The sequence below is a fragment of the Esox lucius genome, chromosome 18, assembly GCF_011004845.1.
Source record: "Esox lucius isolate fEsoLuc1 chromosome 18, fEsoLuc1.pri, whole genome shotgun sequence".
NCBI lineage: Eukaryota > Metazoa > Chordata > Actinopteri > Esociformes > Esocidae > Esox > Esox lucius.
Window position 1 is genome coordinate 21530521 of NC_047586.1, and position 71557 is coordinate 21602077.

General features: G+C 42.3%; 3 protein-coding genes across 9 annotated transcripts; 2 read left to right on the forward strand and 1 right to left on the reverse strand.

The window, feature by feature from the left end:
* The first annotated feature begins 503 nt into the window (after positions 1-503).
* Positions 504-19412, forward strand: gpcpd1 (glycerophosphocholine phosphodiesterase 1). Of its 6 annotated transcripts, none has more exons than XM_020056364.3 (21): positions 504-594; positions 1020-1166; positions 1506-1598; positions 2763-2853; positions 2970-3054; positions 4543-4618; positions 4986-5027; positions 5515-5641; positions 5977-6217; positions 6374-6536; positions 7544-7676; positions 8726-8780; positions 8891-8983; positions 9092-9169; positions 9289-9328; positions 10068-10123; positions 10456-10521; positions 12846-12982; positions 14101-14236; positions 14354-14514; positions 17120-19412. In XM_020056364.3, the coding sequence occupies exons 3-21, from the start codon at positions 1550-1552 to the stop codon at positions 17310-17312; spliced, it is 2022 nt and encodes a 673-aa protein (XP_019911923.2). In that variant the 5' UTR covers positions 504-594; positions 1020-1166; positions 1506-1549; the 3' UTR covers positions 17313-19412. The 6 variants fall into 6 exon arrangements, with proteins under 6 accessions (XP_019911923.2, XP_019911926.2, XP_019911925.2 ...); XM_020056367.3 differs by lacking the exon at positions 504-594 and adding an exon at positions 15588-15646 and having other exon boundaries at positions 777-1166; positions 17120-17287; XM_020056365.3 differs by lacking the exon at positions 504-594 and adding an exon at positions 780-929.
* Positions 19413-32321: 12909 nt separating this feature from the next.
* napbb (N-ethylmaleimide-sensitive factor attachment protein, beta b) lies at positions 32322-39703 on the forward strand. The gene is made up of 10 exons (XM_010882182.4): positions 32322-32518; positions 35142-35221; positions 35411-35527; positions 36569-36615; positions 36969-37046; positions 37154-37294; positions 37409-37513; positions 37623-37691; positions 37849-37899; positions 38321-39703. The coding sequence occupies exons 1-10, from the start codon at positions 32421-32423 to the stop codon at positions 38420-38422; spliced, it is 888 nt and encodes a 295-aa protein (XP_010880484.1). The 5' UTR covers positions 32322-32420; the 3' UTR covers positions 38423-39703.
* A 32-nt stretch (positions 39704-39735) lies between these two features.
* On the reverse strand, positions 39736-55897 carry gzf1 (GDNF-inducible zinc finger protein 1). Of its 2 annotated transcripts, XM_010882180.5 has the most exons (8): positions 55767-55897; positions 53472-54271; positions 53116-53384; positions 52760-52943; positions 51949-52213; positions 50855-51022; positions 41203-41360; positions 39736-40932 (listed from the first exon to the last, which is right to left on the reverse strand). In XM_010882180.5, the coding sequence occupies exons 2-8, from the start codon at positions 54261-54263 to the stop codon at positions 40171-40173; spliced, it is 2598 nt and encodes an 865-aa protein (XP_010880482.1). In that variant the 5' UTR covers positions 54264-54271; positions 55767-55897; the 3' UTR covers positions 39736-40170. The 2 variants fall into 2 exon arrangements, with proteins under 2 accessions (XP_010880482.1, XP_010880481.1); XM_010882179.5 differs by lacking the exon at positions 55767-55897 and having other exon boundaries at positions 39737-40932; positions 53472-55708.
* Between the last annotated feature and the right edge of the window lie 15660 nt (positions 55898-71557).

Below are 71557 nucleotides of genomic sequence, written 5' to 3' on the forward strand. Positions count from 1 at the left end.
AACATAAATTATGATGTTGTAGGAACAACACCAACAAAGTAATATCAGATTGTGTGAATAGTAATAGTTAAGAGTCTTATAAATACTTTAAACATTTTGGAATGTTTAACTTGGTGGGACTATAGGGAGAAGATAAGAGATCCTGAAACTGAGTCCTGGGGCTCACCAGTACTGAAAGCCTATGGAGAAAATACAGATCCTCTCCGTGTCATCACCAGTGTCCAGAAAGTTGACTCAAGTGTTATTGCTGCCCTTTGGCCTTTAAAGTGTAGGCAATCTTGTCAGATTCTGACTACATTAGTACTGAACATTGGTATAACAATTAGATAATGTATTTATTTGTAATACATTGAATTAGGTAAATCAAGTAAATGCATCAATTTACAGTAGTTTCTAGTTCAATCACGGAATGATTCCACTATTTGGATGTGTTCGCAGGACCTTTATTTTGAAGCATTTTCGACATTGTTAATGTTGCTCATTTCACACTGGTGACAAGACTGTGTTCCGGCAGCCCGGTTAATAAAAATACTGTTTTCTACAAATATGTCAAATACACCAAATTTAGGAAAATCTGTCTGCTGATAGACTGAGGTAAATGGACACCTTCTGGAATGAATGCGACGATATTGCTAAGTTACAACTGTTGTTTTAGAAGAGAAAGTGAAAATACTGTATTGTTATTGTTGTGGCACGTACGCTGTGTACGTACGATGTACTGCCGGCGTTGGCGCAAAGGAGATGCTAGCTAGTTATGTAACTGTCAGTAAACTAAACAGCTGGTTAGCCTGTTAGCATGGCTAGCTAGCGTCAGTGTAGTTCTGGCCAGATCCGGAATTAGGCGGTCTCTATTGACATCAGAAGTTGCAAAATGCCGAAGACGATGGCTTCGTAAATCTTGCCCACGATCAACTAGAAATAACAATTAGGTTTTGATCTGAATTATGTTATTGGGAATTACCTAGCTAGGTGACGTTAGTGACTGGTGATTGTGCTGATGTGGTGTTTTTTGTATTTAGCAACAGCACAATGCAGTTGAGTTGGACCGTAGACATTACATCCCTTTCGGTACTTCACTGACGTTATGGAATAACCAGCACGGCTTCTCCCGAATCTCTCCTGTCTACTGTAGCTGTCTACCAACTGGCAAATAATTTCTAAGCAAGGTACGGTATGTAGTATATATATGTCTGAGAAGTCTAGCCCCAATAGAGCTGATTTGGACACAGTTGTTATGGTTGTTCTCAAACTGTAGACTAGCCACATAACCCTTGTTGATTGTTAAATGTTTTAGCTGTTCATTTCCACTTACTAGATAGTTACTGTAGCTAGTTCATTTCTAGTTAATTCCAGGGTTTGACAATGTTATGTCACCAAAGCAAGCGAAAACGATTAACTAGATTTGACTAGCTAATACCCAGCACAGCTTTGTTGGACCTTTGTTGATCCACTAAATCTATGCCTAAAACTATGCCTGTTTTACCATTAAATTCCTGGTTTTCCAGCTTGATTGCGCCTGCAATTGGCCTTGTTTGTGCCTGTGTCAACTATGGAGACAACTCAAGTGACTTTGGCAGTTAGGGGAGAGACATCCCCAGGTAAGGCTACAGTAATCTGAAACAAGAAGACTATTCAATTCAAGACAACTGTAGAAAGAAAGATGGACAACAAATCAGCAAGTCAGGAATGTCAGCTTTTAGTTAATCTCAGGTAACCCAGAGCTAAAACCTTGCGTTGTGGTCAGATGCTCAATTACTTAGTATGTCCAGTGAAGATTAGCAATGAGCTACAAAGTCCTTGATCAAATCAGCCTGATGAGAGATGGAAAGAGCTTGCAAATACAATGCTTTGAGGAATTAAGTACATCCCCTGAAATGTTGTCTTTTTAAATTTGAAAATTGTATTTTTCTTTACCTTTTATTTGATCTTAAAATAAAGTCTACTATCTTAAAGGTACGCTTTTATTTTTCCAAATAATACAGAAAATATACATAATTGATTCATTTTTAACAAACATTCAATTTTCTTGCGTAGGAAGAAGTTACATCTTTAAAAATTAATAATAATGATCAGACACGTGGACCTAAAAATCGTGCATTAACACATTGTGTATTGAGTTAATTATTCTACTGTCTGACAGATAATAAAGAAATGGAGAATGTTCCAGACCACTGGCTATCTGTCTTAGTCCTTCCAAAACCCAAGAGCTGAGCAAAAGATTCTCAGTGTTATCACCACGGGATCTACAGGCATCTCTGGCTATTACAAATGTCAGAGTAGTTGGGTCAACTCTCCGATTGTACAAATTTGACCTTGGAGAGAAGTTAAAGGAAAAAGTCTCTGCTCTCAAAAACATTTAACAGGAAAACTAAAGGTGGCTTGGGTGAAGAACAGTACAATGTGCTTTGAACAGACAAGTCAAAAGATTAGTTGTTTGGTGGCAATGCCATATTTGCTAGAAACAAAACACTGCCATTGAACAGAACCCATTATTAACTGTAAAGCATTGTGTTAGGGCACAATGGTATGAGGCTGATTTGCTGCCCTAGGGTCTTCGCAGTGTGCAGTCATTAAGTCATCCATAGTTTTTATCATTTTCTGTGTTTATTTTTTTCAATCTGTTTACAATTGTCTGTCAGTAGTGATGGAATGTATCAATACATAGCACAAATTGCATTTTCAGAGGTGTACTTACTTCCTCGCAGCAGTGTGTGTCCAGTTATGGCACACCCATTGAACATGGTCCTTTGGTGTATGACTAGGTGAGGTGATAGCCGTGGTTGGTAGCTGCGAAGCTTTAGGAAGCTGGTCCCATCAAAAAGCTGTGACCCTTCAACCGGTTGAATACGATGGGTAAATATTTTGTTTTTTAAATTATTTTATTTTTTAAATATTTACACACAGTATATACTATATGTAGCTGGAGTGTCATTGTATGTTTAATGAATTCAACATGAACACATTCCCAGCACATTGTGGAAGAGGACTGTCAGTGTGTCCAGAGGTGCTGTGTCCACCTATCGCTACTTTAAAGGCCACTTCCTGGAATCAAAGGTGAGGTTGTTCTGTTTGCGCTGTCAGAATATGGTATAATCAGTCATGATAAACAACCAACCTATGTGATTGTTTTGGCCAATTCAAATTTTTGTACCATAGTTAAGGTCCATAAGTAGCTGCTTTAGCTGCAATCTGTGTTGGCAATTGAGTGACTGTTGTTGTGTTTATGGCAGGTCTGAGCTGGACAAGGAGTCGTCGTGTTAAACCATTTAAGTCATGATGATGAGTACATGTATTGTGATCCAAATGTGTATCCCTTTCACAGAGCTGGAAGCTGCTGTTATTTTTACAGCTAATCTGTTTCATGAAATGCCAAGTTCCACCACATAACTAAGCTGGTCCCACACTCTAAACCTTTTACATGGTGTTTTAATTCACAGTCTCCCGGGGAGTCAGTCACCTCGGGGTGAACATTTTAGTCCTATGTTTCAGAGGTGAACATTAGAAAGTGTGAGATTACCTAGCCTATGACTGATGTGAGATCATTCCTTGGTTGTCCGGCTCCATTTTCAGTCCCTTTCCACTCCCTGTCTAGCAGCCTTTACTGCAGTTCCTGCAGTGGTGTGTGTAGCCAAGTCTTGAGCTCTTCCAGCGGGCTACTGCAGAGCACAGATTTGTGCATGTGACAGGAGCCTCGCCCGTTATTTAACACTGCACTTGGGGTTCACTTGGAACTTGGGACACACCTTTACCACATCATCGTTTAATGTCAGCGGAGTTCTCTACATGGCCAAGCTTGAAGATTCAAATGACAATCTTTTAAAGCTTGGGGGGGGGGGGGGGGGGGGGGCATTTTGTTCTGACAGCAGCATGTGAAGCAATGCTGTGGTGCAACCCGGTGGTGCAGAGTGGGAACGAGGAAATACGAACTCATTACAGTGGTGCCGTAGACTAGCAGCCTTGTATTTTCTTGACACAAATTGGCTAACCTTAATGACTAGACATCTTTCCTTTTGTTTCTCTGAAACTGAACTGCATGACCGTGGTTTGTTTTGATTGTGTTTTTGTAATTTAAGGCTTTGTTTACTGCACATAATTAATGGTAGATCCATTCAGCCACTAATGCCGAATCCTGTTGCAGATTCTTTCGGTTGTATAAAATTAACATTAGCGTAGTTGAATAGACGGTGCTAAAGTTTCTCAACCTGTCAAATAATGAATCCCCTTTTCCGATTTCAGCCAGTGGTTGTTGACTAATTAAGCGTTAGCGTAGTTGAAGAGACGATGCTAAAGTTTCACCACCTGCCAGTTAATCCCCTTCTAATATATCAGCCAGTTGTTACTGATTAATTAAAGCGTTAGCGTAGTTGAAGAGACGATGCAAAAATGTCTCAACCTGTCAACTAATGTATCCCCTTTTCAGATTTCTAACATTGGTTGCTGACTGACTTGCTAACTGATGACTATACCTTTCAGGCCAAAGTGAACACTGACTGTATTTGACTGGAAAAATTCTTAACACTGTACTGAACATTGGCGTTGCAGAGTGCAGGTGGTCCGTGTCAGGTGATAGTCACTAAGTGGGAGACCCATCAGCAGCCTCGCCTGATGAGACCCACAGGTATATACACCAGAACTCCGCCCCACTTGGTTTGGGGATTGTTTCTTTGCTTCGCTGAGGCATGGGTTTCGGCGGCCACATGCTGTCGCAGATAGAATGTTCTGCAGTGGACAGGAAACTAGTGATTGTGGCCACTCAAACCCCATTGTTCCAGAAACCTCAGCCAAAGCTAATTTAAAATTAGCCTGCTAGGAAGAATATACAATCTAATACAGTTTTACCCTTAATCCCTCCCCTCACATTTTTTGTGTTGCTTGTAGAAGTACTTGTTGCAAGTTTTGCTTTTCATGTCACCTGCTTGAAAGGAGATGAAATGGTGACATGCATTGTTTTGTATGAATCCTCATGCCTGCTTATTCACTTGCAGAATCACACCTTGATATTGATGATGGCCAATTTGGATTCCACAGTAAGTCGGCTGAGTTTATCATGTATTGATTAATTACATTTGGAAAAACATTGATGTGATCATTTTGTATAGATAATACATTGGACATTTAATGACCGTATAGAATTACAATCACCGCTAGGAAGATTGGAAAAAGCACGTTTTTGCATGATTGCAAAGACATCAGAGTTGAAGATTAACTTAAGGCTGATTACTTGTTAATGACTAAGAGGTCAAAGCACACATAAGCCAATATTAAGCACAATACCTGTTAAACATGCTGATCATCTGAAGTATTTGACTGCATCTCTACCCAGACAGACAGGTTGGGTAGAGATGGAAAGCCTGTTTTAAAACAGTTTTTGCTCAATCTGAAGTCGCTTTGCATTGCTGCTAGTGTTATCTTGATTCACTGACAACATACATCTTTAACCTCACATCTGTGGCAATGTTGGCCATTTTGTGCCCGAAGGCTTACCATAACACGTGTCTCTGCAACTCCTCTCAGCAGACGGCGTCGAGTGTGTGGACTCTGGGTGGCTGACGTGCCAGACGGAGATCCGCCTGCGTCTCCACTACTCCAAGACGTCTCCCGTATCCATCACCAAGAAGAGATATAAGAAATCTCGCTTCAGGTGAGTATGTGGGAGAGATTCTGTTCAAAACAGGTTTGCTGCCTCAGTGCTTATTTAACCGTGGGGGAGTGCCAGAGCCCGGGGGAATCTGTGGTGGAAAAATCCTCATACCCCTGGAAATTGTCCTAAACTAACTTGAAGATTTTTGGCCACTGGTTGTAAAAGTGGTGCTGTCGAGCCAAAACCGGTCCTGGAAATGTGTGTACTGTATCATGTTATGGGCTGATATGTGCCCCATGTCTAATTATCTCCAAGTCATGATTGCCAGTCAGGTTTGTTAGGTCTTTTCCCCCTGACTTCTCTAGACCTGTGTGACGTTTCCCCTCTGACCCCAGGATCAAGCTGACTCTGGAAGGTGTAGAGGAGGATGATGATGATGACGATGAAGAGCAAAGCGCGGCGGCATGGCATAAGATGACCACCACGCTGGAGACCAGCTTGATCAGTAAAGATGGATACCGCTCGCGCCACTCCCAACCCGAGTGCGGCTATGCCCTGGAGGCCTCGCAGTGGACCGAGTACATCATCCACACCATGGACCCGGACAACCTGGAACTCACCTTCGAGTTCTTTGAGGTACTGCTAACACCACCGGCAATATATTTTGCAATTAAATATTATTAATACTGCTGAAAAAAGTGCTTGTAGGCGTAAATTTTTTTTTTATATATAATTCTAAAGTGTGTGCTATGCCCTGTATGGAGTTTATTAACTCTGTCCTCTCTTTTCCAGGAGGACATGGGCGAGCATGTCGTGCCAGGCGATGCCCACCCGGGGACCGTGGGCACTGCCTGTCTGCTTTCTTCATTCTTTGTGGAGAGTGGCAAGGACACTGGTGTTGTCACTCTGCCTATCATGAAACAAAACTCCAGACAGACCCTGGGCAAAGTCAGAGGTGAGCCTCCCCTCACAGATACATACACACACCTCGGCAACAAGTGCTCTGGTAAAAAACAATGTCAATATTTCTGAGCTAAGTTGCTTGGGATGCACCCAGTTTACTCTGTTTTTGGGGGGAGATCCAGTATTGATACAGTGTAACTGGAGATTTGATCATCCGTTTCTTCCTGCAGCCCTTATTCCTAGACAAACAGTCAATTTGGTTTGGTTTGTGTCCAGTGACATACCATTCGGTTTGCCTTAACATTTTACCCAGCTTTTGGGGCACATTTATTGAAATGAGCTGGTTTTTTTTTACCACACCCAACACCAGAGTGGACACACCGTTAATTTACCATTACACCTCGGTATGTCAATGTGTACTGCACCTAACAGTCTGCAGTCATTGAGTCTGTGTGTGTGTGTGTGTGTGTGTGTGTGTATGTGTGTGTGTGTGTGTGTGTGTTTCATTTAGACTTTTTTTTAAACCAGGTTAAGTGGGTGGAAACTGGTCGATATACAAGGGATAATCCAATAGAAACAAACAATACCCCACAAACTGAACTGAAATACAGCTCCGGAAAAAATGAAGAGACCACTGCACCTATTTCTTTCCTTTCCAAAAAAGTTCAAAAAGAAGGTTTTGAGTGAGGAACAGAAGGGTTAAAATTAAGAGATCACTGCAAATTGAACGCCTCTGTTCCTCACCCAAAACATGAAAGCAAACCAAACATAGAAATATGACATCCTAGAATGGAAACACAACACACCAAAAAAACAGAACCTCACAGTTAGAATGAGACACACACATATACATTATTTGACATTGATGTAACAAAGATGAATCTTTACATTTAACGCAAACATTAAAATGTAGACATTTAAGGCATAAAAAAAATACAGTGGGATGATCTTAGTTCAGATGTTAAGCTTTTTCACTGGAATTCAATTAAGGTCATTTTCAAGCAAGCTCATTTAAACATGGTGTAGTTAATATGAAACATAATTTTTTTTATTTCTCAGTGGACTACCTGGTCATCCGTCCTATAGATGGAATTCAATGTGACATGAGTTCGTCGTTCACCAAGTACTGGAGAAAGAGGAGTGCTCCCCTGGATGTAGGACACAGAGGGGCCGGCAGTACACACGCAGCCAAGTGAGTCTGGCAAACACACACACACACACTCACACACACACACACACACACGTGCAGCCAAGTAAAACCAACACACAAACATGCACACATGAGCACAGCACACTTGATTATAAGGTGTTAATGTACCTCAGATGAATTGTTCAATTCTGGTCTATGTGCGGGACTCTAGGAAGGGCCCATCCCATTACAACACAAAGACCCTTTCAGGCTTGGTTTATTTAATGAACTTGACCCATATGGCTTCAAAGTTGCAGTGCAGGCTGCACTTGAACAGGGGAAGTCAAGGAACAACAGAGATGTTCTTTCTGGATATTAGTGATGTCATGGTGTTATGTCACTGTGTCTGTCAATACAGCGCCTTTGAGCCCCAGCCAGCGTTTGTTTCATAGAGGGAAGGTCATTAGTGACAGGGAAAATCAGACTTTTGAAGTTCATGTCCTGTTGACTCACACCCAAATAAGGTTGGTGACCTACTTGTAAATGTAACCTAAGATTACATATAAAAAGACTAATACTCCTGAAACATTTAAACATACCCTCTGAAGGGGAGAATCTACTGCACACTCAAAGTGAAAAGGAAACCAAATGGCCACACTGGAAAGAAACCAAATGGCCACACTGGAAAGAAACCAAATGGCCACACTGGAAAGAAACCAAAAGGCCACACTGGAAAGAAACCAAAAGGCCACACTGGAAAGAAACCAAGTGCGCACTAGAAGGAAACCAAGTGCACACTTCCAGTCAGATGCAAATGTTTTTTTTAGCGACCGGTATCCGCCCACCCCATTCTGTTGTTGGAGTTCGCCTCCTCTATTCTAACACAGAAATATGGAATTTAACATTACTAATAGAAAATATTTCTGAAAGAAATGTGTCACTTATATATTCTAAGTAAACAGTCATATTTTATAGAAATTTAAATAGTATTCTCACAGTACTCGTTTATATATGACGTGTGTCTGTATTGTAATGTTCATTGTTCATTGGGCCTCTTTGTCTTTGGCTATACTTGGTTTGGGGCTTAAAACATCAGCTTGTTTTTTCCCCAGACATACCAAGGTCAGGGAGAACACCATTGCCTCGTTCAAAAGTGCTGCCAATCACGTGAGTATTCCCACACGGACAAAATGGAAACGCTTCCCCTTAACCCTCTAAATACGTCTGGCCTTTAGTCACCTGGAAGATGACTGGCTGTGTGTGGTGTGTTTCCCCAGGGGGCTGCCTATGTGGAGTTTGATGTCCACCTGTCCAAGGATTGCGTCCCCATCGTGTATCACGACCTGACCTGCTGCATCTCTACCAAGAAGGTGACCGACGACCGCAGAACAGATCTAGTTATTTTTTCAGTTTTGAAAATACCATCTTTGTTGCTCTCTGGTATGGCGTCTTTTTATTTGTCTCTATTCTTTTTTCAGAAAGGAGACAAGCACTCCCTAGAGCTGTTTGAAGTTCCTGTCAAAGACCTCACGTACGACCAGCTACAGCAGCTCAAGGTAAAAGCTTGGCTAAAAGATGGCAAGGCCGTTCGCGGATGTCTTGATTCTTAGTCTTGCTCAGGGCTGTTTTGAGATCATGATGTAAATGATGACTTAGGTTTGTGTTTTGTCCCCAGCTGGGCCACGTTTCTGCATTGAAAGTGAACGACCACAAAGGTATAGTGTCTATTTCTGTAGTAAAACTTATTGACACAGTATTGTTGAATACTTGCTGCTGATTGGCTAAAGTTAGTTCTAGAATGCACATTAATTCCTGATATATGGAATGGGAGAGTTGGCTGTCTTTGGGACAGATATACAAGACACCTAATTATGAGGTAAAAGTGTACAAAACAAGTACATTGAGAAGAAGGCGACATTTATGGAGAGGTGTATCCTGCTTAAACGACAGTTGCAAACAACATCAGCAAACATTTAATAGTAGAAATTATGTCTTTGTTTACATTTACCTGTTTTGTTCAAATGTATGCATTTCTATGTTCTGGTTGCTACAGATGTTACCCAGAGACTGTTGCAACCATAACATGAGAGAACATTAATTCATTAATTCATTAAAGTAAATTTAAACAAAGACAAGTAATTTGTACTAGTAAATGGTCCCTTGTGTTGTCAGTATACTGTACTCTCCGTTGCGTCATCCATTAATTCCAAGGTCATGTACACAGAATGTCTTTGTTCATCCTGTACATAAAATCCACCCCATACTATTGGTCCTTCGTGCAAACGTTGCTCGCGTCCTTTACAGTTGGAAATCTATACTTTTTATATAATCCAGATCTGTATGTGGTATCATGCCTTTGCTTGAATCATTGTGTAAAGCAGTTATGTAGTACTACCTAGAGGGACGATCTCTGTGTTAGGTTATAACATGATTATCTCCCACACTGTTTCATAGATGATGACGATGAGGAAGAGGTTGATGAGCATCAGCCCTTCCCTTCATTCTCACAGGTAGATCAAGGTCTACTCTATACGCTATACTACTTTCCAGGTTACCACAAATGTGAACTAGCCTCCCCAACCCAGTGATTTTGTCACCTGTTATAACCGAATAATCTGTTAGAACTAATTCCCTGTTATAACTGATTCCCATTGTATAAATTATTCCATTACAATGGATTCTCCTGTTATAAATGTGTATATTACATAACCAATTCTTCCTGTTTCATTGATGATTCACAAAAAAAATTATTCCCCTGTTATAAATTATAAATTATTCTCCTTATGTAATTGATTCATTCCTGATTTCCCTATTATAACTGATTTCCCTTTTAATGTTCCAGATTTTCCAAGCAGTGCCTGAACAAGTGGGGTTCAACATCGAGCTAAAGTGGATTTGTCAGATGAAGGTATGTCTGAGCCTGGAGATTAAAAGATGGGAAGTCAATAGATGGTATTGCTAGAAATAATAATAATTTGTAGCATTTTTAAAGCGCTTTTCACTATAGAGGAATAATCTCAGTGCCTGTCGGCCGGTCTGTAGGGAAAGTGGAGGTTCATGGAGGAGTGCAGGTCCGATACAGCTTTATAGACTAAAAGGATCATTTTAGAGTCTCTTTGGACAAATAAAATTCATTGAATAATACACTGCAATGTTTTTACTTGGAGAGGCTACATATCCTTGGATCTATCAATTCATTCTTAGAAATGGATCACGTTTATCAAGCAACCGTGCTTTAGGCCTATGTACGGCTATTCACGGATATATCCTTTGATCGTCGCAAACTGGTCGATAATGTCTCTTATTTTACCTTGTATATCAACTAAATGAAAATATTCTAATGGATTTATCTTTCAATAATTTGTGTTGTGTATATGTGATGGATGCTGTTCAATAAGATGATTAGATTCAACTTTATTGTCTCTGAAGAAGTACAAAAAAAACAAGTACAGTGCAACTAAATACAGTTAGCATCATTGTACCATAATGTCCTGGGATTATCTTTGCCATTCTCAACCAAAGAAGATTAGAAACTAGAGCGGGCTGCTTTTTAAAATATCCGTTCTGGTGGTCTTTATAGGCCAATAGGTGGACAGTTAAGCCAGTGTTTCTCCACTGACATTCTATCTTGCGGCCGTGTGTCTTCATGCTGCAAGCCCGATGGAATGATACTTGACAGGATTTTACAGGGGCAAGAATGTTTACGGTGTTACTCAGTGTGCTGTTATACAGGTCAACCATTTCATCAGCGTTGGACTTCTGACAGACAGACAGATAGTAGGACAGGCTGTACTGACTTCCTGGAAGACAGACATGTCAAGGGACTTGGTGTTTCTGAATTTAACAGTCCGCTTAGGGCAGAGTTGAAGTGCAGGAGGAATTACGGACAATGTCCCAAACCTATGGTCAGAGACACCTGACTAATGTACATCCAGGTCTGATGGGATTTCTCCTGTGATGATGAGGTCAAGTGTTTGTCCATGATTGTGTGTGGGGACGTTGACATGCTGTATCAGACAGTTCAGCAGGTTCAGGAAGTCAGTGGTAAAGGAACATTTTGTTGAATCAACACAGGTTGAAATCATCAAGGACAACAACACTTGATAGAGTAGGACACAAATGTGATTAGCTCAGAGAACTCAGTTATGAGACAGCATTTGATTTAGGAGGGCGATAGATCATTATGACTGTGAAAGGCTTCAATTTAAAAGCCATGCACTCAAATGATAAGCCAGGTGGGACAGGCAGCATTTTCAGGTCAAAACAGTCTTTGTGGAAAACAGCCAGACCACCACCCCTGCTTATAGCCACTGTGTAGTGATCAAAAGTGGACAGAAGCTAACAGTAGGAATGGCCATTTCTGTACCACGTTTTTTTAAAGCAAAAAAGTCCTCGGCCATTGATCTTGTTAAACTCTTGTAATAAAATACTTTTGTTTGTTAGAGACTTCTTGTTAAACAGTGCCAGTCTTAAAGGGGCCTGATTTAGAGATGGAACATGGACATGTTTAACTTGCTCAAGACAGTCAGAATCTACTTTGCGTAAAGCTGGTAGAGTTGAAAAATAGGGCAATGTACAGAACTTTGTAGGCAGTGTTGTTTCTTGAATAATTTTCCTACCACCTCATCCATGTCTGGCCAAGTTGCAGAAGTCCTTTTTTAAGCTCCTTACTAACAGATTGTTTAATCCTCTGAAAACTATGAAGAAACTCTCAGGAGTAGATCTGAAGATCATTTCTGTCATTTATAGATCTCCAGATAATAGGTGGAACTTGAGTCTAGATTTTCAATACAAATATTCAAAAGAGAACAATCAGCTAGTTCCACTGAGTTGCGTGCAGAAAAGTAAATTTTTTCTTACATTTCTTTGGTTGAAATTATTATTTTTATTATAAATTATTAGATACAGCTGATCAGTACTTGATTAGAAACTCATAAATAAGAAGTTATTCAAGAAATATGCACAAAAAATACATAAATCAATAAAAATCTATTAAAATAACAGAGCAATCAGCTTAGGCGGACATAAAGGCGCCATGGCAACCAGACCTTTTTGAAAGTAAAAAGGACTAATGTGACGGTACCATCTGATCTGACATGCAGATACATGACCAATGTGGTTCCTTTAGGTTTAGGGCCTCAACTCAAGTCGAAAAGAGTTGTATTTTTGTTATTCATATCCGACGGCAACAATCCAACTCACATCATGCTGTTTTGGTCTTGTCTACCACAGGATGGTTCATGGGAAGGAAACCTTTCTTCCTACTTCAACATGAACCTCTTCCTGGACATCATACTGAGCTGTGTGCTGCAGAGAGCCGGCAAGAGACGCATCGTCTTCTCCTGCTTCGACCCGGACATATGCACCATGTAAGCTCCACCTACTCCACCTCCCGGCAATTATCCAACCACAAATCAACTGCTAAACCAAAGCAAATTCATGCCCATTGCTATAATTATGTATGATTTCTTATTACACATTTTGTATTAAATTCATTTTAATATGTGGCATCTTTATCTTATGATATTGAAGGAAGCAAGATGTCCATGCTACCTTTAGACATTCTGTACATAACAACATAATTTCCCATTTTTCTTTTATTTGAGTTAGTTTTGGACCTAATGTTTCCAATTTCTGTTAAGTTTTTGTTTATTACAAATCTGACCTTTTACTACATATTTCAGATTACCCAAAAAAAAGATCTAGTTTCAGTCTTAGTTCACACGTATAAACTTGCTATGAACTATATATCGCTTTTAGATACAAACTTTACATTGACAAACAACTTGGTTGACTTACATTTAGCATAACATTTTAGACCTGCTGCCCCTAAATCTAGAGCGAGTGTTATCGAAAATCAGTCTGTAAACATTTCTGCTATGCATTCAATCAGCTATTTACAGCAGCAACTGACATGGTAGTCTACCAACATTACTGTAATGTAGTAGGTGCCACAGCAACAGTAGAGACCTGGCTTCCAGAAAACAAATATTGTTAGCTAGCAGTCAGTGACGGTTATAAACAGTGGCTAGCTAGCTTTGGTGGAATAAACGTATCTTTGTATGTGTTGAACTAGTTAGCCCAATCCCTTATTTTTAATATAATGCAGCTATGACTGAGCACATTATGCTAGATTTCATGACATAGTTAGACTTCCTAAATACTGAATTTATGCTTAAATCACCTTAGGTAATTTTAAAATGCCATGATGTGATTATCAGAGAACTTCAATATATTGACAGATCTATTGTTTTAGATTTAGTTAATTTCTGCCTGTGTTAAAGATGTAAGTTGGTGCCACAACACTTAAAGGTAAAATAGCTCATGTATTTCTGGAGTTCTAAAGTCAAAAGCAATAGACTCATCTGTATGTCGAATGAGTTAATATTTGTAATTTGAGAGGTAAGTGGACTATATATAAATGCATACATAAATAAATGCATACTTGACTATAAATGCTAACATGGATGTTGTTTGCTCCCCCAAGGGTTCGCCAGAAGCAGAACAAGTATCCAATCCTGTTCTTGACACAGGGCATCTCACAGGTGTACCCTGAGCTGATGGACATCCGCTGTCAGACCACACAAATCGCCATGAGCTTCGCGCAGAGCGAAAACATCCTGGTGAGGGCCACGGACGGGAATTATCGTCTGCTCATCTGTGCTACTGGGGAATCAGTCACGGCATCCGTCAATACTTTCTGACCGTGTGTGTGTGTGTGTGTGTGTGCGTGTGTTCAGGGCATCAGCGCCCATACCGAGGAGCTCCTTCAGAACCTGCAGCACATCCGTGAGGCTCAGTCTAAAGGCCTGGTGGTGTTCTGCTGGGGGGACCTGAACAACGACCACGACAACAGGACCAAGCTCCGGGAGCAGGGAATTGACGGACTCATCTACGACAGGTAAACATCGGCCGGATAATGATGGTGGTCAAGACCCATGACAGGTTCATCCATTTGGCTCTTAAAGGGCCACCGGTTGATCCCTGGACTGGGCTCAAAAGCTCTTTTAATGGAAACTCTTTTCCAGGGCAAGGTTTAATGGAAACAGCGCCTTGAAGTCTAACATTTTGGCAGCCCTCTTCAAAGCGTTTGAGTCAAAATGTTTTGTAGCGTTATTTTTCCAGGTATTTGTGCAAAGATTACGTTCTTATTTACAGCAACCTTGGCTCGTGTGCGATTGTTTGTTCCTGAGAGGTGCAGTGAAAGGTTAAGCTGTATTAAAGTATTAGCTTTGGACTCATGTGTACAGCCTGTTCTCATGTAGGTATGTACACAAGTGTTGTTTTGAGTTACCTTTGATTCCTATTTATCACCCTATTAACAGCCTGCAATAGACACCATCCCCATTGGACTGTCAGCATTTTTCTACTACTGATAATCTTACTGACACACACACACACAAACACACCAGGCCAAATCATCTCTTCAGTTAGTGTAGCATTTGCACAATCAATCAGGATGTCATATATTAGGTTATATATATATACTCAAAAATAATACTGGTTGGTTTGTTGAATCTGTTGGTGTTCTGCTGAGGCTCCCCATGGAAATAATACATTAAGTCAGTTGTGTAATCCAAAACTGAAATCGCCACAAAATGATTTGTTCTCTAAAAGTAGGGCCAGAGAGGGGCTTCCTTCCATGTGCAGACGTGTCATGTCAACTGTCCTTTACAAGACAGGCTTTTCAGTCACCTCAGCACACATTTGAACTGTGACCTACATGTTTGACCGCCATGGTGTTTTTCGGATTATGTCCTTGGGTGGAATAGTCCAGATTGCCATAATCTCGTCAAGCTGTTACTAGAATGTACCAGAGGGCTTTTTTCCAGCGCCATGCTTGTTGTCATTTCTAGGATTTGCCCTTTACTACTGAAATGGGGTCAGATATTCTGTTAACCCTGATTTAAAAACCCTATATCTTTAGCTCGGTGGGCAAATACCTGAGCTGATAACTGTGCCTCTTTCTTGCAGAGTATCTGAGAGCTGTTGGCCAAATCATGCCATTGACTCTACTGGTTCTCCTGTTGCCAGTAATGTCTCCCTGACTCCTGAATGTGCTGATGCTGTGTTCGTTTACTGATGCCCCCCCCCCCCCCCCCCCCCCCCCCCCACTGCCTGAATGAAAGCCTTCTGATGTGGTCTTTTCTAGTATGGAACAGACTTGCAGGGTTCCATGACAATGATACAGGACACTTGACTTCTCATTATGTGTGGAGAATCATGCCTTTTATGTAGATGGAGTCTCTAAAGGCTTTGTGTTGACAGCTGACATTTCATAGACTTTGCATTCTAATGTGAGGAAAGCAATGATTAGTCAATTGCCCTGTCTTTAATTCCGTACACTACACGTCCCTAGTGATTAAAAGTTGGTCTTAGTGTTCATGCTTGTATCAGTTGGCTTGTTTTAAAGTTTTAGCGCTTCTCTTGTTTTTGCACTGGCCATTTCCAAACAGGCTTATGTCAAATGCATGCTGTAAACAGCACACTGACAGATTTGTTTTTAGAGTTGTTTCATGATGGAATGTCTCAATAGGCATTACCCACTAAATCTTTGTTTTAATATTTGGTTACAATAAGGTTGGGAAATGTTGGCTGTGTTGAGATAAGTGCTTATGATTTTTAGTCTAGTTTATTTCATTAGCACATAGAAAGAGAACCCATTTTGCTATAGTTTGTGGTTGTGTAAATTTGCTAAAACAGGATACAATAAGATGCTGGCACATCCACTACCAACAAAAGATAATTTTAAAAAATGAAATCAAAATGTTGATTATAGAATTAAATTAATCAAGTCTTCAATAATCTCTACAAACAGTGTTTCTCCTATAGAGAATCAGAACGGTATGAATGCAGGATAATGTATTTATTTTATATTTAATTGAGCTACGGCACAGTTAACCATAATCAACCAAACAGTGTATATGTGTGGGGAAATGTTGAGGCATAACAGTAATCTAACTTTACTGATGAATATCTGTTTCACCAGGAATATATAAATATTGAAGGGCAAACCTCAGACTCAGTAGCCTTTTTTCTCATCTTCCTACTCCTCGTGTCTCCAATTACATGATGGCATGTAGAACCAGTTCTGTTTGTTGCAGCTAACTTACTGTGGCTGGCAGGCAGTTAACAGCAGGCAGCAACCTTGAGCAACACCAGAATGAGAGTGTCTGGAGAGTTTGAACTATTATTTTCTCAGAATCTGTCTTGTTTGCCTAATGCTCCATTTGGCTGCATTTTATATAGGATGCTTGTTTTATTGATCTCAGTATTTCAGAATATCCTGTCATTTCGGTCTAGTAGTGTGAATAAAATGGTAAAAGCCCTTCAAACTTCTTTTGCTATTTCTGGTTGTTTAAAGTCACCGGAATAAATCATTGATTATGCTTTGTAATTGACCTCTGGACAGTAATGCTATGTGCTAAACTAACATTACGTAGCTGAGATAGCGTCACATTTGTCTCATATAACAAAAGTACCTTTGCTCCTTATTTCCTCCCCAGCATCTGCGACCAGCAAGCCGAGCAGCCCAACATATTCAAAGTAGAGGAGAAACACACGCTGCAGGAAACACTCAAGAGCTTTGTGTGCTCCTGTTACTCCATCCCCTGCCAGGCGCCCACCTGTGCCTCCTCCGTGACGTCCAAAGAGCACATCGGCACCGCGGAGTCCGACTCGGGCCTCAGCTCCTCCTGATTAACCACTGCCTTCCGGAGACGGTCTGTAGATGAGCACGCTGAAAAGGCCAGAGTCAGGGTAGTAGGTTCTAAAACAGACCTAAAGCACCAATGAATATTCAAAAATTGTCCAATGGGTGTAAACGATTTGGTTTAATATCTTGTGTTACAAAAAAAGCTCTACTGGGTGGTTGACCAAAATGTCAAACATTTGAGCAAAGCCCAGGTCCAGTGGTAACATTCCTGGCCCCCATGCACATAATGTGGCTCCGCTCGGGAGACCAGGGTTCAGTTCCCATCTCTACTTTTAACCGCTGTGTCTCCTCTTCGCCTGTCTTCCTATGTCTCCCATGGTGTATTATAAAAGGTTTGAAAAATCTATGAAAATATGCAAGGAGAGTATGTCTACTCCTCCCACCCCTCCCAAAATGGAATATTTACCTCCTACTTTTTTCCAGTGTGAGCAGAGCACTCAGCGTGTCGTATTATCTGGCTTGAATTGTTCATCAAAATCTTGAAGTGGAACCAATCTGTAATTTGAGGCTGGATTACTGCACACCTGGTGTGAGTCGGTTGTGGGATTAGAATCGCATTGGTGATTGAAAAGCTCTTCTGCCATTTCTAGCATGGCCAGATTGTAACAACCCTTTATGAACTGAAATCGCTCCCCACTCAAACCACTGAAGCAATACACAAGCTGTGCCCAGATGTCTGTTATTTCTGCTTTTTGTTTTAACTGGAAAGAGGAAAGTATTTTGCCAAAACAAGCATCTGGTATGTTATTATGACTTCAGCTGAATGACCTCAGTCACAATTATAAGGGAATCACACTCACATGTCTTTACTTACAAATGAATGCCTACTCCAGATTTTTTTTTCCTGGTGTATCTTTTATTAAGCCAATTTGCTAACTGCAAATCAAATGTAAAGTGCTAAAATACATAGTGTATATTAACTTTTCTAACTGGAGGACCATCATTTTATTCAATAGATTTAAGCCTTTATGCAGAGAATGAATTGCAACATTATGATTGTCTGCATGTATAATAGAAAGTATTTTACAATCACTTATTTATTCAGACGTTACTAGTTTAATGCTGATCGGCAGTGGCTCCAATAATAGTTCAATGGAACTATATCATTTTGGACTGTGACTTGACCACAACACACACACACACACTTTAAACCTCTATCTCTGTTATCGTTCCTTTCATATTTCATTTGACATTTGAACCCAGTCATGTAATCCCTTAGGACTGCCCTAAAATATGATCGGTTATCATTATTTAATGACCGTATTTGGAAGTGTTGCTGCAGGGGCCTAAATCAGAGCAGGTTCATTCATTTTGCCGTAATGACTTTTTGAATACCTTTGTTGAAAACATTGTTTTTCACTCAGAACCAACCTTTTAGAATATGTGTCAGATTGATGTTCCCCATTAAGGAATGAAACAGACTGTTTGATAGTGGCTCGATGTAATCTGTGTACTGTAAAATCAACTCCTTATGTTGATACAGCCCTGTTCCTCGACTTCCGAACACAGTTGAGTATTATCCTAACCAGGCACCTCACCCGACTGACCTGATTGTTCTGTTCAGTGACTGCCTAAACTCAGCACGCATCTTAGTCCTGGTCAGTTAAATCAAAAGCATGAGAAGTGCCTGCGGCACACAAAGACCAGGGTTATCTAACCCCGTAGTAGCTCATTTGAGAAGGGTTTTCTTAGCACTTGCACTTCCTTCATAGTGCACATCATAAGAGCCTTAATGGGGAAGTTGTACAGAAGCTACTCTTCTGAAACCCCTTCACACCACTCGGTTCACTTAATGCAATAGAAGACCAAGGTTGTTCTTGCCCTCAACTGAACAATAGTTGCTTTCATTCACCTTTCAGTTTCTTGCAACATTTGAAGTCCTAATCTTTATACTGACTGTCCGTTCTAACTTTAGTTTACATGCACATTGATGTATCTGTATGTTTCCTGAATGGTGCACCATAATGACATATGTATATCTTTCACTGGAACACAGAAAAAAAGCACAGCCCAGATTGTTGTAGGAATGTATTATCTGTTTCTCTATGTAATGATAATAAAAGTAATGCTTAAAACTTACTGTATGCATTGACTACTTGAGTTGTAATGCGTGATGCCATTTAGAGTGCTGTGATGTACTGGCTGACTAACATGCGTTGAGTTATAGTCACACTTCATGCGACTCTGTGTGGACAACGAATTGCTAGCTAACTGATATAAAATACTGGTATTTTAAATCATACTACTATTGTAGAAGTTTTCTTTTACACATTACACAAATATACATACAGATAGGCACTACCATTTAGGACTCGACCGCAACGTACACGATGCTGTTTTGGACAGGTCTCTTGGAAAACAGATTTGTAGACTAAATGAGACTAAACTGGAAAAATAAAGGTATAAAATATATTAGTAGTGTATGTTTGTGAGAAATTAATTTATGAATTTGCAACCACTACAAATCTTTCGTTTGCCTTAAATATTTTACCATCTGTCACTTTATCTTTGCTGTGCTAAAACTGTTGACAGTCGACAGTAGACACTCGCTGTTTTTGTGTTGGCGCAGCAGTGCTGTTTCCAGGAAATATACAGCACTTCTGTAAGTTTAGAGGACTGGGTAACACGACCGCGTGCAGTTGTCACCAACTACTCATCAACTTTATTCTAAGACAAGTGTGTAGAGCTACATTTCACCTCGCTGCAAGACCTTGGTGTCAATAGTTCGGTGGTATGAATCCTGAATGGGGATTGGCTGAAAGCAGTGCTGCCAGATATCGCAAGAGAAACAAGAGACCGGAGGGGCTAACTGGTTTATCCAGAGGGGTATACTACGAAGCGAGGTAACTGGCTTATCTAGTTAACTTCAAGAGCAACTTGTTGACGTCGGGTGTAACGTCCCGATTAACCCGTACTACGAAAGGTGAATACGTTTTACCCGGGGTATGTTGCCATGGCAATTTATTCTGCATCTCTAAACTGCTCCGAGCAGGTTATCTTCATGGTTAACCAACATAAGCACCGCCCTCCCGCACACAGAGACCAGCATGTTGGAAGACCCAATCCACATTGTTGCACGGATTTTGATACGCTCAATCCACAGGGCGAGGGTGTTTACAGATCTTGTAACTGATTTTCCCCGATGATGTTCTCTACAGACGCGTTGCTAGGATCACAATATATTCGGGGCTTAGCCCACCCTCCCGCCCCGCCCGGGACAGAAAGTACAGGGTTTTGAATGTACACACTGAACATTTCGATGTACACGCTAGCGGCCTACACTTCTACATTGTCATAATGCGCGATCGGAATTATAGATGAATAGATCAGGGGCTGTTTATTATTATTATTAATATTATTTTTGTTGCATTTGAGACCCGAGACTATAGCCCCGGACGCCCAGGGCTAACGACGCCACTGGTTCTTTAATAAAGATATCGATTCTCATCTGAGGGAATTCCGTATATTAGTCGGCTTCTAGGGCCAAACGTCTCCATCCCTTACAAAAAGGTCCTACAAGACATGTCCTACAGGATTTTGGGGCCACTTTCCTGTAGGAAAGGACAGTTCATGCAGGATCCTGTAGGAATCCTGCAGGTTTTCCTTCAGGAAATAGATCCTGCAGGAATCATGCAAATAACACTCAAAATATCCAGCAGAAATGTTTTACTAAGATTATCTGCAGCATATGGTCCTTTAATCCTGTTAAATATCCTTTAGTTCTGGTTCCTGGAGGTAAAAAAAACAAATGTAGAAATAAAAATCAAGTAGAAATTTAAATTGATTAGGGGATTTTAGCGTTTACTGTAGCCTTAAGTGTAGCAGCATTCACGTTTCCATCGAGGCACATAATAATTTTCAATGTGAATTTCTCCAAAATGCTACAGAAAAATGTATTTATATGTTATGTTCACATAGAGGGGGAACTAATTATGGGAATTGAGCCATAATGTAGCTTTAAGTGTAGCAGCATTCAAGTTGCCATAGAGATGCACTATACCTTTAAATGTGAATTTCTCCAAAATGCTACAGTAAAATTGTAAGTGGTGTACACATAGACGGGACCTTCCTTAACTCAAATCAAGTTGACTAATTATTGGATTTGAGCGTATTTTGTAGCTTTAAATGTGTCAGCATTCAAGTTGAAATAGAGATGCATTATACATTTAAATGTGAATTTCTCCAATATACTGCAGTTATATGTGGTGTACACCTATCTTCACATAAATCAATTAGAATTGTTAACTAATTATGGGCATTGAGCCTGTAATGTAGCTTTAAATGTGACAGCATCCACGTCTCAATAGAGATGCACTATACCTTTAAATGCTTATTTCTCAAAAATAATACAGTAGACATTTTCTATATGCGTGTACATATAGAGGGGGCCTACCTTAACTCAAAATCTAGTAGAATCATTAACTAATTATGGGAATTGAGCCTGTAATGTAGATTTAAGTTTGGCAGCATCCACATCTCCTGACTCTAGAGATGCACTTATACCTTTAAATGCAAAGATTCTTCAGAATAGGTGGTGTACATATAAAGGAGACCTTCCTTAAAGAAATCAAGTGTATTCATTATGTAATTATTAAGTAATTATAATTATTCTGGACCAGATCAATAAACACTGAAACATTTTCTTATTACATTCAGAAATGTTGAATGCCTTAATTTATCTCCAAATACTAAATATTCAACCGATCGAACAAGATATAAAAGTCTACACACCCCTGTTAAAATGCAATTTTTTTGTGATGTAAAAGAATAAGACAAAGATAAATCATGTCAGAACTTTTTCTACTTTTAATGTGACCTATAATGTGAACAATTCAATTGAAAAACAAACTGAAATCTTCGAAGGGGAAAAATGAAAAATAAAAACCTTACAATAACGTGGTTATATAAGTGTGCACACCCACTTATAACTGGGGATGTGGCTGTGTTCAGAATTAACCAATCACATTCAAACTCATGCTAAATAGAAGTCATAACACAGTTGCCATCATTTAAAGTGACTCTGATTAATCACAAATAAAGTTCAGCTGTTCTAGTAGGATTCTCCTGACATTTTCTTAGTTGAATCTCAGAGCAAAAGCCAAAGTCCGCAGAGAGCTTCCAAAGCATCAGAGGGATCTCATTGTTGAAAGATATCAGTCAGGAGAAGGGTACAAAAGAATTTCCAAAGCATTATATATACCATGGAACACAGTGAGGCAGGCATCATCAAGCGGAGAAAATATGGCACAACAGAGACATTACCAAGAACTGGACATCCCTCCAAAACTGATGAAAAGACAAGGAGATGGTCATGGATGCTTCCAAGAGGCCTACAGCAACATTAAAGAAACTGCAGGAATTTCTGGCAAATACTGGTTGTGTGCTACATGTGATAACAATCTCCCGTATTCTTCATATGAATGGGCTATGAGGTAGGGTGGCAAGATGGAACCCTTTTCTCACAACCAAAAATATCCAAGCCTGGCTGAAGTTTTCAAAAATAAACATTAAGTCTCCTAAAAGCACATGGGATTTTTGTTTTATGGTCTGATGAAACCAAGGTTGAACTTTTTGGCCATAATTCCAAAAGGTATGTTTGGCACAGAAACAACACTGCACATCACCCAAAGAACACCATACCCTCAGCGAACCTTAGTCAGGGTGGAGAGAATTATGAACAGTTCCAAATACCAGGCAATTTTGGCACAAAACCTTCAGGCGTCCTTTAGAAAGCTGAAGATGAAGTTCACGCAGATTCTTGAAGCGTTCCTTATTTTGTGCCCTGTCCAAAAATTCGTATTTCATATGAATACATAAATATGTTTTTACTGTGTTCTGCTTTTGGTGAAAGAAGCAGGCACTTCTATGGCTGTTTGCAGACCTCTAGTTGTCATGGATGGTAAGTGCAGCTGGATGGCTGCGCCAAAGAACTCGACTCCGACCTGGACCAAACTCTAGAATTTTATTTGCGCATTGAAAAATGCACGTGGAACTCTATTCTGCGCTCACATAATTGAGACTTATTTCCCGGCTGTCAATTTGTAAAAAAAAAAATAGTATAACGTTTAATTATTCAACAAACCAGCTAGGTGAGAATGCTCATCAAACTTTATAATTTAGTCATGTGTCTAGTGTTTTAGAATGGGACGCACGTGAAAAGATTGTTAGGAGGGTGTGTTGAATGTATGGCTGCGATGATTGGAATTGTCTAATATAAGCTATGCAGCTTAATGCATTAACCGTCCTTTCTGTATAGTCAGTCAAAGACCGAAATGAACGGAACAGCTAGCCAGTTACATGGTCAGTGTCAGCCACACTAGAATTAGCCACTGTGTGGTGGTTGCGCTACTGTAGGTTCCTACCCAAAGGTTAGAATTTTAGTATCACCTTACTTGCCAGTTTATGAGAACATTTTCAAATCTTTTTTAATCAGTATTAGCTCAGTGACGACGAGAAGTTGTGTGTTTGCAGGTATTTTATTAGAATTGACCCGGACCCTTTTTTTTTTACTGTCTGGTCATGCAGTACTGTAGTTGCTTACTCACGTGTTCCCTGCCGTTCGGTGTAAAGCACAAACATTCTAACGAAAGGCTAAACTATTGCATTAACACTGCACTTTAACTTAGAACGTTAGAGATCACGTAATCATGTTCTGTTGCATGTATAAAATGCTGACCAGGCCCAGTTGATGTTGATTTTGTAAGGCAAGAGGAAAATATCTTAGTGACTTTCAAAGAGGATTCATTATTGGGGCACAGATGACAGGAGCTTCAGTCACAAACACCGCTCAACTGGCTGGTATTTCAACAAGAACAGTGACTAAAGTGGCATCTGCATTTAGATTTGTAATCTTTGCATTCACTAGATCTCAAACCAATTTAACATCTATGGGATAATCTGGACCAACGTGTTAGACTGCACTTTCCACCATCATAATCAAAACAACAAAATGTATTTTGAAGAACTGTTGTTCCATCCCTTTAATGGAGATCCAGACACTCATAGAATATATGCCAAGGTGAATTGAAGGTGTTCTGGCAGCTCATGGTGGCCCAACACCTTACTGAGACACTTCATGTTCGTTTGTACGTTCTGTAATCACCAATCTGTAAACTCAGTATTGTTTTTCTCTATTTCCACAGAGCTGTCCATTCTGAGACCACTTAGAGCGATGACCCAGCTTTGCCTGTTCTATCACCGACCCGCTGGATTTGGAACATTCATCTATTTCCACACTCGTTCTGCTCTGTCTCAATATTCTGAAACGACTGACAGGTCAGTCAACCAATCCCAGTTGTCGCTTGTCTCAATTATCAGAAACACTAAAAAGTCCATGTAAAAGTTATGGCCATGTCTCAAATAACACGGACCAATCGCTTTCTCTCTTTTCATGTATGGTCCAGTCATTTTCGCCCATTTGGCTTAAGCCCTGGCTGCAAAGTTTGTTTTCATCAGGCTCACGGTAGCCATTGCACATTCACTGTTCATTCATTGTTGCTACAGTGTTGTGAGAAGGAATTTACAGAGCGGAGTGATATTACTTTTCTTTGCAAAAAGTGTCAACAGAAATAATACAATGTCATGCATGTTGACACATTACCGATCATTTTACTCGCAAATGTTCAATCCTGGGACAATAAAATGGACAAACTATACACACGGATTAACCTTCAACTGTGAACTGTGTGCTTGCATTTGTGGAGACCTGGTCAGATCCTAAGGTGCCTGGCTCGGTCATCACCCCTTCTTGTTTTTCTATCTCCCGGCAGGACTGAACGTTGGAGTCAGGGAAATGTAAGGGCGGAGGGGTCTGCGTTATGGTTAACTCCCGCTGGGGCTCGGATGTTGCAGTGCGTTCAGCACACTGTTCATCAGCCCTGGAGCTACTGACTGTAAAGGAGGTATTCTGTGGGAATTCTGCTCCTCTATAATCACAGCAGTCTAAATGCCCACACAGGCGGCTAAAACGTGCGCACTGCAGGACCTATATGGAGTAATAAATGGATTAGAGGATGCTCACCTTGAGGCAGCTTTTATTGTTGGCGATTTCGAAATACAAAAATTAATTTACATACAAAATGGCTACAAACCCCTCCCTTGTACTGCTTTTGGTAAGGAGGATTCTCACATGAATGTTGCTCCTCCCATCCTACAGACAACGCCTAAAACAGGATAAACAATTTCTTTGAGCAGTTCAATGCTGGAATGAGGGATCCATTAACGCTCTGTGGGATGTCTTTGAAACAACAGATTGGTCAATGCAGGGCCATCTCCAAGTGCGTTATGTTGTACAGAGGGTAAATGTTTGGACTCTCCCCAACCGAAAGCCCTGGGTTGATGGTAATGTCTGTGCTGTACTCTGAGCACAGTCCCTGGAACTATAGGCAGAGCACACTTTGCCATATATATGACCTACGGAAGTCCATCAAGGATGCCAGAGACTACAGGGATAAGTTGGAGTCTAACTGACAGCTCTGACCCGAGACGCACGTGGTGTGGACTGCATCACATTAGACTATAAAGGGAGAAACCGCAATGATCTCCAACCTGCTGCCTCCCTCCCCGACCAGCTCAACTCCTTCTATGCCCGGTTTGATGCGACCAACACCATTCCCTCTGGAAGACTTGCTGAGGACCAGGATGACTGCACTCTGTCCCTAACCATGGCTGACATGAGGAGAGCTTTTAAGAGTGAACCCTCGGAAGTCACCAGGGCCAGGCGGCATTCCAGGACGTGTCCTCAGGGGGTGCGCCCACCAGCTAGGAGAGGTTTTCACCTCCATATTCAATCTCTCCCTGTCTGCAGTCCCCTCCTGCTTTAAACAGACCACTGTTGTCCCTGTACTGAAGAAACGTTCTGGCACCTGCCTGAACGACTACCACCCTGTAGCACTGACCTCCACCATCATGAAGTGCTTTGAGCGGCTGGTCAGAACTCACATCTGCTCCGTCCTCCCTGATACCTTGGACCCCTTCAATTTGCATACCGCCCCAAAAGATCTACGGATGATGCCATCGCCCTGACGACACACACCGCCCTCTCCCACCTGGAAAAAGGCAACACATACGTGAGGATGCCGTTCGTGGATTACAGCTCTGCATTCAACACTATTGTGCCCACTAAGCTTGTTCCTAAGCTCAGGACCCTGGGACTCAACACCTCCCTCTGCAATTGGATCCTGGACCTCCTTACGGGCTGACACCAGGTGGTGAAAATGGGCAACCTCACCTCCTCTGCACTGGCCCCGGGCACCGGAGCCCCCCAGGGCTGCATACTCAGTCCCCTCCTGTTCTCCCTCTTCATGCATGATTGAGTGGCCCCACACAGCTCCAGCAACATCTGTGGAGCTTGTCATCGGCTGCCATCTCCCCCCCCGTGCAGGCCATCTACTGTACACATTGCCTTAGATAAGCACGGAACAGCATCATGCTCTGATGTCTTTCCATTCTTTTGTAGAATATTCTTTTGTATGTACCATTCGTAGGCGTATTACCCTCATGGTATCTATATATTCAGCACTTCTACCCATATTGTTCATATTCCTCATCCTACTCTTAAAATTGCTGCTAGTTTACATTGTCATTTATATTATTGCTATATTTTTGCTTTATATATATCTTATTTTTGATACATATATGTCGTGTGCCATGTCATAAGAATTTAATTATGCAGGATGACGCTGTGTTATTCAGTGCATTTGATAAATAAACTTTTGAACTTGAAAACCCAACATTTGTAAGACAGGTCTGTGGCATGCAAGAAGCAGGAGGAGTGCCATCCACAGCCAACACTAACATGTATTATTTGTTCACCTGGTGGAGGTTGTTTGCAGCCAGCTCTGTCACCTGCATCCATTCAGCACACAGTCCGGCGGCACCAAGAGGATCTTGCTGGACTACGTGTCAATTGGAGAGAGTGCTGGACAGCCAGAGGTTGATGGCCCAGACCAACATCCAAATTCATGAGGAAAGTCAGAGGACCATCTCACAATGGTATGATGATGATGCATCATGATGATGCATGGACAATTAGATCTACTTTCTTTTAACCTTTAGGCTGGAACTTATTCATGTAGATTGGTATCGGTAAAAGAATGAATCATCGTTAGAGGCTTCTTCAATGTTTATTCATTCAGAAGGGGATGGAGAAGACCGTCCTGGAGCAGAGTGCGGTGCCCTGGTGTGTGCCGTTTTGCTGCTGAGCATCTCTCTGCCCCCAGGAGGCCAGTCAACTCCCGGCCACATCCAGAGCTGCGTACCTTGGTTTTTCTGAGGCCAAAGATTTTTCACAGAAGAGAAAGCAGGAGGACCACAAATGCTGCCTGTAAGTGTGGTCATTTGGAGAGGAGAGAGACTAGTCCTGGCCAATATGGGTCTGTATCTTTTAGCTGCGCTATTGGGGGACAAGACTGTTGAACAGTGGCTGGCAGATATGAGAGACACTCATGGGTGAGGTGCTGAAGGACACTGAGCTACTCGTTGGGTGGTTGTGGATGTTTGTCTTTGTAAATAGTTCACATTGTTCCTCTCTACCAAGACCGAGACCTTGAAGTGGTGTAGAGGCTTGTGTGTGTCGAGGACCCTCAGCTTTTTTGTTTGTAGTGTATGTCTTCTGGAATCTTATGACAAACCGGTTTGAGATGAGATGCCAGACTAACATAGCTCATTTCTGCTGTGTGTGGTCTTTCTCTCCATGCTAATAATCATCATCATCTTTAAACAACCTGTATTTGGACACTGCTGGACTGTTTTTAAGGTGACATTTGTAATTCACCCTTATTTTTCTCACATGTGTGAACTGTATCGAAGTACTGCTGAGTAGAAGATCGCAGTGGTGGTCAATAACAGCAATAACCCAGGTTTCAATTTTGGAACCTTTAATTTATGACGTGGTGGAAGACACTTGATATACAACAGAATAGTTTAGTTTAACTATTTTATTGTAAATAACTACTTTTCAGTCAGGTTTTTTTCAAGGTTTTTCAAGGTTTCATACAGAGTACACATGGCAAACCTTGCTTTTTTAATTTCTCTTCTACCATTTGATCTTCGAGCCCCTGAAGGTTAATCACCTCTACCATAGCAAACCTGTCCTGTGGACATGCTGATTTCCCCATATGGGCCTTGGTACTCCTCCTGAAGAGGAATGAAGTAAAAGATTTTTAAGAAACATTTTGTTCACAATGTTATACAAAATGTTAACTAAGTAGGTCAGACCTGACCCTATGACAAAATAATTTTCAATCTAGACCTTTTCTACCAGGTAGGCCTATTTTGTTTTGGTGTGGGCAGACATTAAAACAGTACCATTCAATGTAATCAATGAAAAACAGTACAGACATTGTTTTCTTAGATTCAATATTTCCCTCCTGAACTGGAAATGTGAACTTGTGGGAAATGAATTGATTAATTAATACTAATTGATTATTCTATGTGAAGTTATTTCCTTTGTGAAAAATTAAGAGACCATAGCACCTTTTTCTTTCCAAAAAAGTTGAAACGGAAAGTTTTGAGTGAGGAACAGAAGCGTTCAATTTGCAGTGGTCACAACATTTTAACCCTTCTGTTCCTCACTCAAAACCTTCCTTTTCGAAAGAAAAAGATGCAGTGGTCTCTTAATTTCTTTCCGGAGCTGTGTTATGTATACACATTGACCTGTCTTCTATGGTCAGCATCTGTTGCTCCTCTGTATCTGTGTTCAGGGACAGTAATGAGTGATGCATGTGCAGAAACCATCAAAGAACTCTCCTTTTTCAGAGAACATCTCAATAGCAGCAGGTGGTTCCTATTACTTGTATTGTACAGGTGAACGACTGTATTCTTTACAGGGATAGAAGTTAGCAGAAAACCCCATACAGTAACTGTTCCAGTTGATATGAGCTTTACAGGGTTGCCTAGGCAACCAACTTTGATTTCCTGTCTCCTGGATCTTTGTGCAACCATGCATTCCCTAGGCTGTCATGGCCACAACTGTTCCTTGTACACCGATCAGCCATAACATTATGCCCACTGACCGGTAAAGTGAATAACACTGATAATCTTGTTATCATGGCACCTCTGAGTGGGTAGGATATATTAGGCAGCAAGTGAACATTCTGTCCTTTAACTTGATGTGTTAGAAGCAGGAAAAATGGTTAAGCGTAAGGATCTGAGCGACTTTGACAAGGGCCAAATTGTGATAGCTAAACGACTGGGTCAGAGCATCTCCAAAACTGCAGCACTTGTGGGGTGTTCATGGTCAGCAGTGGTCAGTACCTATCAAAAGTGGTCCACGGAAGGAAGAGTGAAGGCTGGCCCATGTCTGATCCAACAAACTAGCTACTGTAGCTCAAATTGCTGAAAAGGTTAATGCTGGTACTGATAGAAAGGTGTCAGATAAAGGAAAATCCAGGCTTATTTCAATAAGTCTTACTAATTTAAGTGAGATTTACGTTCCATTACTCTGGCTTGTAGGAGTCTGTGCTCAATAACCTAGGTAACTTATAAGGCTGAACTATTCTGATCTATCGCAGGCTAACTGTCAAGCTTAATTTAGCTGTGTTTCAAAGAATTTCCAACAGGCGGAAACAGAATTCTGAAAGACTGTCCCATGTCTTTTAGTGCTCGAATCTGTTTTGCAATGTCTGTGTTTGGAAAACATATGTTGAGACTTTTTTCTCTTAATGTGACCAAGCATGAATGTACATGTTTAATTCTGTTCCAAAGAACATGTTAATAAAAATAAGCAAGTTAAGAAACTCATGTCTTACCACTTTCACTGTCTTCCAAAGCCAATAGGTTAATTGACATAGGCCTGGACTGTATTAGCAGTGCATCTAAAGACCATCCAGTTACAACCATGACATGTCCATTCCTCAACAACCCTGTGGATGAAGGTGCTCAGATTCTACATAAAGCTTTTACACCATCAGCCTTTCTTCTGAGACAGAAGTTCTGCACTGGGCTTCCCTGATTACTATCTGTGGGAGAGGTACAGGTTCCGTAGGCTCGGCATAGTTTACCTATGCAGTCTGCTGGAACCACATATAAGGAAGCACACACAACGTAGCCAAGCCTTGACCACTGTTCAGTCTGTCTGCATATAGCTCTGCATTTCTTTGCATGTGGGACATTCTTGTACAGTGTTGGTGATGCAGAAGTTTTGCGAAGGCAACTGCAGGCCGGGAAATTTACGGTATACCTGAATATTTTTATCACTTTCCCTGGTCATCTTGAAACACAAAGAATCAAGTAGGCGTTTTATTCAATTAATGTTTATTATTAATGTAATCCTCTTTTTCAAGGATTATATCCTCTTGTCCTCAGCGCAATAGACTGTACCCTTGTCCGTATCCACGCTCAATCTGGACCTGTGGAGGTAGACTGTTAATCTGAAATCTTTCCGTAGTCTAAACAAACCGGTATGTAAATCTGTCTATACACTGTCAAGGAGAGTGTTAATAATTGGATTTGGATTAAATGTACACATCTTTAAAAACAGATCATATTAGTTTTGATGTCAAAATGTCTTTGTATTTAAATACGGTTCCCCTTGCAGGTGTAAGGTTAAAGGTGTGGTTAACTTCAAGTGCTCAGTCATAGGCACGTGAGAAGAGAAGTGTTTTAACCTGGATGTAAGAATTGACACGTTTGGGGCACGTCTAAATCTGGTAGTTTATTCCAGTTGTGTGCAGCATAACTGCTAAATGCAGCTTTGCTTTGTTTAGTTTGGACTCTGGGCTCTACTAGCTGACCTGAGTAATCTGGACCTAAGAACCCTGCTCTGTTTAGAATATTCAAACATATCAGAAATGTATTCGGGGCCTAAACCATTCAGTTATTTGCTATATAGACTAAAAGCACCACAAAATGTATTCTGTAACTGACTGGAAGTAAGTGCAAAGATTTAAGAAACTATGTGCTCTCTTGGTCCTGGTTAACATTCTACCAGCAAAATTCTGAATGAGCTGCAGCTGTTTTACAGTCTTTTTGGGGAGTCCAGTTAAGAGGACATTACAGTAGTCAACCCTACTAGAGATAAAAGCATGGATGAGCTTCTCTTGGTCTTTTTGGGACACCAAGCCATTGATTCTGGCTATATTTATAAGATGATAGAAAGCTGTTTTGGTGACCGCTTTGGTATGACTGGTGAACGAGAGATTGGAGTCTGAACACCAAGATTATGAACTTGGTCCCTGGTTTTTAGGCCCCAAGAATCCAGCTCTTTACTAATACTAGTTATTTTATTTTTGTTGCCAAACACAATCTCTGTTTCATCTTGGTTTATTTATAGAGAATTTTGGTTCACCCAGGCATTTATGTGTTCTATAGAGTGACATAGTGAGTCCATTGAGCTGTAGTCATACTGTTCGACAGCCATATATATTTGAGTATCATCTGCATAGCTATGGTAGTTAATGTTGTTCTGTAGAATATGGCCCAGAGATGGCATATAGAGATTGAACAGAAGAAGTCCGAGAACTGATCCCGGGAGATTTCCGTCATAGTCACCCTATCAGATTCTGATTGCCAGTGATGACTAAGTACTGTTTAAATTTAGGATTTTTTCTGAAATGGTCAGGAAATACTCTTGTCTATTTTTAAGTTAAACTGTTTTAATAGAACAAGTGCATAAAGTTACCTGTAACCAACAGATGAAAATCGAAAATAAAGCTATTAGCTGGTGATCTACATTAATCGGATTCTAATTTAATTAAAATTTAAAAAAATTGATGCGCAAATGGGGTTAAACACACTAGATATCGGATTAGCTCAGGAACAGTATTGGCCATTTCTCGCACCAGCTTGGCCCATAAATACCTGCTCAAACCCCCCTCCCTTGTTCACCACAATCACTCCTACTCGCGGCCCGTCCGAACCAGGCTTGTTTAGTTTTTCTGTCTTGTCAAGATGGGAGTTGTAGTTTCACTGCATATAAAGGAAACGTTTTTTGCCTACACGGAAACTCAGTGGCCCATAGTTCTCCTCGCTACCGCAAGGGCACGCCTACGCAAAATAAAACCTTCGACAGTAATCCTTCATTACTAGATTTCTATGCGGATACTCTCTTACTGCCAGCTAGCTAGCTACTAGTTTCACCGTTATAATCAGAAATGGACAACACAGGGAAAGAGAAGGAAGCGATTCAGCTTATGGCTGACGCTGACAAGAAAGTGAAAACTTCTGGCTCGTTCTTGGGAGGCATGTTTGGGTAAGAACGTTGCTGATACTAGAACGATGTCAATAAAGCTAACGTTCCATAGGTAGCATACGTAGCTCATCAACGTTCACCGTGACAATAGCAATAGCGTGCAAACCCTAGTTTTTTGTTCATCATTGGCACCAGGCTATGAAGTTAGCAATATGATAATTAATCTATGAGCGTGCTGGCATTGGAAATATTTTGTCACAATACTGCAACTACTAGCTACATTTTCATGCGTGCACATTCCGATTAGCTATAGCTAGTTAACATTGAACATTAAACTAAAGTATGCCCTTTTAATTATATATAAACAAAATGACCAGGAGGTCACAAACGACACTTCGTCTTATCATGAAAGCTAGCTAAGGCTCAAAAGTATGGCTAATAGTCTGCATACATACATTTGAATCGTTATCCTGCATTTTTTTCCAGTCAATCATACACACTGTTATTGTTAGGGACACTGGACACAGCACTTTTCGGTGTTGCATTTGATATGGCGTAATCTTATATGCAACCTTTTGTGTGATGAATGTAGACATGCACATTCAAGTCGCTCGTTCCTAGTTAGACCTAGAAGTAGGTGTGTCTGGCATTTCTAAGGCCACTGCAATGCAGGTCAGTCAGGTTACAGTTGTAGTCTCCTGTGCATCTAGCCAGCCAGACTTCAGAGGATTCCCTATTGAACAGACTATTGCCTGTCATATTCTGTGCCCTACCTGGGACCCTTTGGTTTGGTTTGAAAACATTTTTTAATGAAGTTTTAATTAGGACACATGTTCAGAGTTACTGAATGTATTGTGACTATCAGACATAAGTGGAAATGTAGTATAATTCTGTATGAGGGTTGTATCAGTTTAAGACTAGGACTATAGTCATTTAAAAAAGTAAATACATCCCCTGGAAATATGTTTTTCTTTACATAGATAGTACACCTTTTACCTTCACAAAATTGCTAAAATGTAAATCTGATGGAGCAAAACATGCAAATTATAGGAAAATAATTTGAGAATAGCTTTGTAGTATCTAGCCGTGTGTGTGTTGTGTGTGTGTGTGTGTGTGTGTGTGTGTGTGTGTGTGTGTGTGTGTGTGTGTGTGTGTGTGTGTGTGTGTGTGTGTGTGTGTGTGTGTGTGTGTGTGTGTGTGTGTGTGTAATGACCAGATCAAAATATCTATCCAAGGCCATCAGTTGAAAGATTATTGATGCCCATGAACCTAGTTGGTGTTAAAATGCCTTTGCCATGCAATTCAGTGTACATCATTCCAATGGATTAACTACAAATGGCAAAAGGTCCAGACCACTGGCAATCTACGTAGGACTGGTCATCGTGCCAAATTCATCCCAAGAGCTGACCAAAGATCCTCATACATTTCTAAGAACTCCATGCTCACATCAAGGAATCTACAGGCCTCTCTCGCATCAATCAGTGTTGTATTGCATGAATCAACTGTAAAAAAGAGACTGCAAAAACTTGGCCTACATGGGAGGTCTGAAAGGAAGTCTCTGCTAAAAAAAAGTATTATCAAGACCTGACTAATTCTTGCCAGACAAAACCTGGGTAAAGACCAAAACTACTGGAACAATGTTCTCTGGACTGATGAGTCAAAGGTGGAGTTGTTTGGCTGCAAAGCACCATGTTTGGCCAAAACTGAAGAACTTTGTACCAACTGTAAAGCATGGACATGGTGACATTGTGGTTTCTGGCTGTCGTAGTGCCTGGTTAACTTGTCATCATTGCGTTAACCGTGAATTCCATATTGTACTGGAAAATTATTGAGAAGAATTTGTTTAAAGGCTAGAGCTAAACCAAACATTAAGAATATTTTGCTGCAACTGGGACATCTAGCAAGAAAATTAGTCAATAGGAACAGCTGTCGACCTTAAAATTCCCTAGAATGAATGAATGACCTACATAGTGTAGGCATTGCCTGACATTGAGTTTAACCAACAAAAACACTAGATTTCAATGGTAATGAACACTTCTGACTAGACACTGATTTTTCCTTTGAGTAGGTCCAGTTGCTGTTCTATTGAACCATTTTCTACCATAGATAGCCTAGGATGTAGTTGCTATGCCCCTGATGTTATAAGGCACAAATCAGTAATAGCCAGTTGTGTATTGCGAGTCCAATGAATGAGAGTTATTTTTGCCTGGATTCAGTCAGTTTTAGGAAATTGACTTGACTAGGCAGTGACAATGGATAGAATCAGTGTGGACAGCAAAGGAGAGTGAGCGTTTAAGGATCATGACTCCATGTTGCTTTAACTCAGAGGTTGCCCACGAGTCACTAAATGTATCCGCCCTGCTCTATAGGGTGCCTCTGTGAGGACCACAGTGATGTCATCCTCTGCTTTGACTGATTAGGTGGCCCGAGCTGGCAGACCCTCTGGGGGAGTGGTCAGGAGAGAAGACAAATCAATAACAGCACTATTTGATGTGGGCAGATGCCTGATGTTTTGCAGTGTATATCTGGTCACTAAAACAGGCTTTGTTGATGAATGTACTTAATTAATTTTTATTTTTTTACTATCAAAGAATTGACCCACATCTAAAATATGGGATTAAGTGGCGTAGCTTTGTTTCTTAAGGTCTGTTAGCTAATCCCATGTATTCTCCTCCCTCAACAGCGGACCTCATAAAGTGGAGGAGGCGTGTGAAATGTACTGCAGAGCAGCCAACATGTTCAAGATGGCTAAGAACTGGACCGGTAAACACCTGTCAACTCTAATTTTACGCCAAATATATTTGACCTTGGTGGATCGATCAGCCCATTCAGCAGTGGTCACACATTGATTCAGTGCAGAGGGGTGCGCGTCAGAGCGTCTTTGAGCAAGGTCGTTATTTAAAGGCTAATTTTGTCTGTGCGTGCCTGCCCCGCTCTGTGTTCTCTCTCCAGCTGCGGGGAACGCCTTCTGCCAGGCAGCCCGGATCCACATGCAGCTCCAGAACAAACATGACTCGGCCACCAGCTTCATTGACGCAGGAAACGCTTACAAAAAGGCAGACCCCAACGGTGAGGCTCTCGGCTGTAGCGATTGGCTTCAACTGGCCGGTTTTAGCTCAGCCTTTTTACCCCTCTTGAAAGCAGCCCTTATGTCATGGCTATGTGTCAGATCACACAGGCAGCGGTGGGAGTTGAGGCTCCACAACTGTAATTGGGGCAGTTTAGGTTCTCCGGGGAAGCCTACTGGGAAGACTGACTCATATATATATATGATAAATCCCAGTCCCTCTGGTTGGCATCTTACATGTGGGCCAACCATAATCTGCTTCAGGGTTATATTCATGACTCTCCTTGTTACAGTCTCTATAGCATTTCAGTACTGTGATACGCGTCTGTTGTATTTATGGAGTAGAATGTAGGTGCTCTCCACCTATAGTTGGATTAATCATTGGAGGTGGAACTTTAACCTTCTGTTGCCTAATGAAGATCGTTAAGGGTTGTTTTTTTGTTGTTTTTTTGTTGTTGTTTAATCAGTCATTAATGTCAATTGGTGAATACTGTTGTTATTTGCATAATATTAGCATACCCCCCCCCTTTTCTAATGCATAATTTTACACTCAATCACACAAACGCACACAAAAAAAGACAAAATACAGACAAACAATACTATATGTGGTGCGTCGTCTCTTGCTTTTATGTCTGGGAGATGTGAGGGCCCACACTGCAGGAAAGCCACACAAAAAAACAATCTGCATGTGGGTTGGTGCACCAGTTTTGAGTGAGACTGTAGCAATGTGTGCAGTTGGAAGTCCAGTGCATTTGTCTGACTGACACTCGACAACCTCCCCGGACCTGGAAAGCACCACATGTTCTTGTCACTGTGCTGTTTGTTCACACAGAGCAACATTGTTTAATGATAACAAATGCATAAAGGGACATGGCGGCTTGTTGGTGATGTGAGAAAATCGTGCATCTTTTTCTTTTAAATGTTATTCCAGGCTTCCGAAACTCATTGATGTTTCTCTTTTCAAGCTGTGATGTCAATGCCTAACCTACTCTTACTGTCCCTCTCTGTCTAACCGTCTCCTCTTCCTTTACTGCTGCCAATAGAGGCGATCAAGTGCTTAAGCGCAGCTGTTGATATATACACAGACATGGTAAGACTGTCCGGGAGACCGTTTGGTACGTTATCATCGTGTCACCACCACTAGTGTTCATGAATGACAGGTTCTTTCTTATGGCTGTAGTGGTTAAATGCTCCTCTGTCTATGCTCTCTGGCTCTGTGTAATACAGCCCAGTCCCCTTTAAGACACTCCTCTTGCTTGTTTCAAAAGGGTTGTGTTCTATCAGTTCTACTGGGTGTCATTTGAACAGTTGTTACAGTATGTGGAAGAACTTGGCTTCCCTGTGAAACCAGTTATTAATGATTCCACTTCATTGTTTAAAACGACTATGACACTTAAGGAACCTCAGAATTAATTATCTTCCTGTGTATTTCTGCTAATTCAGGGAAGGTTCACCATCGCAGCCAAACATCACATTACCATAGCAGAGATCTACGAGTCAGAACTGGTGGATATAGAGAAGGTGTGTTTTATTTGATTATAACATTTTGTTTTTCAACTGTAGGATTAATTCTTTCGCATTTAGGTTGAACGGTGTTTTCTTTCCCATTCTCCCCGGTCCTGCCTCAGGCCATCGCCCACTATGAGCAGGCAGCTGATTACTACAAAGGAGAGGAGTCCAACAGTTCTGCCAACAAGTGTCTGCTGAAGGTCGGGGCCTACGCTGCTCAGCTGGAGCAGTACGCCAAGGCCATCGAGATCTATGAACAGGTTTGTGTACCATCTGCATGTGTTCTGTGTGTCTGAACTGAAACTGATTTACACATTAGTGGTTCCCCAGAACAAACCGACGAAACAACAGTGCTTGTGTCCTCTTATTACCAGGTTGGATCAAGCACCATGGACAATCCTTTACTGAAATACAGCGCCAAAGAGTACTTCTTCAAAGCATCTCTCTGTCACTTCATCGTGGACGAACTCAACGCTAAAGTCAGTTCACCGTTTGACCCAAGGGGTTCAGGTCTCATCTGATTAATGTCAAGCACTCCACCTTAGTGCTTTATGTGAAGGCCAATCGCATTTTTGTTCATTTCTCCAGCTTGCTGTTGAGAAGTATGAAGAGATGTTCCCAGCTTTCTCTGACTCGCGAGAGTGCAAACTGTTGAAGGTATGTAGTGGACTGACTCCTCTGCTCTTTGTTCATTGTATCAGTAGATGTCAAAGCACTTATGTAGCATGGTATATGTACCTTAGCGCTATTGTGAAAATGCACGCCTGTGATCTGTGGCAATCTTGCAACCACCTAATTTGCTGCTGTTTTACAGAAACTCCTGGATGCCCACGAGGAACAGAACAGTGAAGCGTTCACAGAGGCGGTAAGTCGTTACGTCTCATTGACCAGCCATGCTGGCTGCTTGATAAGTGAACATTAGGTCCTTCATTTATGATTTTCACAAATGCGGTCATTCCAGATCAGTAGTTATTTGATGGATTTCTTTACTGCAGAGCTCACCAACCCTGTTCCTGGGGTGGATGGATTTTCAATCTAATCCTAATCAAGTGTACTTGGTTGTAATAATTAGCTGGTTGATGGTCTGAATCAGTTATAACCGGGATTGGAGTTTAAATCTACTTGGGGGAGGCTCTCCGGGAACAGGCTTCAGATCACAACCCGCTTAAGGATTGCTTTCCAGGAACAGGGTTGGAGTTGAAATTGGCAGGATTATAGCTTTCCAGAAACCACTGATTTAGTGTTTGAACAGGTTCTCGGACTTAACGCCTTTCTCCCTCACTCAGATTAAAGAGTTTGACTCTATCTCCCGTCTGGACCAATGGCAGACCACCATGCTGCTGCGCATCAAGAAGACCATCCAGGGGGACGAGGGGGACCTGAAGTGAACCTACACCGGAGGGAACACACCCCGACAGGGGCACACATTATGGCATGCCGCCCCTTTCCAATACTCCCCCACTAATTCTCCCTCACTCATTCCCTATTGTTTTAGTGCAATGACCATCCCAATTCTTCCTTACAGTTTGTCCTGTTAGCTAAAATGGCTGCCATGTGTAGGCCTCCAGAAAATCTGTAGAGAATGTATACTCTGTTCATTCCTAGTCATTATGTTGAATTGTAATATGATATAGTATATGAATGCCCTCATATTAATATCGCCAAACCCTAGTTAATGTGGATCCTGTCAGAGCTCTTTTCGGAGGGTATGTGCAGAATATTTCCTGTTTAGTGGACATTAGCCAGAAGGGCCGAGACATAGTCACTGATGTTAGTATTGAGAGCCTGAATACTGCATGATTTGTACAGTTGTAATTAATTATTCTAAGTTCAGTAGACAGAGCTTTTTATCTAAAAAGGTGTATTTAAATATGTATTTAAACATTGTTTATGGTTGTGTACACACTTTATTTATTTGATTTAGGAATGTTGTAAGATTGTTACTGGTCTTTGGCTTTAAAAGGAAATTCCGGTCGTTATCATAAGTGGTTCTTGTAAACCAACGTATTCCAGCCTGAGCGTTGACAATGAATGTTTTTATAACCCAAACAAATGAAAAAGACATTGATGTATAATTTTGCCTATTCCACCAAGACCCAGCCAGAAAGCATATAGGAAATGCAGAATCTGATGTTGGCTTTATTTTGTATTCCCCGTATATAATTTCCTATTCTGTATTTTTTATGAAGGTGTTATCTACAACTAGCATCTTTACACATGTTTTGGGTAATCTGCCAATGTGAGGTGACTTCATAATTCTGCTTGTAAAAAAAAAAAAGTATTATTTTTAAACTCAGAGCGAGCTAAGGTAAAAATGCTAAGAAAATCACTTGTCTTCTAGTTAGAGCACTTTCACGTCTAAACCCCAGCCTGTTTGTGTTATGTTGATGTGCTATATGTTGTGAAGTTATAACCATGTCGCTGCGTATTAGTGCTCCGTCTTGCTGACCACTAGCATAGCTGCATGTTATTGTGTCTCGTTTTTGGTGGTGTTCCACATTTCCTAGTAGTATTACTTGCACCAAGATTTCTACAGTGCCCCCCAAACACACATGTGGGGACTTTCAGCCTCTGTATCAAGCTTCTTTCAGACAGAATAGTGCTTGTTTCTTTTTATTTTATCTGTGTGTGAGAACAGACAGAAATAAAGACATATCTATCTTATTCTTTATGGGCTGAAGTTCTAATGGCTTTTCATGAAAAACATCTGGACATTATTAAACTCAGTATATTTTATTTGGATTAGTGATCAGTGTAGCTTCATGAAGAACCATTTTCAATTAAACATTACACAAAATAAATCATCAATGAAGCCTATTTAGGTGTAGTCAGCATTGCAGAATGATTGCAATTTCACACCGAATTTTGGCCCAACCAGAAATGACTTACTTTTCATTGTGCAGTTCATGTTCACTCAATTTCCGGTCAAACAAAGGAACACATTGTTTACTAAGCAGGATGAAATGTGTGGTTAGAAAATGTAATCAATATTTTTTTGTTGCAGACAAAAGCACTCAATTGCAGGAAGATAAAAGCTGCAGTGCCAAGATCAGATTTAATACCTTGGTTTCAAAAGTTAGTTAGGATTGAAAACATAATATGAAAAAATTGCTGATATACATTCAAATACATCTACCTAGACCGCATTATCTTCAGTGGACACCTCAACGTGTTCAACACTGACAATGTCTTCTGTTACATTGTCTTGGTCCTCCTTAGAATCAGCTGGAGACACTGTCAGTGCCTCTGTCTCCAATTCAGATGTTTGCACAGTAACACAGTCCTGATCGGAGAAAGGGCCACACTCTGAAACTGCCTCTTCGGGATCTGTAATTGCAGTCAAATCTGAACCTGGCACAGCTTCCGAATCTGGAGCCAAGATGGTCTGCGACACCGCAGTTTCCAACACGGATGAAGTCGAAATTGTGGATGTCCCTGAAACAGAAACTTGGGAAAACATGGCCCCTGAGACGGGGACTGAGAGGGACACTGTCTGGACAGGGAGAGTGCCGGAGGAGGACATCGAGACTGGGATGGAGAAGGGAACGGAGACGGTGGAGCCGTCCAGAGATATGACATCGGCCCCTGTGGTGACAATGGGCAGTTGTGTCCCTGACGACATCTCTGTCTGGATGACTGTGAACTCGCCCAGTGTGGGGTGGCTGACCAGGGCGATGGTCCCAGGGTCACCCCAGTTGGCTGACAGTGTGATGGGCTCACCAGGTACCAACACGGCCCCCTCCTGGAGCCTGGCTCCAGCTCCAGTATCTTCCTCCCCAACCACGGCTGACGTTTCTTTTTTAACCTTACTACTGCCTCTGGGTTTCTTAGTCTTTAGTTCCATGTTGTCTTTCAGGACCACCAGGTAGTTCTTCCATGGAGTGTTTTGGTCATGAGTCTGTGGAAGAAAATGCACATTCAGTGGACTTCTGGACTACAAATCAATGTCCCGGAAATAACTGAAAAAAATCTAAACGCAAAATTTCATAAAACATGTGAGGCATCCCAGAAATCCATGATTTGGCCTTATATATTCCAACTGAGTTACATCTTTATATGAGCGACATCTCGTACAAATTGTTGCACGTTGCATTTATAGTTTTGTTTAGTTATCACATTTTTTAATAGTAAAACAGGGAAGTGTTGAATTTACAGGGCAACAACATACGGCTGTGTGTCGTCGTACGGTGGACTTGTCTGTAAAGGTCCGGTTGCAGAGGCCACACATGTAGGGTTTCTCCCCGGTGTGAATCCTCTTGTGCCTCTGGAGGGCATTCAGCTGGGTGAACTGCTTTTCACAGTCTGTACAGTGGTACGGACGCTCACCTAAGACAGATCATACACCGAAAAGGCAGGGGTCAAGGGTCGGTGGATACAGACGTTTTAAGGCAGTGTTTCTCAACCCTGCTCCTGGCGCCCCACTGTCCTGCATGTTTTTGAGCTCTCCCTGCTGTCACACCTGATTTAAATGATCAGTTCATTATCAAGTCCTTAATGAGCTACATCAGGTATGTTAGGTCAGGGAGAGATCCAAAAATACGCAGGGCAGGGGGGTGTCCAGGAGCAGGGTTGAGAAACACTTTTAAGGGGTAAGAAATCCCCTGAAGTTGAAGATTCATAATTACCAATAATAGCAGCAACAACAACATCTTGACTTAGAATTACTGAATGCTAAACATTTGGTAAACACACAGAGGGTTGTGTGTTGACAGGAAACATTTAGTTGTTCACTTCTCAGTGTTTTTGTTCATAATTGTATGGAAGTGTGAACTGCTTTATAAATTTGTAAGAAGTGACCCAGTTGCATGCCCAGCGATGCTTTTGTTGAGCCCCAAGCAATCGCTTTAAGCAGGAAAGACATAACACTCAGTCAGTGTCACATTAATTATCACCTGCCAGTGGCTGCACAGTGCACACAAAGCTGTAAATGTTCATCAGTTAAAAAAAGTGCTTATTTATTTATTCATGACTAATGATATTGTTTCTCTTCAAAATATGCATTATATCTGTATCATACATTTGGAATAAAATAGAAAAAACATGCTTATACATTTTTCACTTGGTCAGACAATTGTTTTGTTAGGAGTCACAGCAGTAATTTGGGAAGGCATTGCCCTCCTCAGATCTTTAATTATTTTTTGCACTTATAGCAAGAACAAATGTTAACATGAATGTTTTTGATAATTCCCTATCTACATCATTAATAGTACATATTTCAGAAAATGTATTGTGCAAACATATCACGTTTGACAGCCTATATAATATAATCTCCTTTTAAAATTAGAGGTTATTACAATTCTAAATAGTCAAGATAGTATTGATAGGCTCATTCAACAATGAGACCAATGGCTGAGATCGTGAAAACAGGTTGGGGACTTTCACCGACTGATTGAATAGCTTTGGCTTTTAGGAGAGGAATTTTGTAGCTACATTCGCCAGGACCAATGACAATACGATCAACTGTTCCAGATGGTAGGAGCGCGATTTCATTTGTCAAGTTGAATGCCAGGTCATTTGTCTCCGGTAAGAAAAATCTAATTGATTTGTAGTCTAACACGAATTAGGAACTAAACAATCCAAAGTAAATCGCAAAGTAAAACCCACGTTATGGTTATGTTAGCAAGCTGCTATAGCCAATAATTGGTAGCCTACGAAGGTAGCTACTTGATACACAATATGCTCAGTGAAAATGATTCTCTCCATTTTATAAAACTCAGGATGCAACATCTGTGGAGAATCAATGCATTTTGAGTAATCGCGGAACTGCACAACATTTTCTGCAAGCTTTCTGCCTTGACCCCGCAGGTGTGATCCAGGCGTTAAACCCCCGATCACACCTACAGCGTCAATGTGCAGTGATACACCGGAAGTTAATTCATTTCTAATGGAACGCTAAGATTGCAGTGCAGAAGCAGTTGCAGAATGTTTGGTGTGCATGCGTTGGATTTACAGTATCCAATGTTTGCCTCAAATTGTATGCATGGAAGCTGGGTGGAAGTGGTAGCAAACGTTGAATGTTGAACATTTGTTGCACTCATAGCAATTTTTGCCCCTCCAAGAACTGCCACCTTAACGTGGTGGAGGGGTTTAAGTACCCGAGTGACCCTAGGAGCTATGTTGTCTGGGGCTATATGCCCCTGGTAGGGTCTCCCAAGGCAAACAGGTCTTAGGCGACGGGTCAGACTAAGAGCGGTTCAAAACCCCCTTAATGATGAATAAAATTATGAGTACCGTGACGTCGCCCGGTATGGCGCAGCCGGGGCCCCACCCTGGAGCCAGGCCCGGGGTTAGGGCTCGTATGCGAGCGCCTGGTGGCCGGGCCTTCCCCCATGGGGCCCGGCCGGGCTCAGCCCGAACGGGCGACGTGGGGCCGCCCTCCCGTGGGCTCACCACCTACAGGAGGGACCATAAGGGGCCGGTGCGAAGAGGATCGGGCGGCAGTCGAAGGCAGGGGCCTAGACAACCCGATCTCTGGACACGGAAACTAGCTCTAGGGACGTGGAATGTCACCTCGCTGGCGAGGAAGGAGCCTGAGTTAGTGCGTGAGGTTGAGAGGTTTCGATTAGAGGTAGTCGGGATCACCTCTACGCACGGCTTGGGCTCTGGAACCACACTCCTTGAGAGAGGATGGACTCTTCACCACTCTGGAGTTGCCCATGGTGAGAGGCGGCGGGCTGGTGTGGGTTTGCTTATAGCTCCCCAGCTCTGCCGCCATGTGTTGGAGTTTACCCCGGTGAACGAGAGGGTCGTTTCCCTGCGCCTACGGGTCGGGATAGGTCTCTCACTGTTGTTTGTGCCTACGGGCCGAACGGCAGTGCAGAGTACCCAACCTTCTTGGAGTCTCTGGGAGGGGTGCTGGAAAGTGCTCCGACTGGGGACTCCATCGTTCTACTGGGGGACTTCAACGCCCACGTGGGCAACGACAGTGACACCTGGAGGGGCGTGATTGGGAGGAACGGCCCCCCTGATCTGAACCCGAGTGGTGTTCAGTTATTGGACTTCTGTGCTAGTCACAGTTTGTCCATAACGAACACCATGTTCAAGCATAAGGGTGTCCATCAGTGCACGTGGCACCAGAACACCCTAGGCCGCAGGTCGATGATCGACTTTGTTGTCGTCTCATCTGACCTGCGGTCGTATGTCTTGGACACTCGGGTGAAGAGAGGGGCGGAGCTGTCAACTGATCACCACCTGGTGGTGAGTTGGATCCGATGGCGGGGGAGGAAGCTGGACAGACTCGGCAGGCCCAAGCGTACTGTAAGGGTCTGCTGGGAACGTCTGGCAGAGTCTCCTGTCAGAGAGATCTTTAACTCCCACCTCCGGAAGAGCTTCGACTGGATCCCGAGGGAGGCTGGAGATATTGAGTCCGAGTGGACCATGTTCTCCACCGCCATTGTCGAAGCGGCCCCTCTGAGCTGTGGCCGTAAGGTCTCCGGTGCCTGTCGAGGCGGCAATCCCCGAACCCGGTGGTGGACACCGGAAGTAAGGGATGCCGTCAAGCTGAAGAAGGAGTCCTATCAGGCCTGGTTGGCTTGTGGGACTCCTGACGCAGCTGATGGGTACCGACATGCCAAGCGGGCTGCAGCCCGGGTGGTTGTGGAGGCAAAAACTCGGGCCTGGGAGGAGTTCGGTGAGGCCATGGAGAAGGACTATCGGCTGGCCTCGAAGAGATTCTGGCAAACCATCCGGCGCCTCAGGAGAGGGAAACAGTGCCCTACCAACGCTGTTTACAGTAGAGGTGGGCAGCTGTTGACCTCAACTGAGGATGTCGTCGGACGGTGGAAGGAATACTTCGAGGATCCCGCTGTCACTTCTTCCATTGAGGAAGCAGAGGATGAGGGCTCAGAGGTGGACTCGTCCATCACCCGGGCTGAAGTCACTGAGGTGGTCAAGAAACTCCTCGGTGGCAAGGCACCGGGGGTGGATGAGATCCGCCCTGAGTACCTCAAGTCTCTGGATGTTGTGGGGCTGTCTTGGTTGACACGCCTGTGCAACATCGCGTGGCGGTCGGGGACAGTGCCTCTGGGATGGCAGACCGGGGTGGTGGTCCCTCTTTTTAAGAAGGAGGACCGGAGGGTGTGTTCCAACTACAGGGGGATCACACTTCTCAGCCTCCCCGGGAAAGTCTATGCCAGGGTTCTGGAGAGGAGATTACGGCCGATAGTAGAACCTCGGATTCAGGAGGAACAGTGTGGTTTTTGTCCGGGCCGTGGAACACTGGACCAGCTCTATACCCTCTACGGGGTGTTGGAGGGTTCATGGGAGTTTGCCCAACCAATCCACATGTGTTTTGTGGATTTGGAGAAGGCATTCGACTGTGTCCCTCGCGGCATCTTGTGGAGGGTGCTTGGGGAATATGGGGTCCTGGGTCCTTTGCTAAGGGCTGTCAGGTCCCTGTACAACCGAAGCAGGAGCTTGGTCCGCATTGCCGGCAGTAAGTCAGACTTGTTCCCAGTGCATGTTGGACTCCGGCAGGGCTGCCCTTTGTCACCGGTTCTGTTCATAATTTTTATGGACAGAATTTCTAGGCGCAGCCAGGGGCCGGAGGGTGTCAGGTTTGGGGACCACACAATTTCGTCTCTGCTCTTTGCAGATGATGTTGTCGTGTTGGCCCCTTCTAACCAGGACCTTCAGCATGCGCTGGGACGGTTTGCAGCCGAGTGTGAAGTATCGGTCTGTCGTGGTGAAGAAAGACCTGAGCCGCAAGACGAAGCTCTCGATTTACCAGTCAATCTACGTTCCTACGCTCACCTATGGTCATGAGCTTTGGGTCATGACCGAAAGGACAAGATCCCGGATACAGGCGGCCGAAATGAGCTTTCTCCGCAGGGTGGCCGGGCGATCCCTTAGAGATAGGGTGAGAAGCTCGGTCACCCGGGAGGAGCTCAGAGTAGAGCCGCTGCTCCTCCACATCGAGAGGGGTCAGCTGAGGTGGCTTGGGCATCTTTTTCAGATGCCTCCGGAACGCCTTCCTGGGAAGGTGTTCCGGTCCCGTCCCACCGGGAGGAGACCCCGGGGAAGACCTAGGACACGCTGGAGGGACTATGTCTCCCGGCTGGCCTGGGAACGCCTCGGTGTCCCCCCGGAAGAGCTAGAGGAAGTGTCTGGGGAGAGGGAAGTCTGGGCATCCCTGCTTAGACTGCTGCCCCCGCGACCCGGCCCCGGATAAGCGGAAGAAGATGGTATGGTAATTTTTGTAATAAAAAAATAAATCTATACATAATTCAACTATTATTACAATTCTAAATAGTCAAGATAGTATTGATAGCCTCTTAAACGTGTCTGTCCTTTCTACGGACACCCGGTCACACAGCTCACAGGTCCAAAAGCATTTGAATTATGCTGTTCAGACTGTATTCGTTTTGAATGGTTAGATTTATGCACTTTGTTTATATACATTAAAAAGTTATACTTTAAACATGTTTAATAGCATTCTTTTTCATAACAAACCAATACATTTTAAATATATTGTGGTTAAGGTAGTGTATGATTTCATTTAAGAATTTAATTTGAATTGCTTTAAGACCAGTCATAGACAAACTATCGCAAAACATTTTTTTTTATAGAGCCATTTGGGAGCCAAAAGAGCCGGCTCTTTTTGGTGAGCTGAGCTGAACGAGTCGGCTCACTGAATAGAGCCAAAATGCTCATCACTAACTGAGATGTCATTACAAATCGTCCATTGGTGGTTTAAGGGAGAGGGGTTTGCGGTCCCTGCGATTGCCACATTTTGAGACGTTGCCATGGAGTAAAGTTTGTCACTGTGCACGTCCACTGTGCTGGCGCGAATTTGTCTGAAAACGCGCAGTCTTGCCCCAGATGGCTGCTTATGGACGTATCCGCTATGGGTGTTTGTTTTTCGGCGGAGGAGGGCTGTGTTGACATCTCTTTTGAACTTTTTTTTAATTTAACATGAATCCAACCAAAAAATAATGGGCAAATCATGGGCAAAATGAAAACACATGTTATCATGAGCACTATGTTAGCAGGCAAATATTTCTGTGGTGCTGCCAAATATAACAAATAACTCAATGCTAAATAAACACAACACATTTTATTAACACAGTGCTAACTTACAAAACCTACTTGAGACACCAACAATCTCTGCCACCATCCTCAAGCATTACTATCCCCCCCAGCTATAATGAGCTTTTCCTCCAGTTGGTAGCAGAACGTATCACATGGAACAAATATTTCACGTGCCGTTATCGTAAAGCCACGCACCAACAAGGAAGACCCTCTCTTGTTTATGAAAAACTCTGCATCCATTGAATAAATGCCTCGGATTAGCCGGATTAATTGGCATAATATTGACCATGGCCAAACTTCTGAATGTGCCAGAACAGCTCAAAAAGCTGCACTGCCTTCCCAAGATGCTTTGCACAACCGTCAACGATGCCTTGACGCTATCCATTGAAAGTAAATCGTATCAGTCCGAGGCGGCAGGCATGCCGGAAGAGTGGATGTGGGCCGTTACCTGTTCACTAGCTATGAGTCTGGTTCTGTGGATATGAATCTATGACGTGTGTGTAATCTGCTGTGCAGTAAGCATGTTTTGGAAATTACAGGAAAATGACTGGCATATAGTCACTTAAGAACAAGCAAATTTTTTTAAGCCACTAAATAGCAGACCAGAACTTAGTTAAAGGATAATTTAAGAAACAACTACATTTGCCTGTTACAGACTGTTACAGTGTCTTTTGTAACTGCTTAGTCCTGTAGGACAGTCAGAAACAAAAAGCCACAGTTGTGTGACAGTGTCCAGGTTTTGTGCTGGATTAATTAATACAGTACTACGTAGGCCAAACCCGGCAAGTGTCTTCATTCACCGACTTACAACACAGACTGCCTTTCTAAGACACATGTGGGAAATGCGCAAGGGATAAAAAATAACTCAAGAAATAAATGAAGGCTTGAATACACCCATTAATAGGGTTAGGGTAATGGCCTGTTTGAGTCATGCTTTTACCAACCTGTTTTATTTCCTCTTTCCATATTGTGAATAATTAATGTGTATCATTTTAATTTGCTTCTTTGTTACACATCGGAGCCTAACTTATTGTAATAATTATTTGACGTAGCCTACTTTTACTCTTAGAATTATTCCTTTGCATCCTCATGTACTACATTGCATTATTTTATTGTTTCTGTGCTGGAGGTAGGCTACATTATTACGTTGTGTGCAGAGAAAAACATTTAAGCTAGCTGCATACACAAAATTGCACCATCAAAGAGTCTGAAAAGGAAAGTTTTCAGTGAAAATAGGGCATTCAAAGATGAATTCAAAGGCAACTATGCCTTCATCCTACATAGTTTTTTGAATGCAAAGCCAGTGTGTATCATTTGCACTTAAGCTGTCGTTGTTTGCAAAGAGTATAACATTATACTGTTAGTTTTTTCATACCACACATTTCTGACCGCTATTTCAGAGGTGTGACAAGCAAGTCCCAATAGAACTTTTCAAAGTAAAAACTAAATTCAACTCCAAATAAAGCATTGTTGCAAAAAACTCCCGCATCTTTATTTTGTAGGCAAAATCACTAAAGAGGAAGTGTTTATTGTGAGTAAATGTTGCTGTCATGACAGATCTATTTCAGCACCAGTTGCTGTCAAAATAAACTGGCCACCGGGCCATATATTATTGCCGGTGGGCCAGTTTTGTCCCGTGGGCCTTCTTTTGCCAAACCCTGCTATAGGCTATAGATTCATTTGTTAGCGGATTAGTATTTTGAACTTGTAGATATCATTAGAATGCTACTTTGGTTAAGAGGGTATGTGGTTGCCTGGTTATGATTTGCTTATTTAACACTAGAACTGCCAAATGCCTATGCCAATTGGTGTTTGAGTTAGTAATTAAAATAAAACTACCATTTTGAAAGGTACACCCTCCTCCTTCCATGAGTTTTCCTAAATAGGCATATATTACATACAATGGATAAAGTTTACACACCCCTGTTAAAATGACAGGTTTTTGTGATCTAAAAGAATGAGACAAAGATAAATCATGTCAGAACTTTTTCCACTTTTAATGTGACCTATAATGTGAACAATTTAATTGAAACACAAACAAAAATAAAAGCCTTACAATAACCTGGTTGCATAAGTGTGCACACCCTCTTATAATTGGGGATGTGGCTGTGTTCAGAATTAACCAATCACATTCAAACTCATGTTAAATAGGTCATTACACACCTGCCATCATTTAACCCTTTGGCGCGTACGATCACACCGGTGTGATCAATCTAGAGTGGTCCCTGAAGCGTACGATCACACTGGTGTGATTAGAACGTCATGTTTAGAACGCACCATTAGCATGCCTAGCTACAAGTAACGTAACAATGGCTGGTCAGACCGCGCTGTTATTTACTCACATTTATTTCAAACAGTGTTTATAACTTTATTTCCTGCTTGTAATTGTTTCAAGACCATACTCTGATATTAACCAGGTAGAAAGCATTCAAATCGGGACAAGAAGTGTTACTTACGTACCAACAAAAAAGTTCTGACATGATTTATCTTTGTCTCATTCTTCTACATCACAAGAACCTGGCATTTTAACAGGGGTGTGTAAACTTTTTATACCCACTGTAGTTCCGTTGTCAGAATTCTAAACTCACAAACTGAAAATTATTTAGTGACGATTTACCCCGCTTTCCAAATTAAACTGCAAAAAGCACGTTATTTAGCATTGTTACCCAGGCAGCCACTAATAGTATCACCCCTCACTGAATGCATGACATCAATGGATGAATGAGCGATACTCCCAGATGAATGATCAGAGGCTTGGTTGAATTTGAATTAACTTACAAATGAAATACAAGATTTGCATGACCATTCAACAAATTAATTAGGCTATTATTGAAACATAATCCAAACAATAAAGGCTACTTGACAATTCAACATCAACTTGATAGTCCCACTAGAACACCCGGGAGATGCCTTTCGCATAGCCTATTCATTTGGAGAAATGGACTCCTTGGTTTGTCAATAACTTTTTCATGTCACCTATAGATTGGCTGTGTAATTTTCTTTTTGCACATTTGTAGGGCCTAATAAACAAATGAAAGACTGTTCTTAGAAATATTCATTATTTTCTTAATACATTTTCTTTCGTATGATAAGACCTTCAATACAAACACATTCTTGTACTCTTCAAATTCATTAAAATTTTGAACTAACAAATTCTGCAATTCATTATTTTTTTGACTATTCTATATAGTCTGATGACGACCCAGTAGATGAACTGATTCTCTGGGCTGGATGGTGATGCTGTTGAAGAGAATGTGTATGCTAATAGGAACGATTCGTATGCTAATGATGCCAAATGGCGTTCGGCTCTGGCGTTTAATGGGGGTCTGAAAGGCCAGGCGGTTCTTGTGTTAAATGCTTATGTAGAATGTGTGGTAAATGGGCTGTGGTAGTTGGTTGTAAATACATTAGAGTGATACACACCTATACGCAGCACGTGCACAGGCGATGTCATACTTTGAGGTTGTAGTGGTGTGGTAAGCTATATGTATGAGGGAATGTGGTATATCGCCAATATTCCGTGGCTAAGAGATGTTCTTAGGCCGTTCTTACACAGTGCTCTGACGTGGTATATTAATCTCAAACCTCAGAGATCCCTCAAATGCTCTTATAAATTGGTAATTAGAGCAGCAAAAAGGCGTCTCATATACCACAGCTATCAGCCAATCAGCATTCTGTACTCCAACTAACTGGTTTATAAGTTATGTTCTCTATTCACTATGCCGGATTGTGTTTTATGTGCTATTCATTCTCTTATTATTGGTATTAGTTGAAGATGTTGAGATGGTTACCTGTGTGTATCTTCATATGTTGATGGAGGGAGTTTCTCTGGGCGAAGGCTCGTTCACAGAGTTCACACTTGTAAGGCCTAGAGCCTGTGTGGATTCTGGAATGGTGTTTCAGGTATTCTTTGGAGGCGAAACTTTTCCCACAACTCTCACACATAAAAGGCTTCTCTCCTGGTAGAACAAAACAGATCAATCCCGGTTGGTGTACATTTCAGAAATGTTATCAAAATCTGGACAAATCAGTAAAATAATTGTTTTTTGCCATCAATCTACACAAAATACAACAAAATGACCCTTGGCCATGACACTCCAAATTAAGCTCAGATGCATCTTGAGTCATTAGATAATCCTTAATGTCTCTAGAACTTCTCTAGAACTGTCAATATAAGGTCAAACACTTCACAGTGCATGTCAGAGGAAAAACCAGAGATGTAATTGTGTTGGCATAGATCTGGGGAAGGTTATAAAAAACTAAACGCTAAAATATTGAAAGTTCTCAGGAGCACATGACCTCGCTAATACCATCCCTGCATTGAAGCATAGTGGTAGGAGCATCATGCCACAAGGATGCTTTTCAGCGGCAGGGATACTGATCAGGTTTGAGGGAATGATAAATGGAGCGAAATACAGAGGTCCTGGAAGAATTTAATTGAAACTGCCCAAAAGACTGGGCTGAAGATTAATCTTTTAGCACAACAATGACCCGAATCACAGAGGCAAGACATCTCAGGATTCAGGACAAGTCTGTGAATGTTGTTGAGTTGCCCAGCCTAAGCCTGGACTCAAGGCCAACTGAACATCTGTGGGGAGACCTGACGATCGCGGTTCATAGGTTCCGCAGCCAATAATGGGAGAAACTGCCCAAATCTAGATGTTCAAAGCTAGCAGAGACATACTCAAGAAGACTCAAAGCCTTAATCACTATCAAAGCGCTTCAACAATGTATTCAATAAAGAGTCCAAATACTTGACATATTAGTTGTGTTTCTTCACTAATTAGTCTAAAAAAAAGTCTTACATTTTTGTTTTCAGTTAGTCACTATTTTTTGGGGGTACTGTGTGCCGATTCCAGTGTATACATGTAGGTGGACATCATACCAGTGTGGGCCCGTTTGTGATAGGACAGCATGTGGTTTTGAGTGAACCTCGCATCACACTGGTCACAGGCAAAAGGCTTCTCTCCGGTGTGAGTCCTGCGGTGTGTTTTGAGGGCTGAACTCTGGGAGAACTTAGCGTCACAATCGGTGCACGAGTAGGGCTTGTCTCCCGTGTGTGTTCTCTCATGTAGCGTCAACGCGGTCTTGGAGCTCAGAGCCTTACCGCACACCAGACAGGTGTGTCGCTCGCCACCTCCCTCGTGCACCTAGCGGCAGACAAGGGTACATATTCAGTATGAATACATGATTAGTCTTGCACTGAACACACACTGAAAAGGAAATACCATTAAGATATGATATACAGAGCTATACGATTTAGCCACCTATAGCTGGGCTCCATGGTACTCTACAGACAGAACATGTCGTCAGTCAAGAGAATTCTACTTAGAAGTGCTTCAAAAGCCAGCTTGCCTCTGAAACTAAGCAGAGTCAGGCATGGTTGGCCCCTGGATGGAAGACCAGAAGCTGCTGGAAGTGTTTCAGAGGGTCAGTAGAGGGCACTCTTCCCTCTGGAAGGAGTCACTGACCTTTATTGGAAAGGATGCTAATGGGTTTCCTGACACTAAAGATACCATTGCACTCATGAAAGTAAGGGTGTTAACCCTGATGTCCAGGCTACATTTCCATTCTGGACATTTATATGTACCACAGGTAAATGTAAGCAACCAAAAAATGTGGATTTGGATAAGATTCAGCTAAATTACAAAAATGTGAGTATAAAATCAGTCCCAAGTCCCCAGACCCATCCTAACCTGGCGTCTGTGGCGTGTCACATCTTTCTTGCGTTTGAAGCTCTTAGTGCAAACGTCACAAGGGAACAGTCTCTCATCGCTGTGGACATGTTTCTGATGGATCTTCAGGTTGCAGCGGTTGGCGAACGTCTGCTGGCAGGTCTCACATATGTACGTCACCTCCCCTTCCATTCCGTGACTTGTCCTTGTGGTCATGGTGAACATGGAGGGGAAGTCATATCATGTGCTCAGAACAAATGTTAAAACAGTTAAGATTTCCTAGAGTAAAACATGGTGGAGGTGTAAATTAGACTTTTGCAAACCCACTAATCAATTCAGAAAATAAGTAACCAATTTTTATGTCCAACTACACCTACTTGATGTGCTTCATGTAGCTCTTCTCATAGTGGAAGGTTCGTTTGCACTTGTCACACTTGTATTGGGTGTCAATGTGTCTGGAGGATCTATTGGTGGCACCTTCTCCCTCCTCATACACCTCCTCCTCTTCTTCTTCTTTGCTCGGGAAGAAGGGGGAGTCACCGGGACAATCCATGGATACATCTTCATCCTCGTCTTCGGTTTCATCTGTTGACTCCAGCCCCACCCCTTCTTTTTCAGGAGCTGACTTTAGGGCCTCTCCGGCATCCTGTGTAATAAAAATTATCATCACAATTATTTGGATTTGAAAATACTTGACATGCCACCCACAACCACAGCACATCAACATGCCTACCTTTGTGTTGTCCGTGTCCTCATCCTGACTGGTCCTCTTGGTCTTAGGGTTGTTTTCATGCATATCCTCCGTCCTGGTCTGGTCCTTCAGCTTCCTCACATACTTCTTTTTAGGAATGTCGACAAAGACTCTGCGGCCTGCCAGCCGGTTACTCCGCCTCCCAGAGACCTCAGCTTCTTTTTTCGCCTCTGACCTCTCCTCAACTGTAAACTTTGCCCTTTTCAGACTCCTCTCTCCTCTCTCTGGTCTTGTTTCAGACATCAACCTCTTATTGGAGGCCATTTTGGGTACGTGGTTTACTCCGATTCCCAGAGTGCCCCACTTCTCCTCCTCCAAATTATCTAAATCAGCCTCTGTGTCTTGTGACAAAGTCTTACCCCCATGCAGATTCAAGCTGCCTTCATCGAGAACCGAACAGCAGGCCTTAACAAGGCTATTACACTGCAACAGTGTCGCCACTTCACGTATTACACTAACCTTGTCTTTAGCAAACTCTTTATCAACCTCCAATTTGCCAGTGTAAACATATTCTAGGAACCTGTTGAAATCTGAGGTTCGAATATTCCCCAGGAACAGTTTCTTGGGTGGGTCTGGGGCCAGCAGGATGTCCTTGAAGTAGCCGCTGGAGGCAGCTAGGACTACCTGGTGAGCCTCGAACTCTTCCAGCTCACCCTGGTAGTCCACTTGGACTGTGACGTCACACAGTTGGCCGTGCAGTCTGAGCTGGTGCAGTGACTGAAGCATGTCCTCGTGGTGGAAGGCTGTGGAGAGCTGGAACACTTGATCACTCATCTTTCAGTCTGTTGATTGACAAATGTTATAAACAGATGAACAGTAGCAAATAACTACCAATCCATTCCTGGTAAACTATGTTTATGGATTTCATTTAATGGTGACTTTGTGAACTTTAAGTGAGACCATATGGCTTCTAGCTAGGTGAATGTACTCACTACTATGGGCATACTATGGGCAATATTCACTAGGGGCATTCCATAGCAACACTTTCCATAGCAACACCATTATAGTTAGGTAAATATTCCCGGATGCTTTGAATCCTGAATTGCTGTGGTAACATAATTAGAGCAGTAAGATGTGTTCATACCCATGGTATACTGTGTCATTTACGATGGTTATTAGCCAATCAGGATTCAATGAAAGGTATGACAACACTGTTCCTGCTCTAATTGTGTTGGTAAACAGTTTACATAAGTAATATGTCATATCTGGGTTTGCTGCATATTATCTAATTGCAAGGTAAGATCTAAAGCCCATTCTTAGCCTACAAATCAAGCACCAAGGAGCAGGAATAATGCATGAATAAGCATATTACAGCGACAACGTTTTCTCTCAAAATCAGATAATAAATTAGTGCAAACTATAACCATTGCGAAACTTTTTTTCACAAAATGGGCCGTTGACTCCGATACCCCCATTCAAAAGTATTCACTAAATTCTTAAGCATAGACGGACAGGGCATATTGATATGCATCTTTAGCTTGGACGTGGTAGGGAGAGGATCAAAATACTGAATGTAATAATAGCTTAGGCACTGCCGCTGTGATACAACAACCATACTTTCCCACAATCGCTTACGGATACAGGGTAAACTCGGCACACGTGCGGCTAAAACCGGCGACGTACAGCAAGTGTTCCGTGCATTGGCGTAACTAGTACAAATCTGTCTATACTTACCTCCGGGCTGTCACTTCATGGTTATGCACATTAACAGCAAGCTAGCCCCGAGCATAGGCCTAAACCATATATCTAGCTAGCAAGCCAATAGTCGAAACAATCTCATTTTCTGAATAATTGTGATAAATTAAAAAGGTTGTTTCCTAGCAATATAGTTTGGGCCTGTGCTTGGGGATATAATAGCTAGTAATCAATGTGCATAACCGTGCATTGGCAATCATTTACGAATGCTAAAGTACAGACCGCTAGTACTAGATGAAAACCACATTTGCTAACTAAAGTAATACTAAACAAGGTAATCCATCAGCTGCTTATTATTTTTGACAGGTTTGCCGTCAAAAAATATAATTATGCAGAGAAATATCATTTTGCAGCTTGGTACTGTAGCTTTTACATTTTGTAAAGATAGTTAGCCGCAAGCTAAGCTAGTCCTAGAAGACTAGAGACAGGCCAATAAACTAGACAAAGTATAGACAGTAAAAGACGTATAAGTTGTTTTCCTATTGAAACACTTCTTATCCAGTTCAATGTTATGATCATCAAGCAATGGTGAAATATGTGCAATGAACGTGTACGCATCTCTATCAGCTCTCTCTCTCTTACCGTAAGCTCGGTAAAATGGCAGCCCTTCACAAATGCAGCACAATGACGAAAGTATTTCCTGTAAAATCTGCACCCGAAATCGAGAGATAAGTATTTACCGCGCGGTTACCGCGGCCATATTGGATAGTTTCGGTTAGCGTCAGCTGATGTTGGATCAGTTCTTAATTCTTGCTTTTTAGCCGTTCTACCATTGCACAAAACGACTCATTAGTTCTTAGGACCATTACATATTTGAATGTAGAGTACATGACTAGACATCAACATGAAAAATTATTATTAAGCAATACAGTTCAAGGTGTCAAATGTCAAATATTTAATTTAGAATTATGCAGAAAAAAAGATTATGAGAATTATTGCAATTCAATTTTTGGCTTTGATTTCAGCTTCTATAAAACTGCTTAAAAAAATACCATCCACCTGGTGGTGCCATTTCATTATAATCAAGATTGTGCCATCTCACCTGAAGAACTAGCCTTGTTTCTGCAGAGACTAGATCGATGCATCCTCTGTTATTATGGTCTGAACCGTGATTATTTTAATCAGGGTTGTTAGTGCTGGCCTGGTTCACAGGCTACACACCCAGGACTTGGACCAGGATCTCTCTGGTATTCACATTTGTGAAGAGCATTTTTTTTTGTGGACAGTAAAAAAAGCCTTTAGAGTGGGATCCACTTGAACTACACCCAACACACAAATCAGCCGTACATTTCCCAGAATGTAACTTGTCATTTCAAGGCTGTATGTTAAGCTACTTTAGGAAGGATCACTGGGGGCCTGTGCAGCTGCCAGTGTTTTTCTTTTTTTATTGACAGAGGAAATCCATATACCTTACATTTCCCTTAATGACTTCTGTAAGCATTCAGCCTCTTCCGGTGGTGGTGAGTCACCCTGCCAGAGCTCTGCGGAGGACAGGGGGCTGTGGTTTTCAACTCCTGCCTGGAGGCTAGCCACCACGTCTGCCTTGTCTGCTGTGCCTGGACACACGCGTACTCTCAGGCACGCGCACATGCACGCTCAGATGAACGTGAGCAGCCGTGCGCACACCCGTAGGCGCACACAACTGTGCATTCACACGCCGGCTGCATTGCTGTAGATTCTGACCAGAGCCCTATGTTTTCATGGAAATGTGATGCAAATACTTGGTAAAAGGGTGATGAGCTCAGCAAAACAACACCCCAACGTAGGGACATGTTTTCTCTGCCACAGGGTGAGACTCCTCCACGCCACCAAAATATGCCTGCTGACGGTGAGTGGCAGACAGGCACAAACAACGAGACAAAACCATCCACTGTGTGCAAAGAAAACCGCCCTTTGCCTCCCCCGCAAACCTTGAAAATAATATTTTCTGTCAGGGGTTTTAGAGGACATAAACACTCAGATATTCAGCAGCAAAAGGGGAATTCTGGCGAGGTTTGTCAGCTGGAGTCATGCAAACACTTTGATTTGGATGTGTAGGGGGTGATAGGGTGTCCTCGTAAGACCTAGCCATGTTTGCCTGGAAGCCTGCATTGAGTCATATCCAAGCAGATGATGAACCGAAAGGCTGTCGGTAAACAACAGAACATTACACTGAGCTGCGTCTACTGGCCTGGCCGAGCAAAATAACCACAGCGTCTTTGTCTCTCTCTCTTCTCCCATCCGACCACAATAGGCTAATGCCAGACCGACTCGACTCTGTCCAACTTGGCATTTATTTTGCGGTGACTCTCACTTCCATCTCATTGAAAGAAAAGGGTTTTATGAAACCATATTCACGAAGGCTTTGGAATGGACTGCAGTGATCCTGTGAAAACGTGTGTATCACATCGGAACATGACAGACTTTTGAATGCTGTATTCACTGGTGTTGTTCTTAATGAAAAGCCTCCCTGTGTTGTCCTTGGGATCGTCTGCCTTTGTTCACTTTGTGGAGATGTGGGAAAGGCTTCCAGTTGTTTTTGTCAATGAATATGAATCTCCACCCATAATTACATCTTGTAGGCTAAACCATGGAAGTGGAGCCAGGCTAGTCACTGACTGCTGCTCTCTGTTTATGAAGCTCTGTGAAGGCTAAGGGGCTAACTCCCCAATACGCTTAAACACTGCCAGGAGACACAGAAGCCATTCCAGACCTGTCACACATGCACACACAGTGTGTTATCCAGACCTGCTATTACCATCTTACTCTCACTCCTGTTTTTTTCCTTTTCTTTTGTGGCTGGATTCCAAACCGCAGACAGGATGTCCAGAAAATAGTAGCTGCAACCCGGTAACCCTTTAATATCAGGATGCATGAACCCAATGACTCAGAGGTTAAACTCTAAGTTTCTTCTGTTTTTCTTCTCATCTTCATTGTTAATGCGTGAAATGCAAAAGCAATCGGAAGCAAAACTCACATCATCGCATTATAATTATTTTGGGAAAACAACATGTCCACAATGTCCTCTGCTTTGAATTCTTTGACTTCTATCAACAGTATATTCCCCTCTAAAAAGAGAGTTCTTTTTCTCAACCGAGTTGGAAATACATTTCATTTCATTGATGAAAAGTTAGAATGCCATTTAGAGATTAAATTACTTTCAGAATGACCTCTGAGGAACTGGTTCTATTCAACAACTCTGTTCCCTTCTGTGTCTCCTTGAGCAGGTTTTTAGTGTAACTGTATACAGCCCATGGCATCTCAGGAGAAACAGACAAGCTATGTTCAAGGACAATCCCCCACATTGTCTGGGCTGCTCAAAAATAGCACCATTGTCAGTGCATGACATACCAGTCACCTTAACCATTGAGCATGTCCGCAAAACTGAAGAAAACATGGATGTGTGTCAGAAATACATTGACAAATGTTTATATAATTTATTTTGTTAATGACGCCTTTAATCACCCAAACAAATAACATGAATTACCATTGCACATTGTCTATTTACCCAAAAATAAGAAAAGGTAATTTTATGTGATGAGCTAACTTGGCTAACTCAAAGGCAATTTCCAATGAAATGTGAAAGTGGATTAAAGAATCCAGTTGATTTAGGTCTACCCAGACTTTAGGGTTCCATTTGAAAAACATACTTATGGTCCACTGGGTTCCTTTTTGTCATGAAATTCTCCTGCAGTTGTCTGCAGAAAGCAAGAAGATTCCTGGTTGGATTTGAGTACAAACCGAGCAGCAGTTGGAGTCACTTCACACTTTCCCAGCATGCAGTTCTATCTCATTCAGACACAACCGTCAGCACATTCCTAGAGAGTTAAAACTTGATGCCCCTCCCTCCCTCCCTCTGCACCACCTTCTTCCTTCCTTCCTTCCTTCCTTCCATCCATCCACCGCCCTCACATCTTCTCCCTCTCTTCTGTAGATTGCATCACTCATCTGTCCTGGCCTCCTGTGCTTAGGACTCTGTGGTCACAAAAACACGCACACCCAAATGCCCCTCCCCCTCATTGGAGGGCATGAGTGTTCCTTCTGGCGTTGGTTTCATGGAGGCAGCAGGAATTTCATGGCTGGTTAGAGATCAGAGTTCTGGAGGCTGGCCAGCTTCACTATACCGACTCAACCTCTGCACTACCTCCACCCCCAACACCACCTCTACCACATTCTCCCTCTCTCTCTCCCTCTCTCTCTACTACATTCTCTCTCTCTCTCTCTCTCTACCACTATCTCTCTGTATCTCATCCACTCTCTCTCTACTCTCTCTAATTTTACCCCTCTCAGTTTTTCAATTCAAACTGCTTTATTGGCATGGTGTAAAAATATACATCCTGCCAAGGCGTACTTTGGGAAATAATTATTGATTTACAATATAACATCTTCAAAGTAATAATAAGAAAGGTTGTCAACAGGTAAATTAGTAGACAAATAATTGTGAATCATTTTCTGTACTCCTCTCTCTCAGTCCCTCTTTACCTCCTTCACATAAGCCTCTTCATCGCTCTTTCTCACTTTCTCTCCCCCTCCTTTCCGATCTCTTTTGTTGTCTGGTTTCTCTATCTTTTTTTTCTTGTTTTACTGGGTATCTCCCTGTCTTTCTACAGATGCCCCAATCACATCTTTTTTCTCCCCCGTCCCTCCCTCCTTTCCTTTCCTCTCTCCTCCCTCAGCCCTCCTTCCTCTCTCTCCCTCCCTCCCCTGCGTCCTTTCCTGACCCCAAAGTCAGAAATATCCTGTGGTTTAGGTTTGATCCCTTGGAATATGCTTTCACACAGGACACACGCAAATGACTGTCCGAACGTTCCCAGCATAACCAGGGCTTGGATTTTGGGATGAATCCTATGTGGCAGCTTCACACAGCTGGGTGTCGTGGGCCCTGTTTAACCCCACTCTGTTCAGTTCATCCATCCGAGAGTTGCATAATGTGGCTTCAGTCCAACTCTTGTATAACTAGCTGAGTTAATTAGTAGGGGCTCTCTGGTCATCCCTTCAATCCCTTTCTCTGCATTACTGGGGAAAAAAAAGTGAAGACCAACCCTGGAAATGTTTTTGGCAACAGCAGACTGCACCCCTCCGCTTGTTGACAGCACAGCTCAGATGGAGTGGCTTTCAAATACGCAACCTCATCTCAAATGTGCTAGAGTCACAAAGAGCTAGAAAAACACGTAGCAGTTGTCCCAACCTTTTATACCACAGTGTTTCTTTCACCTACCCAAAGCAATTGGATTTGAGAAGGTCAGAGGGAACAGGTCTGCCTTTTTGTAATGAAACACAACCTGTATAGGTGATTTAAGTCTATTTAATTGTATTCATTGCCTAACAGCCCAAGTTATGCTGACTAAATAGGGGATGAAACGAGGCTTCAAAGAAATGTTTTGTAATGAAACCCAGCCCATGCAGGTATGTGTGAACAGAGGAAGCCATTATTTACAGTTCCCGGTTCTTTAACCTTGAGGCAGCTGAAGGACAGAGTGCTGACCTACAGAACATTCCTCCCTACCCTGCAGATCATAGCTAAAACCTTCTAACATTAGACAAACAAGAGTCTGTTTTCCCTAGCGCCATTTTGGATTAGCGGTTCGATCAAACCTGTTATCCCCTGATCAACCTCATGATTGTGACCAAATATGGAGAAAGAGAGAGAGACGGAGCGAAAACACCTAGATAGAAAAAAAGAAGAGAGAAAGAGTGAATATGTACCAGCGGTATATGTTAGATGACTGTGACGAGGCAGCAAGCTGAACACAAATTCAATTCTCCTGAGGAGACACACTTACAGGAACACCTCAAATAGGATTCCACTGTTGTTACTAAGACATATCAAACAACATTTATACTTGATTAAATCCAAACAGGCAGACATTACTGTTCAGAACACATAGGCAGCTGTGTCATCAGTCTAAAACCTGTCATGTTAATCCGGTATGAGGAAAGATCTGCCCAGTAGTTTTTCCATTCAGTTTGCAGGCCATTCTGTTTGGGTTGGAAGATTACCGGGAACTAACCCTGCAAACCCTATCCACACTCACAGAACAGAGAGACACATTAGCTGTGTGTGTGTGTGTGTGCACAGTAATACCTGTGCTATTAGGGGGGTCACCCTGAGAATGTGGCGTCGATAGCGTTAGATTGCAATCTCTTCCACATTAGCTTGCTGAGCCCCATATCAAATCAGCTCTTTAAAGCTGGAAGGTATGCTGTGCTCAAACAAACCCAGCCAAAATCCCATTTGAACCCCACAAAGAGGAACAAGAGTCACGGTCACAGAGATATCAAACCTACACAATGCGCCTTAACACACAGGCACTTATAGATACATGGTAACATAGACCAACTAATACCATACTGTCCCCGCTGTTGATAGTGTCACAGGCGGCAGCTATAAAGCTCCAGCTATAAGACGTCAGATATGCCAGTAACCTATTCTGACGCAGCGTCTCGCGCTGAAGTGCTGTGTGTGTGTGTGTGTGTGTGCGGCGACCGTAGCCTGTCAGCGGCGGAGGTGAAAACCAACCTGTTTTCACTCATTAAGAAAAAGCCTTACGTTCCCTACGGTTCGAGCCGGAGCTGAGTTGCCATGGTAACACTCCGGAACTGTCACAGTTCTTTTCAGCGGGATTCCGCGTGCGTGCGCACTTGTCCGTGTCAGTCCGTCTACTTTCAGCACGCAGGCATGCTCAATGAGCTAACATAGTTGTTTGGAATTGTATATTTTTTCAAGGAGGGATACATGTCTATGGGTGAAGTGGGTTTTGACAGGTGCGTTTTTTGGTTTAAGTTTAAGCATGAGTAGCTGTCGGTCAAAAAAGTAAATCCAAAACTTTAACTCAATTGTTGTTATTCATTTTGAGAGGTTAGGTAAAGGGTTAAGGTCTTGGATAGTAATTGAACGTATGGTTGAAGTAAATTCCTGATGTTCTCAGGACCTGCCTTCAAGGGGTGGGAAAATATTATCTGAAAGGCTGAACTGGGATATAAAGATTTGTGAAAGGCAAGCCAGAAAAAAGGCAGTAATATATACACTGATGAGCCAAAACATTATGCCCATCTGTCTAATATGCTGTAGGTCCTCCGCATGGTGCCAAAAGATTGTTGACCCACCGAGGCATGGATTCTGCAAGACTACAGAAGGTGTCCTGTGGGATCTGGCACCAAGACATTGGCAGCAGATCATTCATGTCCTTTAAGTTGCGAGGTGGAGACGCTGTGGATCGGACTTGTTGCACATCCCCCAGCACATCCCACAGATGCTCACTCAGATTGGAGGCCAGGGCAACACCTTGCCCTCAAACAATTCCTGAAAAAACTTCCTGTTGAAAGAGACTATTGCCATCATTAGGTAGGTGGCACATGTTAAATTGACGTCCACATGAATGCCTGGACCCAGGGTTTCTCAGCAGATACCACGGCACACCTTCAGATGTCTAGTGGAGTCCATGATCCATGCCTCGACGGGTCATGGGACCTACACAATATTGGGCTGGTGGTCATAATGTTATGGCTGATTGGTATTGTTAGAAATCGGCCGTTTTGTATAGTGGTTGTAATAATTAGCATACCCGTTTGTCAAGGGAGAGAGAAAGTATATTATTTATTGCAGCATTAGAAAGTCTTGTTCATGAGGTTACGGACCTGGTCTTCCTTACACAACCTCAATCTCATCTCAGTCAATCTCTTCTCACTGTAATGTTGGTTACCAGCTAGCCTATACATTAAGGGCGTTTCTAACTTTTTAGGAGTCAACCCCCATGCCATATGGCCATCGTAAACATTCCTGTCATTTGAGCGCTACCTACTGAGAGATAATCTAAACAGAGAGGTTTCTGTTGTTCTCATTATCTAGGCACATTCACTTCCAATGAAACGTACATTCATATTGTAATTGTTAATGCTCAGATTCTACAGTATATATATATATATATATATATACAGTATATCACAAAAGTGAGTACACCCCTCACATTTTTGTAAATATTTGATTATATCATTTCATGGGACAACACTGTGAAAATGTCCAAATTGGGCCCAAAGCGTCAATATTTTGTGTGGAGTGGTATGGAGTTCACCAGAGCTTCACAGATTGCCACTGGAGTCTTCTTCCACTCCTCCATGACGACATCACAGAGCTGGTGGATGTTAGAGACCTTGTGCTCCTCCACCTTCCATTTGAGGATGCCCCACAGATGCTCAATAGGGTTTAGGTCTGGAGACATGCTTGGCCAGTCCATCACCTTTACCCTCAGCTTCTTTAACGAGGCGGTGGTCGTCTTGGAGCTGTGTTTGGCGTATCATGTTGGAATACTGCCCTGCAGCCCAGTCTCTGAAGGGAGGGGATCATGCTCTGCTTCAGTATGTCACAGTACATGTTGGCATTCATGGTTCCCTCAATGCACTGTAGCTCCCCAGGGCTCATGTAGCCCCAGACCATGACACTCCCACCACCATGCTTGACTGTAGGCAAGACACACTTGTCTTTGTACTCCTCACCTGGTTGCCGCCACACACGCTTGACACCATCTGAACCAAATAAGTTTATCTCGGTCTCATCAGACCACATGGTTCAGGGAATCCATGTCCTTAGTCTGCTTGTCTTCTGCAAACTGTATGTGGGCTTTCTTGTGCATCATCTTTAGAAGAGGCTTCCTTCTGGGACGACAGGCATGCAGACCAATTTGATGCAGTGTGCGGCGTATGGTCTGAGCACTGACAGGCTGACCCCCCACCCCTTCAACCTCTGCAGCAATGCTGGCAGCACTCATACGTCTATTTCCCAAAGACATCCTCTGGATATGACGCTGAGCATGTGCACTCAACTTTGTCATGAGGTGCCATGTTGAACTTCCAGTGACCAGTATGAGGGAATGTGAGAGCGATGACACCAAATTTAACATTCACACCTGAGACCTTGTAACACTAGTCACATGACACTGGGGTGGGAAAATGGTTAATTGGGCCCAATTTGGACATTTTCACTTAGTGCTGTACTCTCTTTTGTTGCCAGCGGTTGAGTTATTTTGAGGGGACATCAAATGTACACTGTTATACAAGCAGTACACTCACTACTTTACATTGTAGCAAAGTGTAATTTCTTCAGTGTTGTCACATGAAAGGATATAATCAAATATTTACAAAAAGGTGAGGGGTGTAATCACTTTGGGGAGATACTGTATATGTGTGTGTGTGTATATACAGTGGGGAGAACAAGTATTTGATACACTGCCGAATTTTCAGGTTTTCCTACTTACAAAGCATATACAGGTCTATAATTTTTATCATAGGTACACTTCAACTGTGAGAGACGGAATCTAAATCCAGAAAATCCAGAAAATCACATTGTATGATTTTTTAATAATTAATTAGCATTTTATTGCATGACATAAGTATTTGATCACTTACCAACCAGTGAGAATTCCGGCTCTCACAGACCTGTTAGTTTTTCTTTAAGAAGCCCTCCTGTTCCCCACTCATTACCTGTATTAACTGCACCTGTTTGAACTTGTTATCTGTATAAAAGACACTTGTCCACACACTCAATCAAACAGACTCCAACCTCTCCACAATGGCCAAGACCAGAGAGCTGTGTAAGGACATCATGGATAAAATTGTAGACCTGCACAAGGCTGGGATGGGCTACAGGACAATAGGCAAGCAGCTTGGTGAGAAGGCAACAACTGTTGGCGCAATTATTAGAAAATGGAAGAAGTTCAAGACCCGATACCGTATAAGCGAATGAAGATGAGATGAGATGAGAAGTTCAAGATGACGGTCTGATGAGACAAAAATAGAGCATTTTGGTCTTAACTCCAATCGCCGTGTTTGGAGGAAGAAGAAGGATGAGTACAACCCCAAGAACACCATCCCAACCGTGAAGCATGGATGTGGAAACATCTTTCTTTGGGGATGCTTTTCTGCAAAGGGGACAGGACGACTGCACCGTGTTGAGGGGAGGATGGATGGGGCCATGTATCGTGAGATCTTGGCCAACAACCTCCTTCCCTCAGTAAGAGCATTGAAGATGGGTCGTGGCTGGGTCTTCCAGCATGACAACGACCCAAAACACACAGCCAGGGCAACTAAGGAGTGGCTCCGTAAGAAGCATCTCAAGGTCCTGGAGTGGCCTAGCCAGTCTCCAGACCTAAACCCAATAGAAAATCTTTGGAGGGAGCTGAAAGTCCGTATTGCCCAGTGACAGCCCAGAAACCTGAAGGATCTGGAGAAGGTCTGTATGGAGGAGTGGGCCAAAATCCCTGCTGCAGTGTGCGCAAACCTGGTCAAGAACTACAGGAAACGTATGATCTCTGTAATTGCAAGCAAAAGTTTCTGTACCATATATTATGTTCTGCTTTTCTGATGTATCAAATACTTATGTCATGCAATAAAATGCACATTAATTACTTCATCATACAATGTGATTTTCCTAATTTTTGTTTTAGATTCCATCACTCACAATTGAAGTGTACCTATGATAAAAATTACAGACTTTGTAGGTAGGAAAACCTGCAAAATCGGCAGTGTAACAAATACTTGTTCTCCCCACGGTACACGCGTGGATGTGTGTGTATATACAGCTCTGTAAGAAATTAAGAGACCACAGCACCTTTTTCTTTCCTTTCCAAAAAAGTTGAATAGGAAAGTTTTGAGTATATGTATATACCTATATACCTATGTAAACTAATTGAGGATCTATATATCTATAATCTAGGTTTATTTGAGTGAGTTAAAAAAAAGTATCAACACTAGGTTAACTTCACTGACTGGGGTCTCTCATTTGTCATACCAGTTTATAGTCAGAGCAGTTACTGTACTGATTCTCTCAAACACGGGCCAATATTCTCAGGGCTGATCATGGCAACATTCATTTCCTGAGCCCACATGTAATAAACATGTGGCTTTTAAGTTGTTGGCTATTTCTTTTTTCACTCTGACCACTTCCAGTATTAGTTCTAGTTGTAAGGGAGCAACTCTGCTGAATTTGGCCAACTGTTAATGACTAATGCCTGTGTGTCATAGTATGGTAAACAACCTCCCAGAGATAAGTCAGCCCAATAAAGCCACAATGTATACATGATACAACGAGAAGACCCGGTTCTCTGTGTATATAAATGAAGTTGTGCTAGCTTACCTCATCCAACTTTATACCAACAACACCATCATATAAACAACTGGCCCCACACTGAATACTATGTTATCCTATAAAATAGCTTTAATAATATCCAACATGTTTACTCTGACCTCTGCCTTCTCCATAAACCTAAAACAAGAACATGTTAATAGGAGCCTAACTCAACTTGCCTACTACAGAAACATCCTTGCCCTGGATTGGACTTAGAGTATGTAGAGACCTATAAATATTTTGGTATTTGGCTTGACTGCTCACTCTCATTCAATACCCATATCATGCACCTGCAGTCTAAAGCTAAATCCAGAATTGGTTTCTTGTTCTGCAAGTCACCAAGTCAACAAGTCACCCTTCACCCACGCTGGCAAGTATAGCTTTTAAAAATTATCCTGCCAATTCTCAACTATGGTGAAGTCTTTCGATTTACCAAAAGGTATTTTAGTGGTTCCCAACCCTTTTCAGTTACTTTCCCACCAACTGAATGTTGTTCTGCCTGGACTGCCACTGAAATACCCCATCATGTTAATTTTACCAGTTACCCTTCACTTTAGCTCACTCTTTAATAATGTCCTACTCCAATATTCACCTGCACTCCAGTATATCTCACTTTGGCCATCCTCATAGCCTACCCTTTATTTGGTTGACACTTGTTACAGTTCACTGATGCCAAGAGCATTTACACATTGGTAACATTTCTTGAAGATGTTTTTAGAATGCCTGCATTCTAAACTTTACAGCTCTATTAGTGGCAAACCTACATCATTATGGACCACTCTGCAAGTTCCAAAATGTTGTATTAGCCTTGCTTTTAGGAGGCAAGTGCTCAGTGCCTTTAAAGAGCAGTGTCTATTTGAAATGCGTAGCTGTGGGCAGAATATGTTAACAATGCTCAGTGTGAACAGTTGTGGACAAGACTAGTGTGCAGCAGCCTTCGGGCAATATCTGTTTATCCTAGCATGCAGGACCCTGTCTGCAACTGAAACCATCCACCTTCCAGCGCATTATGGACATCCTGATCCGGCTCCACTGGGAGGTGCTGCCTACCTGGACAATGTCGTCATCCTTTTGGGAAATGCTGGGGGGGCTCAGATGAGTCAGATTCACTGCTAACCCCAAGAAGTGCTGCCAAGTACTGAGGTGAATTACCTGGGTTAGCTGATTTGCCAGTGACTGCTGAAGCCCCAACAGAAAAGGCTTGTGGTGGTCAGGTCCTTCCCTCAGCCCACTACCAAAACCACTCATCGGTAGCTTCTCTCCTTACTGTGACTGAAAGGGGCTGTTTGGAGCAGTGAACCACCAATGTGGGTTATGCATTCTGTCACCTAAAGATACCAATTATCACGAGCTGGTCCAGCGTAAACCAGACTTCGACCTGCTCTTCATCCTGCAGGCAGACAAATTGGAGACGTACGTTGGGAGCCATATTGTCCCAGAGATTTGACAGTATGGAACATCCCATCAGCAAGAAGCTGAAGCTAGCTGACACCAGATATGCAGCTGTGCAGAGACAAGACCTGTCCATAAGGTGGGAACAATCTGTGTGACTAACTCCTGGCATGGCAGTTCAAGTCACCAACCACATGCTGCTGGATGGCACAGGCGAAGGACACCAACACAGTCGTTCGCAGCCCTACATGACAATTCTGTCATAATGCGACACCAGGCAGGAACCCAACACTGCGACACTCCACAGCCTCTACCACCCTGGACCTTTCTTCAAACCTGATCGAGTGGTGCTCGATGCTTGGAGGTCAGGGGGTGGCGCAGCTGTCCTATCAAGATTTTGGAGAGAGAACCTAGTAGAGCTGTCTGAAACCGAGAGGACCTTCAAGCTTGCCTCGTCAGACCCAATGAGATGTAGCTGACTTCAATCAAGCTCCATCAGTAAGGCTATATACAGGCGATTCAGAGCACCAGTAGAGGTAAGAGAATCTGGTGTAGAGTGATTGACGGCCTGTCTATGTCCGGCCCTTACAGAAAGCGACACAGACCGCGTCAATCCTGAGAGGTGCTGCTTGAGGGAGCAAGAGGGAGCAAGAGGGAGCAAGAGGGAGCAAGAGGGAGCAAGAGGGAGCAAGAGGGAGCAAGAGGGAGCAAGAGGGAGCATGGTGCACCAGTAGACGTCACCAAGTTCATTATCTTTTGTTTGTATTAATAAACACCTCCGGGACTGCACACCAGCCCTACATCTTCTGTACTGTCCGCACATCCTTCTACAATGTCTAAAGTGAACCAAATTTTCAGAGTTCAGAAAAACATGGGGTGATAATCTTCATATGGAACTGTTAGTAGGGCATACTTTTGTTGATGATGGCCAATACAACGCGGCTTGGAATGCTGCTCTGCATCCAGGGTCCAAATAATGTGTTATAATGTGTGTTAATGGATGGACATTTCATCACAAAACTGTTTTGATCAATCATTTTAGGGCTGAGATTTGGTCTGTGGCGTGAAAAAATATCTAAAGATGGCAATAAGCACTGAACCAAATTATAGATGCAGTATAACATTAGCTAGCTATCTAAGATGAGGAGGGTCCACCAAATTTAATTGGCTAACATTACCATAGCTTGCTATTTTTTACTGACCTTTCTTGCTAATGACAACATTAGCATCTAATGGCAACATTGTTTTTTAAAATACATCTGCAATATGTAATCTTAGTAATGTGCAAACCGGTACCATGATTTATTTATTAATTAGCAACAGTGTTGTGATCTTTTCATTTTTGACTCGGTCTTTGCTAGGTCTAGCACCACATTCACCTTGAAAGGTACCTTGAAAGGTAGGCTACTTGTATTTAATGTTTACAGTATATTAATCTTACTGAAAAACTGGCCTTGTTTATATTGCTTCTGAAAACAAACAAAGTAAACAGAGTACATGGTGTACGTAAAATCTGCCTGTATGAAGTTACCTATGAGCACCACAATATACTTACTAATTGCTCATTTTTATTTTTTGTAAAATAAGTAACAAACCAACAACTGCCTGCTATGTCTTCATCTATTTTTTTTTGTCTGAGACCTTGCATGCAAATTTAGTAAAAAAAGAAAGAAAACGTATGGTAATTTAGCATTCGGCTAACACTTATTACATGGTTTATGCATGCTTAAAAATGATGTGTTAAGATGTCATTAGGACCTTTGTAACAATGTCATTGGGAAGATTTGTAACAAATATAATGACAAGCATTTGTTGTTATACCTCTGTAATAATAATCTGTCATGACCTCCAGTTACATCTTGTTAACACGGTATACATAATAATTACAGTTAATTACAACTGCTGTTATAGTGTAATCATATAGACCTATGCAAGGCCCCCTGTACTAATACATGCCTGGGCCCCCTTACTTATAGACAACATTAATAAGCCAGGGCCCCGTGAATCACACCCTCCTTTCCCAGCATTAGCTACGGCTCTGGCCCTATTTAAAAAGGACCTCTGATTTAGAGTTTTTGATGACATCTACCCATCCCTTATGTTTTGAATATCTTTGCTGCCATAGTAACCAGCAGCACTGAAATGCAGTCTGTTGCATCTGAATGTATAGTCTACACCAAGGGAGTGTTATCTGTAGCCAGGCTTTTGCTCTCTCTAGTTCCCTGTCATCAGAGGTTAAATAGATTATGTTCTTTAATCGTCTCTCTTAGATCTCTGACCCTTACTGCTTACTGTGTTTCCTGCTTATCACACACACCAGATGTCCAGCACTGTGTGTGCGTGTGTGTATGTGACAGTGCGCATGTGTATGTGTGCATGAGCAGGCGTTTGTATATGTATGTGTGTGTCTGTGAAGCATTAGGGAAGCAGATGGGCAAAGAAAAGCATCCACTGATTAACATTTATACCTGAACTTACATGGTAACTGTTCTCCACAACTGTATCTGCTATGTCAAAATAATCACAACTAACTATTTTCTATTCAGCCTTTATACATTATGTGAAGGGCTGGTAAATGAACAACTTCATATTTACATGGATTTTGATATGGTGGTAGACATAAACACATTGGTAACCAGATTACAAGATCTGGCTGTGGTAGGGGAAAGAAAGCTCACACACAGACCAAAGAATGGGGCACAAAACCGTCTCCACCACCTCCCCAAATCCAATCATAAATTACCCTTAAGGTTGAGAAAAGGCACAGAAACCCTTTGGTGGACTGTGTTTTGTCTTCTTGTGGCACGGTGCAGCCGTTCCATTCCAGACAAGAATGGCATACAGTGATTCATGGCTGAGAATGGATTTCTGAATAGAAGATGTCTATCATCCTAATCTGATAGCGTCTCAGACCTCCTGCCTTCAGGGATTTTTAATAATCTATGCGATTCTCCAGGCTTGGATTGTCAGAGGCTCTTAGCCCTCCTGTTAGGTCCACTTTCATCCAGCCAGCCCTGTCCTTTTTCAGTCTCCCTTGGGGGCTCCAGACACTCGTCCTGGAGGTACAGAAATACAGACTGACGCAAACACATTTATTTCCCTTTATTATCAAAACCAGAACTATTATTCATTGCAACCCACAATTCATAAGGCATCATAACCTATTGATCAAAACATTTGAAAAAAGTATTTCCAACGTATTGTTGGTATTGCGACCTGTATTGTAAGGCAAGTCTCCACATCCTGACTCACTTCTCCCTATAGTCTCTACCTTACATTCATTCTGAATTCATCCGTGATGAAATGAGTTCTCGGTGTGTGAAAGAGCCTTCTTTCATCTCAGATTGGATCTCCACATGCACCTCCCATTAAAGGAGAAGCCTTGATGATGAAGGACAGCCATTTTACACAGCAGTGAACACCACATTATGAAAGGTAAATGGAAGCAGGTCATTGGAGAATGGATTGCTCTAAACGGCCTCTCTGATGAAGGTCAGTGGCTGGAAATGTGTTCCCATTTGTCTGTATATTTTATTACTCCTTCAACACACTTGTACCATCTTGTGTCTGTACATCTCTTGCCTAGAAGCCTTCATACAGTCTAGATCTGGATGGCCTAATAGAAATCCTCAAAGACACTCCCTGACCAGGTTATGACTCATCCTACCCCATGAAATGCCTTTTCTGTTTCCGTGCACACACAAACAGGCGCACGTGCACATCCCTCTTGGCAGCGGGCTTCCCCCACCGTACGTGCGTCACGCGTCGAGAAGCAAGGGTTGCTAGTGACAAGCATACAGAATAGGGGAGCCTCGTTCCAAACTCTGTGTGTGTGGGATTGGTTATGACTGGCTCCCAGAGGGTTGCTGTTTGTAGAGGATGA

Bases quoted from the DNA above. Each gene is read 5' to 3' on its own strand.
- gpcpd1 (XM_020056364.3), top strand. From the start codon at position 1,550: ATGGAGACAACTCAAGTGACTTTGGCAGTTAGGGGAGAGACATCCCCA. The intron at 8,781-8,890 runs GTGAGTATTCCC...GTGTTTCCCCAG, and splicing joins TCAAAAGTGCTGCCAATCAC to GGGGCTGCCTATGTGGAGTT. The intron at 8,984-9,091 runs GTGACCGACGAC...TTCTTTTTTCAG, and splicing joins GCTGCATCTCTACCAAGAAG to AAAGGAGACAAGCACTCCCT.
- napbb (XM_010882182.4), top strand. From the start codon at position 32,421: ATGGACAACACAGGGAAAGAGAAGGAAGCGATTCAGCTTATGGCTGAC. The intron at 37,295-37,408 runs GTTTGTGTACCA...TCTTATTACCAG, and splicing joins CCATCGAGATCTATGAACAG to GTTGGATCAAGCACCATGGA. The intron at 37,692-37,848 runs GTATGTAGTGGA...GCTGTTTTACAG, and splicing joins GAGAGTGCAAACTGTTGAAG to AAACTCCTGGATGCCCACGA.
- gzf1 (XM_010882180.5), bottom strand. From the start codon at position 54,263: ATGAGTGATCAAGTGTTCCAGCTCTCCACAGCCTTCCACCACGAGGAC. The intron at 52,944-53,115 runs GTAGGTGTAGTT...CATGACCACAAG, and splicing joins AGCTACATGAAGCACATCAA to GACAAGTCACGGAATGGAAG. The intron at 40,933-41,202 runs GTATGTTGTTGC...TTTCTTCCACAG, and splicing joins CCGTACGACGACACACAGCC to ACTCATGACCAAAACACTCC.